The sequence below is a fragment of the Marmota flaviventris genome, chromosome 9 (genome assembly GCF_047511675.1).
Source record: "Marmota flaviventris isolate mMarFla1 chromosome 9, mMarFla1.hap1, whole genome shotgun sequence".
In the NCBI taxonomy this organism is placed as follows: domain Eukaryota; kingdom Metazoa; phylum Chordata; class Mammalia; order Rodentia; family Sciuridae; genus Marmota; species Marmota flaviventris.
In genome coordinates, this window is record NC_092506.1 from 21492233 (window position 1) to 21554313 (window position 62081).

At 55.5% G+C, this 62081-nt stretch overlaps 1 protein-coding gene across 1 annotated transcript; it reads left to right on the forward strand.

Moving 5' to 3' along the window:
• Positions 1-15453: 15453 nt before the first annotated feature.
• On the forward strand, positions 15454-60416 carry Syt13 (synaptotagmin 13). Its single transcript, XM_027936630.2, has 6 exons — positions 15454-15636; positions 44424-44649; positions 47098-47232; positions 49367-49668; positions 54047-54176; positions 56866-60416. The coding sequence occupies exons 1-6, from the start codon at positions 15454-15456 to the stop codon at positions 57168-57170; spliced, it is 1281 nt and encodes a 426-aa protein (XP_027792431.2). The 3' UTR covers positions 57171-60416.
• The last annotated feature ends 1665 nt before the right edge of the window (positions 60417-62081 follow it).

Consider the following 62081-nt stretch of genomic DNA (forward strand, 5'->3'; position numbering starts at 1 on the left):
CCCTGAGAAGTGAAGCTTATGTTCACCAAACCCTCCCGCGACTGTCGCTTCATAACCGCCAAGAACTGGCTCAGCCCCAGCGTCCTCCAGCGGGTGCAGAGAGGAGCGGGCTGTGGTGCTCACACACCATCACAGGATAAGAAACCAGCGTCTCCTGCACACGGCCTCGCCACGCACCTCACACGCAGCCCGCTAAGTGGGAAAACCGGGCGCACAGGGCTTTGTTCCGTGTGATTCCATTTGGGAAAATACAGGACAGAAAACAGACCTGTGGGTGACAGGGGTTTGAAGGACAGGATGGTTACAAAGGGGCACGGGGTGAGGGGACAGTTTGGAGATGTTCTGTGTTTTGATGGTGGTGGTGGCTACGTGACAGTATTCATGTATCTAAACAGAGAGAGCTGTGCGAAAAAATAGGTGGATTTTACCAGATGTGAATCATGTCTCTGATTAAGACAGAAGAAAGGCAGGCCTCAGTCTGGCTGCCCCTAGAGAAGTGCTTGGGGAGACGTCTGATTCATCCAGTGACCTGAGCGCCCCTGGAGCTCCCTCCTGCAGCAGGTGCACAGGGTGCCAGACAAAGATGGCCTCCTTGTCACCCCCAGGGAACAGGGGGCACTTGGGAACAGGATAGGGAAGGCCTGAGGTGTGAGAATGAGAGGAACTGTCCTGAGTCGGGGGTGGGCAGCAGCTGAGGCCCTGGATCTCAGTCTTGCGGGGACCCCCCAAGCCGTTCTCACTGCTGGCTTCTGGCCCTGCAGGAGCTGTGGGTGCAGTGTGAGCCAGAGGCCAGGGTGCTCCTGGTGCCACCTGGGGAGTGATGCCCGGGGGCAGTAGCGGGGTAGAGCAAGCCTGCCTGAGCGGCTCCCTGTCTTGGGGACAAGACCACGTGGATACTATTTAGTCAGCTCTTTTGCTGCTGTAGCTAAAAGGTTGACCCGAGAGTGTAAAGGAGAAGTTGATCTGGGGGCTCAGGGTGTCAGAGGCTCAGTCCACAGACAGTGGGCTCCATCCCTCCAGGTGAGGCAGAACGTCCCGCTGGAGGGAAGTGGCCACGTCACGGTCAGGAAGCAGAGAGGGACTCCAGTCACCAGGTAGAATATGTGCCCCAAAGTCACGCCCGGGCCCCCACCTCCTGCAGCCACACTCACCACCAGCCACCACCCGGACAGTCCCTTCAGGGATCGTTCACTGACGGGTTAGGTCTCTCACAGCCCTGTCATTTCTCCTCTGAACCTTCTTGCCCTGTCTCACACGTGAGCTTTTGGGGGACACCTCACATCCAGGCCATAACAGCCACTTGGGTGGGGTTCCAGGAGACAGGCTCAGAGCACATCACCCCCAGGCAGCAGGAGCAGCCACTTACCGCGTCCTGAGGGTCAGCCACACTGAGCTTGATAGAGACCACAGAATGTGCTCTGCATGGCCACCTGCTCATCCCGGTGTCAAATGTCCATTGACACCTTGCCCCACTCACCTGACAGCACAGGGTGAGAGGAGGAGATGGCCGAGAATGGGCTCCTTCCCTGCTGTTGGCACAGGGGAGGGGCCTGCAGGGCCTGCAGCCCGAGGGTGAGGTCCACACTGTTGAGGAGGCCGCGGCCTGCAAAACCCCAGCCCCTCTCGAGCTCTGTGATGGGGTGGGGGGACCCACTCCGCAGGCCCCTCTGCTGCTGTGATGCTCGGCCTCCCTTGGTCTGACCAGAGGCCACCGGCAGGCGCTTTCTCGCCCCTGGGGCCTTCTCAGGCCTCACGGCGGGAGAACCTGGGGTCACCAGGTGCCCCCTCATCAGCCCTACAGCTTCCCTCCTCCCTTCTGGCTGCCACACAAGGGCCGCCCTCTGGTCATCTCTCTCACAGACCCCTGGCCACACTCCCTGTGCTGCCCTTGGTCGCTGGAGGGACAGGACAGAGGCAGGAGGGCGGCCCACCCTCAGCAGAGCCGGCAACGTGAAGGCAAGAGGACCTGTGGCCACCTCCACTGGACACTCTGCTGCAGGCTGGAAGGGGCTTCAGGACATCCAGAGCCACCACCCTCCTGGCAGAGTCCCTCACCGTGTCCTCCCTCCATGCTCACGGCTCTCGGCTGGTGCTTCATGTGCTGCTGTCTCCCAGCCCCTCTACCAGGAAAGGCACTGGCCACCCGAGGTGGGCCCTCCTCAGGCCGCTCTCCCCTCCGCAGGCCCTGCAACAGGCCCACGGGCCTGTAGGCCACCCACACCAGGCCGCCACGTGTCCCTGGGAGCACACACACACGTTGTCAAGGAGAAGAGACTTTAAACCTGCCCCTCAGGACGCCCGGGAGCTGCCTGGGGTTGGAGGGGCGGGAAGTGAAGACCCAGAGAGAAAGGACCCTGGGCCCACTTCAATCTCTGGACCCACAGGCCTTGGGACGAGCCTGTCCCCGCCTGTCCCTGGGTGGGTGAGCAGCTCACAGTCCTCTTGGTTTCTTAAACTCGGTTAAAGGAGTCTATGTCCCTTGTCTCCTGAGACAGAGGAGAGCATGGCCCTGGGTGGCTGCTGAATGGGGGGAGTTTCCTGTCAGGCTGAAGGAGCCGGAATCAGCCCCCCTCAGTACCCCCAGACCCACAGAGGCAGCTGGCACCTGGAGGACACAGTGACCTTGAACACAAAGGCCTGCCTTGGCCAAATGACAGAGCTCTCCAGACCTCGGGGTGATGGAGTCGGATCTGAAGATGCTCCAGACACTGCCGTTGGCTCAGAATGTGAATGGCCACCCCAGAGTGCGGCCAGGGGTGCAGCCCGCGCCAGGCCTGGTCGATGGGGGAGGCTTCAGCTGGTCGGATGGCTCCCGCTCTCTCCGTACCCTCGGATGGGCCACTGAGATGTGTGTGTCGAGAAGAGGCCAGACACATCCAGTTCTCGAGGCCACTCGCTCTCTGCACACAGCTGGGCCTCTCCTGGGCTGCTGCAGACACCCCCGGGGGAGAGCCAGGCCTGGGGAGGCCGGGACAGGGGAGCGGGTCAGAAAGGTGAAGGACAGAAAAGCTGCCCGGCTTTGATGCTGGTTAACGGCCCCACGGGCTCTGGGAAGTAAGCCCTGGTGGGAGGGGGTGTTTATAGGCTGCTGCAGATGCTTGGCTGACAGCTGGGGGGCAGGCAGGAAATCGGGTTTTATGGCCACGAACCATCAATCACAGTTAGACTCAGCTGGAGACCCCCCAGCCCACCAGACGCCCCAGGCACTGAGCAAACATTAAGAAAGTAAGACTCCTCCATCCCCATGCCTCCAGAGAAGGGCCGGCCCCACACCAGCTCCTCCGGTTCCCACAGCAGGAGAGGGAGGCCCGGATTAGTTTAGTTCACTTTTGTTGTCTGAAAAAGCAACAGTTTAGGTCCTCGTTTGCTCAGGGGAAAAAAAAAGGAAGGAAGGTAGGACAGAAGGGAATGGAGGAAGGAAGGAAGGAACCCACCAAAGTGGTTAATAAGGTGGACCTTGTAGCCGAGCGTGTGGCACACACCTGTCATCCCAGCCGCTCAGGAGGCTGACACAGGAGGATCTCCAGTTCAAAGCCAGCCTCAGCAACCTAGTGAGGCCCTAAGCAACTCAGTGAGCCCCTGTCTCTAAATAAAATACAAAATAGGGCTGGGGATGGGGCTCAGTAACCGAGTGCCCTGAGTTCAATCCCTGGTACAAAAAAAAAAGGTGGACCCTGTGATACCAGTTGCTTAGATTTGTGCCTGGGATTCACTCACTTACCTCGTCTCTGCCCCAAACCTTGAAGGAAAAAAGCGGATTCATCACCATCATCATACAGGGGAGGAAGCTGAGGTTCAAAGGGCGCAGGGACTCCCTGAGGCCAGCAGGTAACTGGTTAGGTGTGGTGTTGGGGACCGCATCGGCTCCTGAGTGGGGGGCTCAGCAACCTGGCATTTAGGAGGCCCCTGTGCCCTGAGAGGGAGACCAGGCTGGCAGATCAGTAAGTGATGCTTCAAGCTGGATCAGTCAGGGTCTCCAGAGCGACAGAGCCAGTAGGATGGATGAACAGACAGACAGGCAGATGGACAGGCAGATGGACAGGCAGGAGAGGGGATTGCTAGGGAAACTGGCTCACCTGGTTGTGGAGGCCCAGAGGTCCCACAGTGGCCTTCTGTAAGCTGGAAAGCCAGGGAAGCCCACAGCACGGCTCAGTCCAAGTCCAAAGGCATCGGAACCAGGAAAGCAGGTGGCGAACCTCAGTCTGAGGCCCAGGTGCAAATCCTGGAATCCAACGACTGGAGAATAGGAGTTCTGACGTCCAAGGGTAGGAGAAGAGAGAGGAAGTTTGCCTTTGCTCTCCTTCCTCAAAGGCCCTAATTCCCAATATTGCAATGACGGGGATCAAGTTTGGAGAACATGAATTTTGGGGACAAATTGTGTCCAGACAGACTCAACCATAGACCTGCCTGGAAATGACGCTTTGCTGGCTCTCTGGACGTCTCTTGCAGTCAAGCTAACATCTAAAATGGTGAATCTCAGGAAGAAAAGTGAAAAAAAATTGCATTTTTTTTTTTTTTTTTTTTGTAAAAGAGAAAGCCTAAGATGAATCAGTGGTAAACTAGATGAAATGGAACAGTTCAGGTAACAGGCAATAGTTTCCAAAACTTCCTCAGAACGCTTTGAGGAAATAAAGAGAAAAAAAACCAAAAACAAACAAACAAAAATCATTCCCCGGGTTTTTGATCTAAGTGCACAAGTGTTAAAGACACAAGTATTTAGATCAAAAGGGCCACAGACTGACCAGCACAGTGACTGAAAGGCACATCATGGTGTAAAATTTCCAAACATCAATGATATCAAGAAGATCTTAGAAACTTCCAGAGGGAGACAGACAGACAAAAACAAACAAGAAAGGACACCATCAAAGGAATGAAATTGAGATGGACCCAGAAACTCTCAGCACTAGGAAAAAACAGGGCAAAGTCTTTAAAATTGTGGTACTATTTTTCAATCTAGAATCATGAGGCCAAGTGATCAACAGGGTTTAATAGGGTCTGAAGGTAAGAGGAGAAAACACATATTCAGGTTTACCAGGACTTCGGCTATTTCTTTCCTACACACCTTTTCTGAGAAAGTTACTTAAGGATGTCCTTCTGTAAATAAAGACATGTTTCATGGACTAAATCAAGAAAGAGAAAAATGTAATATGTAACTATGGGAGAGGGACTGAGGGAAGTTCTAGGGCTTAGGCTGAAAAAAAAAAAAGTCCTGGAGAGCAATTAGTTCAGTTAGAAAGAAGAAGATGGAGGGTTCTAAGGGGGGTGGGGTATATTTGCTCCAGTGATTCACAACTCAGGATAGCTTTGCTCTCTGGGTTCATTTGGCAATGCCTGGAGACTGTTGGGTGGTCCCAACTAAGAGCGGAGGTTACTATTCTGCTAACCATTCCCAGAGCATGGACAGCCTCCTCTTTCCAACAACTATACACCCCAAATATGAATATTGCTCAGTTAGAATATAAGTCCCATAGGGGCAGGGGCCAGTGTTTCTTGTTCACTGCCGTGTCCCCAGACCATGCCACAGTGCTTCGTCCTCCCTATGGTCTTGCTGAATAGTGAGTGATTGACACGAGTTAATGACCATCTAGGTTCCCTGGGGTAGACATGTCTGTGGGGCTGGGGGAGCACAAGGTTTGGCAGCTAACCTATTCCTGTCACCCAACCTCGGAGTCAGAGTTCCAAGGCTGGTGGGGCAGGGTGGGCACTGGGTGCAAGGTCACTCTGGGGGCTGGATGGTGGATCGCAGGTTCAGTGCAGGAAGCACCAGCCACACCACCCTGAGAAAGCAACTGGAAAACTCTCGGACTTGAGCCATCCAGGGAGGAGAGTCCTCTCAAGGCCTCCTGGAGGCAGGTCCCTGGGAACCCCTGGGACTCCAGGTAGCTGGGGGGACCTCAGCAGGTGTTTCGTTGCAGCAATTTGAAATCCTTCAAGTTGGGCTGCAGGTGAAGCTTGGGTTACCTTGCAAAGCTCTCAGTCACCCTCCTGGGGGTCCCTTGACTCCAACAATTCCCCTGTGTCCCCGTCTGTAAAATGTGGGTGAAGGTCATCATCAGGAGCTTCACGGGTGCTTTGGAGCTCCCGAGAGGTGCATGGTAAGGTGGGAAGGAGGGGACTTGGCAATGCGGGGACCTGTGGTTCTTCTCCTCACTCCCCTCCCATCGCCCATCTCTTGGTTCATTTTTTCCACATACAAACCTGGGGAGGGGGAGGTTGCAAAGAACCAAATGGAACATGCTTCTCGTGCAGCAGGTCTCCAGTTCTCCCTTCAGCATCAACATTTTAAAATAATGGTAATAACTCCCGACTTTCCTGCACTGGCCACCTGTCAGCACTGAGCTAACCCTTTGTGTCCATTATGCCCCTTTATTCTCTCCATTTTGTGATGTCAGAGTGCATTGTCCAAGGCCACCCGGCCGGTTCCCCAGTGGGGCCTGGATTTGCTGGGGGTGTAGACTGTTGACACAGGTGTTTGGTTTGGTTAAGACACAGAACTCACTACTCTCCAGCCCAACTTACCCCTAGCCCAGGCTGTGTGTGACGCAGGCCAGGCCCCTCCCACCTCAGCCCTGGGGGGTTAACAGAGCCAGGTTCCTGGAGCCTCTCTTGAGCAGGGCAAGTGGCAGGGAGCCGTGGCGTGGATTGCAAAGGAGTTGTACTCGAAGGTGAGGCCAAGTCTTAAGACTTGGGGAGTGGGACAGGGACAGGGTGGCTGTTTGTCCCTTTGCAGACTTATGGAGGATCTGTGATGTGCCGGGGCTGCTCTAGGGCTGGGAGTACACTCCAGAGAACACAGACCCCTCCTGCCCTTCTGAGGGCCTGCATTCCAAAAGGGGAACTGGCCCGCCAACAGGACTGATAAGAAGCATTATGTGCAAGATTAACTATGATTATTAAGGAATATTATTTTTAATATTCATTAGAAATATTAAATATGATAAATACGAATGGGTTGGAAAAGTAAGGCAAGGAAACGGAACAGAAAGCGTCAGAGCCACGGGGTGAGAAGCTGGTAATTTTAGATAAGAGCCCAAGGAGGCCTCAGAAAGATGCTGGGGTCCAGGGCTCATTTCCCCCCACATCCTCTAGGTGGCAGCATCTCACCACCCACAAACGTGGCCAGAGTTTTCCTCTTCTGGGCCCCAGATAAGTGTCCATTGTGGGTCCATCTAAAAATACCCTCAAAAGGAGAGCATCCAAAACAATGCAGGAGGAATTCCTGGGGTGTGAGTATTGTTCTGTCTTTTTATCTCGGAGCCGGATAAACAGGTGCCTTCACTGTGTAAAGCAGTGCTTAGGACCAAAGTGATGTGTAGGTGAGACTCCAAGAACGAGTTCAAGATGCCACCCACACCTTCCACATTTTATTTTAACCTAAGTCACAGTTTACATGATTTTTCCCACTTATGGAGGATTAGAATTCTGTGTCACCTTTCTAAAATTTACCAAGTACATTAGTGCAGACAAAACCTCGGGGCTGCGCCTGCCCGTGGGAAGCCCCATCAGACATCAACACCTTTACCTCCTGCGCCCACGACACCCCGTCTATGACTCCCCGCTTCCTGTTCCTGGCAGCAGAGGAAGAACTTAGAGACGCACCTAAAAACCTGGTTGCAGAATCCTAGAATCTGAGGATTTCCTCCAACCTTTCTCGGATAATTTGCTCAGATCTGTTTGAACGCGGTTCTGAAAGCCACCTGGCTGCGCGGATCTTGGCAAAGCCCTTGCCTTGGTTCTCATGAAGCCGGCTCTCCTTTGCAGTTCAATTCATTTGTGGAATTACCCCTGTATTAAATTACATAATTCAATAATGAGACCGACCGGCATTCAGATTTGGAGACTGCGTTAGGTCTGCATCACTGTGATGAAGTATCTGAGGTGAATTTAAAGGCAGGAAGAAAGGTTTATTTTGGCTCACGGTTTCGGAGGTTGCGGTCCCTGGTGACTGGCCCCATTGCTTCTGGAGCTGCGGTGAGGCACCTGGGGAAGCAAAGCCGCTCACCTCTTGGTGACCAGGAAGCAGAGAGAGGGGACCAGGGTCCCAATACACCCTCCAAGAGCACACCCCACATGACCCACTTCCTCCAACCAGACCCTGCCTCCTCAGGACTCCACCACTGCCCAGTAGCTCCATCAGGTAGGGGCCTTTGTGGAACATTCTAGATGCAAAGTGTAGCAGAAACAAATACCGCAAACCCTAAGTGACTCCACTGGAGGGGAAGTCAGTTCAACAGAGGTTGGCTTAAGTGCTGGAATTTACAAGATCAATTTTTTTGTTGTTGAGCCACGTCCTCAGCCCTTTTTAAACTTTTATCAGAGAACTAGGTCTCACTGAGTTGCTTTGGGCCTCACTAAGTTGCAGAGGCTGGATTTGAACTCGAGATCCTCCTGTCTCAGCCTCCCAAGCTGCTGGGATTACAGGCGTGGGCCACCGTGCCTGGCCCAAGATCACGTCTTCTGTGATGGCCCGTGGGCTGGTGTATCCGTCACTGCCGGCAGTGCTTGGCCAAATTGTCTTTGGGAGGCAGGAATAATAATCAAAGCAATTTATTCTGCAACTTAAAGCCCCTCTTCTGGGTGCTTTATAAAAGCTAGTGCCCTGTGTCTTCACGGATGTGAATATGGCCCCTGTAAACAGACAGCTCTCGACCTAAGCCAGCCCTGCAAAATCCAGGGGCTTGCGTGACTCGTCATTCAGCACAGCTCGTCCCTCTGTGGATGGTGACTTGGTTGGGTCCTGCAGGGTGGCTCTCCTCGCTTCGCCTGGCCTTAGTCTCGTGTCTATGGTGAGCTGCCCGTTGGCTGAGAGCTCGGCTTCCGGGAACTAGCCCGGAAGAGGCCAGGGGTCCCTGTAGGCTGGGGTCATGGATGACCTGCTCTGTGGATCCCTCGTGTCACACAGCACAGACTAGGCTTCTGCACATGGTGGCTAGAGAGGATTCTGTGATGGCGCTTGGAAGCTTCCGGGGTGTCTTGAGACTCAGGCCGAGAATTGGCCTGCTGTCACTTCTGTCACAGTCAATTAACCAAATGAACGCAGAGGCCTGCCCAGAGGAAGGGGAGATCAGTCGGCTCCCCTCCCTGGCAGAGTCACATTGTAGGGGTCTGGACACAGGAAGGGGGAGAATCGCGAAGGACCCCCTCCTCCCTTTTTACACTGAGGAAGCTGAGGCTGCGGCCTGTCTAGGGGATCTGCCTCCCCAGGTCTCCCAACCATGAGCTGCAGAGCCGGATGGCCGCAGCCGGGGCTCCCACAGCTACCTCTCCCCCAGGCTCAGCCGCCTTCTTAAGAAATGAAAGGGTTTGGAGCAAATGGGACCCTTTAAGTTTTCAAATGAATACTATCTAGGAATCTTCACCATCGGTGGGGCGCTCTTCTCATCCTTACAACGTCCCTGTGGAGTGGGGACAGGTGCCCCGTTTTCCAGATAAGGAAACCGAGGCTGAGAAACACTCAGGTTATTACCAATGCATCGCACAGCCCAGGACACATAGGACAAAGGACTCGAGCCCATGTCTTCTTTCTCTCTCTTGTTGGGGAGGGAGTCCCACGTCGTCTGTTCTCGGGCTCTGTTTTTGCAGGTGTGCTGGACCCTTCTAACCTGGGGCCCACAAACTTCTAGAAGACATCACGGGGTCCTCGGACAATTCAGGGTTACACATGAAATTATCTGTATTTTGCATTCAGGCATTTTTCTGAAAAAGGAATTTGTGTTTATTAGATTCTCAAAGAAGTGACAGATACAGTCAAGTACCACATTTCTGGAAAATTCCTGGCCTTCCTCCCAACCAGCAGACAAACCCTTGGAACTACCTGTCTCCTCTGTGTTCCCTGAACTTAGAGAGAAAAGGGAGCCTTTCGGCTACTTCCAGAAGACACTGCATGGACCCCGAAGCTGAGCTCCGGAAGCAGAACGCCGTGTCTTCCGTGTGAGATGGAATGTGAAGGACCTTGGTGGTGGACAAGGCCCACCAAGGTGGCCGACGACAGGCAGAGGTCCACCTGAGGTGCCGCAGTTTGCTCTGGTGGTGGAATATTCCCGAAGTCACAGACTTGGAGCTCTGCATCGGGGGCCTCGGGGACCCCTTTCTCCTTCCTGCCTTAAGATGTGGCCCTAGAATTGCTCAGAGTCACCAACAGCAAGCCTGGAGCAGCTCCCTCCTGGCCCTGGGCTACACTGTCCTTCCTGTTGCCCTCGCGGCCAGCGGCCCACTCTCTGAGCTCGGCAAGGCCCTGTCCTGGGACCCGAATCTCCTCTCCCCCCAGGAAACTTGTCCTGCACATCCCATCTCGGGCAGGGACCTGAGCTTGGGGAATTAGCAGGGTGACCACGAAGCCATCGAATGAGAGCCGACAGCACAGAGCTGAAAACGGAGGCCAGAGGAGAGGGGGACTCGCCCACAGGGTGCGTGCGTGCGTCTCCTCAGGCCAGCCGTACCTGCAGCCCACCACCGAGCAGCACAGCCTCGGGGAAGCTGGCCTTCCTCCCTGAGGCCCGCTGGGGTCTCTTCTTACTCCCCCAACTGCTCTCAACGCTGCAGCGGGGGGGTCCTCAGAGCACAAATCCCATCAGCTCAAGTTCCCTGCCTAGAAGCATTCAGTGGCTTCTCTTCGAGGCCAGCAAGCCTGCTGCTGACCCTGTCCCCTATGTCCCAGGCTATGTCACACAGAGCTTCTGGGGTGTGCAGGAGCCAGCTCCTCCTTGCCTGCGAGAGCCACCGGCAAACTCAGGGATTTTCCACAGCTGGACATCACCCACGGTGGACACCCTTCACATCCGAGAAACCAACCAATGCGAAACACCAGGTTCCTTTTCTTGGAGAGTGGATTGACCAGGCCACTGCGGCCCCGTGTCCACGGCACCATGTTGTCACAGGGTCCTCGTGCATGCTCCTGCTCTGTCTGGGACGAGCTCGCCTCCTTCCGTGCTGAGCCAGCGCTGCTCTCGAGACCTGGGCACAACTGTCACTTCTCCCGGGAAGCTTCCTCTGATGTCTCTGAGTAGGTTAAATCCCTGTCACAAATGTTCTCTCCTTCTCTAGTGTCGCACTTATGATTTTACCTGTGGGAGGGATGATTACTTGCCATCTTCCCAGAGGGACTTGATCTCTGCGTGGCGGGAGGGACCAGCCTGGGCCCGTTCACAACCAGTGCTCTCTCTCAGGGGCTCAGTGCTCGCTGGTGGTACCAACTCACCACAGCTGCCCAGTGACTGAACCACTTGGAGAAATACTCACCACACAAAGAACCCTGAGCTTTGGCTTCTGCAACAGACGACTCTTGCTCATGCACATCCTCCCCCTCACCTCCCAGCCGCCTGCTGTGAGGTTTGTCCTGTTTCCAGATTCTGGCCCACGGAATGGAGCACTCCATCGACTCCATTTCTACCAGGGCCTTGAAAATGTCACCACCGTGGGTTCTCTCTTCTCTGTGTGGCTGGAAGCAAAGGAGTCACAGGACTGAACAATCCTAGATTCCGAAGCCACTGATTGGAGAAGAGTGTCCTGTGCGCGACCCAACCCTCCTTGGAGGTAGACAGCAGGGAGATAGACTTTTTAAAAAATCGGTTCTTTTTAGTTATACATGAAGAATGACTTTGACATTTGCAAGTAAATGGGTGGATCTGGAGACTATCATGCTAAGTGAAATAAACTAGTCCCCCAAAGCCAAGGTCGAATGTTTTTGTGGATACGTGGAAGCTAACCCATAGTAAGCAGGGTGGGGGGGGGTGGAGAATAGATATTCAGTAGATTAGACAAAGGGGAAGGCAGGGAAGGGAAGAGGATAGAAAAAGGAAAGGCAGTGGAATGAATCTGAGATACATTTTTAATGAGGTAATTCCTGAGGGTTTGTAGGCTTATTTGTTATTGCAGCAAGGCCTAACTTACTCTGACCTAAAACACCTACCCAGCTTCCTATTCTTCTACTTTTGGGGCAAGCTGCAATCTCTCTGGAGATCAGTTTCCTTACTGGTAAAATAAAAGGCTTTCAGAAAGTGATTGCCAAACTCCTTCCAATGTTCAAATTCAATCGTTCTGTTTGCATGTCTCCCGCTCTTCTGGCCCCATATGCAGACACCATAGATGTTTGCTAAACAAGAGAACCTTCTATATAGCTGGGCCCGGCATAACAATGGTGTGTGAGTCGATGAGAGTCAGCAGGTACAATGATTATCCCTTAAAATCATAATAGAGCTGGAGAATTCCTATCCCTGAGTGGTGTCTCTAGCTAAGAAGACATCGTGGAGTAATGCCTTCCTCTGTTTGTAGTGATGCTGGTATAAATGAACCTACTGTGCCACCAGTCACATCAAAGTGCAACACATAGATTGTGTACAGAACATAATACTTGAAGATGAAAATAAACCATGGTCACTGCTTTATGTATTATGTTTTATGATTATTTTAGAGTGCACCCTTACTTATTAAAAAAGGGTTTGCTGTGGAACAATGTGCTGGACTATGTGGACAGCAGCCTCACCCATTTGCTGTGGCTGTGTTTCTGGATTGCATGGACAGGCCTGAGCCATCTAGGTCTGTGTGAGAAGACTATCGTGTCCCCACAACAAAGGAATTGCCTAATAATGAATCCCATAGTCAAGAGATGCTTAACTGTATTTGAAATCTTTTCTCCCAGATCAAAGAACTTTAATACCTTAGAAATCCAGTGATGCTTCAGAACATCCAGACATCCAACAAGCACAATATTGATCAAAATAACAATGGTGACATTTCATCAGGAAGCGTGGGAGGCTCCAGGGATCTACCCCTCAGCCCTGCAGGAGCTCCTCGGCATCTTGCCCTCATCTGCCCTTGGCAGCCTGGCAGCCCCCACATTCCCAATTATCTGCAGGCCACATCCTCAGTCTCCCCCCCGTCCCCTCAGCTGCCTCTGTCGGTAGATGTGATCTCAGTTTTCAAAGGAACCCTCTGACACTTTTTCTTAGAGAGTTGTCATTAAAGGTCCCTGCTCAGAGATGGTAGCAAGAAGCGTAAGTCACTCTTTGATGAGACAGAAGTGCAAGGATGCCCGGTCAGATGGCAAAGGCACCTCAGAGTCTGCAGGACTCTTTCGGGGTCCAGCCTTCCGGGCTGTAATCTGCCACAGATTCACTGCCTTCGAGAGAGGCAGACTCCTCTTCCTGGGCTGGGGTCCTCTTATAAATGAAGGCCACTGCAGCTGCTTGCATCCTGGTAACCATAGTAACCGTGGACCACAGGCAGGTGTCTGATCTCTGCCAGACATTTTCTGATATTAAGTGCTCTTTACCCTTCCCCCTACCCCTATCCCGGATCCTATTCAGATTTGTGGCATTAAGGGTCTCCCGGGGGGAGCAGCCCAGGCCCTGGAGACCCGGAGCTGAAAGCATTAATTAAACCTCTTATTTCCCCGGAACATTTTGCATTTGCCAGGCCTGGCAGCCAAGGAAGACCTCCCAGGGAAGCCCAGATGAGAGAGAATGCTAATTCAGACACCAGGGACTGTGGCACTTCAGGGCTACAATCGGTAGCAAATGGGGCTTAGCAGGACAATATGTCCGGTATACAGCAGGCACACAATCAATACTTGTGGAAGAGCCAATTTAATAAAATGGAGCTCACACGGCAAATGGGGTTCCTTATGAGCCATAAAAGTCCTGTGTGAGATTATTGTGTGAGTCGTTCAACAGTCATTGAGTGCCTACTGCATGCACCCACGGATGGTGACAGGGAGCTTCTAAAGATGTCAGCTTGTCGGATGAATCCCAACCCTCTGGGAGGGGTCATGTTGGGAAATGCATTAAGAGGAGACTGGAGGGGTTAGCAGGGACTGTGTCCCAAAGGGCTCTGGATCCCAGTTGTCTCTGGGGTATATCCCTGGAGAACCTTTAAAGCTATAGTGCCTGTGACTGACAGGATCAGTGTGACATTTCAGAAACACCCTTTTGGGTGTCCCAAAGGAAAAGAATTAGAGGAACCGTACTGCTTTGGCCAAACATTGTAGTGGCTCTTCGACTTTTGAACCCAGGCCTTAAACTGGCAGTTGACTCTCTTCCTTTTGGAACCTGCCCACCATGCTGTGAGACGCTTCAGCTACAGGGACAAGCCACCTGGAGGAGAACAAGAGTGCACCCCTTGAAGAAATGCATAGCCCAGCTGGGACCCCCCTACAGCCGCAGCAACTGCCAGCCACGTGAAGGAGCCAGGGATCATCACAGCCCCGTGGGACCGCCCAATGACTGCAGTCTCAAATGACATCACGCTGAGCAGGCAAACCACCCAGCTGAGCCCAGGCAACCCACAAAATCATGGTTAAATAGAAGAATCAGTGTTCTGAGCCACTGAGTCATGGGGGGGTCTTTTCCTGCAGGTAACTGGCAAATAGGCAGGCGTGGGCTGGGTATGGAACCAGGCCGTGATGGCATCCACAGCTCAGCAGCAAAGATCCGGAGGGGAGGTCACGGACTCTGGGGTCAGCAGCTTCACGGGAACTTGTGGACGGAATCCTCTCTGCCCCTTCCCACACGCACCCAGCGTCTGCCAGTGACACACTCCACGTGATGAGAGAACAAAAGCCCACTGACCTCTAGACAGTCCCCACATGCCGAGGAGTCCAATTTCCCTGCCCTTGAAGACCATTTTTATTCTCCCTCTTTCTGAATCCAGGGTGTCCCAGCTGCTGAGGCGGATCCTCTTTGTCCTCCAAGGACAAGTCCTTCTCTTAGTGTGGCCTTGGAATCTGGGTGCAAGATGACCCTGTGTCTGTCTCCTCCCAGCCTGGCCTCTCCATGGACCCATGAACAGGAGCACCCCTGCAGATGGGATTAGGTCACAGAGGCAAACCGCGGCCCAGTCCAAGGGGACTGCAGATCACAGAGGGGCTGTGCCCATCTTCAGCAGGACACAGGACAGTCTTGAGCCAAAGCAAGTGCTAGCCCTCTGCCTGCTGCCCACTCTTCCCTCTGGGGGAGAGGAACCTCAGCCCCTCCTTTACATGTCAGCAAAGTGCCCCCCCCCCCACCCTATGTTGTCACCTCCTGGGACAGCCCCTGGGGGAGAAAGAGGATGAGCAAAAATTGAGATGTCTCTTAAAGGGAACCTTTAAAGACGAAGTCCCAGGCCTGATTCCTGCGTTCCTGCGGGTGCGACCTCAGCGAGGTCCAGTCTCTCCTAGGGGCCCAATGGTCCCCAGCCTGAGACAATCCGAGCTTCCTTCCACCTGGAAGGCCCGGGCTGCTGTTGGGTGGGGGTCCGGTCACATGTTGGCGGGAAGGGGGGAGGCGGCTGATTGACGCGGCTCGGTGTCAGCCTCCTCTCTGACGTCCTCGCCGCCGTCCTCCCTCCCTCTCTCCCTCGCTCCCCGCCCCTCTGGCGGCGGGAGAGCTGCTGGCTCGCGGGGACCCGGCAGCTGCTTAGCGGCGGGCGGCGGCCGGGACCTGGGGTGGTGCGAGGCGGCGGGACCGAGCAGGCACCATGGTGCTGTCGGTGCCTGTGATCGCGCTGGGCGCCACGCTGGGCACCGCCACCAGCATCCTCGCGCTGTGCGGGGTCACCTGCCTGTGCCGGCACATGCACCCCAAGAAGGGGCTGCTGCCGCGGGACCGAGAGCCGGACCCCGAGAAGGCGAGGCCGGGGGTGCTCCAGCCCGCCCAACAGGTGAGCGGCGCCTGGCCCTCCCGCGAGGCGGGGTCGCCGGGCTGCGGCGGGGACCTGGGGGCGCGGGCGGGGGCGCCGCGGCCGCGATGCTCCCTTCGCTCTCGCACTTGGCTGGGAGGGGGCCGCGGGCGTGCCCCAGGGGTCGGGGAGGCCTGGGGGGGATCGGAGGGAGCTGAAGGGTAACTGGGGGTGAGGGGTGCAGAGAGGCACGGAGAGGGATGGGGTGCCGCAGCGAGGGCTGAAGGGGAGGGCAGGGGAAGGGGCCCGGGTAGCAATGGGGACCCAGGGGAGCGTAGGGACTTGGGGGCTGTGGGGTAAGGGCACTCGGAAGAGGACGTGGGAGGGGGCCGGGAGCCTGGCTGCAGGAACCGGAGGCTGAGAGGGACAGTGGGGAAGCGACAGGATCGGGGACAGGAGTGGGGTCTGCGGAGGGAGGAGGGAGCTGGGCGGCCGCGGACCTGGCGGAGAAGAAAACCCAAAGGGAGCTGCGCCCCCCCCCTCCCCGCCCGCGCCTCCTCCTCCAGCGGGGACTGGGGGTGGGACAGGGCGACACCAGGAGGGGCTTCCTGTCCTCAGCTCTGCCAGCCAGGGGTCGCCGCAGCCTCCGCAGTGGTCTCTGAAGGTCCCTGGAGCAGGAGGGTGGTCCCCCTTGCATCTGCTCGGGCCAGAGCTCCTTGGGGCAGGAAATGGGCTGCAGTCCCAGGGTGCCCTGCGGCAGCGGGGGCCGGGAGGGGTCTAGTCCCCAGCCGGCTGTGACCTCCAGGGTGTTCTCCAGGGATGGTGCCAGATGTTCCCTGGAGGACCCCAGGAGGTGCCTTGTCAGAGTGCTTTGAGGAAGGCTGGCCCTGTGCTAGGGGGGTGACTTAAATGACCTCCCAAGTCCCTCTAGATTCCTTCCGGAGCTCACAGGGCTCTGGAGTGGCACTCAACCTGGTGCGGCTTCCATCCTCCTTTTTCCAATCAATTATTCCAAAGCCACCGGGTCCAGGTGTGCGGGGCCTGTGCCAGTCACCATACAGTGACCCTGGAAGGGAAAGTGGTTTGAGTTCTTACAACTGAAGGAAAGTGGCATTGACTCTGGCTGAATAGGAGCTGCAGGGCAGTGGGACGTCAGGCTGGAATGATCTAGAAGTGGGAGTAGCGAGATCCCCTCTGGCAGGGGTTGGAGGAACCCTTTTCCAGAAGTGATGGAGCCCGGCTGCCTCTCAAGCTCCTCTCCTGCCCAGGGCACCTAGGGACGGCCACTGTGCTGCCTTTCAGGGGTGGCTCTCTGGGCACTGTGTCCTCCCTTCCCCGAGAGGACCCCTGGAGAAGCAGTGGGTTTAAGTGACCTCCAGGACCCCTCTAGTGCTTTGTCCTATTGACAACCAGTAGCTGGCTCCAGGGCTGATCATCTGCTAAAGACAAGGCAGGAAGTCTCAGCCCCGCCTAAGATTGTCCACACATCTCATTAGACAAGTCACAGCAAACCATGGCACAGGCTCTGTGCCAGGCACTCTTATGAGTGCTTTACATTATTAATGCATTTAACAACCCGTCAAAAGATTAGGAAACAGAGGTTCAGAGAGGGTAAGTAACTTGCCCAAGGTCACACAGAGAAGTTTTAGAGCCTAGCTCTCCAGAACTGGTCTGACTTTGGAGTCCATACCCGCAGCTGCTCCACGGTGCTCCCTCACCTGCCTGATCCAGAGTGGCTCTCTCTACAGCCCGGCTCAGGCCAGTGTCCTCTTCTTTTGCAGTCTCTGCCTCCCTGGTTTTATGATTATTCTTATAGGACACTGAGCTCTGTCCTCCCCTCTCTTCTAGCTTTTCACACAGATGGCTTCTTCTGACCCTTTAGGTTTCTTTTGTGTTTCAGTGTCACCGAGTCAGGGAGGAGAATGCCTACTGTCATGTGAAACAAGGCATCTCCACGTTACCCTCTCCCATACCATTGCTTCCAGATTCTTCCACAGCACTTGTGACAGTGCAGTGGGGTCTTTGGTTCTCGCCTCCGTGCGTAATACTTATTCCCAGCACAGAGTAGGTTCAGTGTCTGGAAACCACCTGGCGTCCAAGAAAAAAACTGTCACACACAACTGCATCCCAGGAGCCAGTTGGGGGTAGCTCTGTTAGTGCCTCCCAGGTGGGTGCATCCGCCTTGTGCCGGCTCTAGAGGGACACAATAAGCCTTTATTGACACATGACACCTGCCCATCCACAGTCCCCTGGGGGACATGGGATGGGGCCACCTGGGGCTCCGTCTATAGAGTGTGGCAGGCTGAGGTCTCACAATGGCTTGGTGGCAGCCTCCTTCAGCCGCTGACCCAGATAAAGTAAATAGAGGAAAGACGGCCCAGGGGATTTCAAAGAAAGTCAGGCGTACGGTGTCTGCAGGGTGGCAGGTGACGTGATCTAAGTGGCAGATGTGGACAAAGAAGACACGGCCAGTGGTGCTCTCTGAAGATGCGCCTTAGAGAGAAAGGGCTGGGGGGAGGGGAACGGCTTCCGACTCCTGCCGCCTGGCAGAGGGGTGTGAGGTTTGGAAAGTCCCCCTCCCCCCTCCCCGAGAACTGGGCCATCTGCAGGGACAGAGACGCCCCCATCCTGTTGGGGAACCCCTGGGGTTTGCAGGCCGGGCCTAGGAACCGGATTTCTGGCCCTGGAGGGCTACGTGAAGGTGAAGGTTCTTGAGATTCTGAAGAGAACTTTGACGTCTCCCAGGGGTTTTGAACCTGCTGATGGGCCCGAGGACAGAGTTTCCAGGGTCATGGGCTTGGATAGGAAGATAGAAGTGACATCTTTATTTTCATCTGCCTCCAACGGGAACAGCATCTTCTGTAAGAAGAAATAAAAACAAACCGCAGTCGTCTCACCAATCCATGTGACTTTGTCCCCAGGGAAAGTCATGGATGGTTCCAGACACAGGTTCTTCACCACGGGACACACTCATCCCTAATTCAGAGTGTGGGACCCGCCCAGGCTCCTTCCAGTCCCTGTTGGTCAACGCATCGACAAGGAAGCGCCCGGCGTCCCTTCCACTGCCCTGCGTTCTCGGCTGTTCCTCTGAACCCCGCCGTCTTCTATTTTCTGCTTTTTCAAACATTCTTAGGATGTGTCCCTGGGCTTCTGGGGACAGCTCCAGGAATCCTAGAGGTCAGCAAGCCCTACTCAGGGGAGGGGACAGAGAGTGGAAGCGCTTGGTCACAGGTCCCCTGTAGTGCCTCCAGCCAGCCCCGGGCCACAGTTCTTCGTGGCTCTTAAACGCACACTCTGGACCTCTCTCTTGTCCTTGTCCTCGCTCACGGCGACCGTCAGGGGATCCAAGGAATTCTGTCTCACCACTTGCTTGCTCTTGGTCTGGCAGGACCCCTGGGACCTTCCTGTCACCAGCCCAGGCTGGGAAGCTTGGTTATTATGGGTGCCGGTGGCCTGAGCAGGGAGGCAGAGCTGGGACAAGGACCTCCTTCTTGCTTCCGAATGCACTTGCTGGTGGCAACGGACCCTGGTTGTCTCTGCCTCTTGTCTGTGCGGGCTGCCCCTGGGCGGCCCTGGGTCCTCTCAGAGGAAGTCCTCTGCCCTGCCTACCAACTGGAGAGCCAGCGGAGCTGCCCCTTCCCGTCACACAGGATTCAGTCCTGTCTTCAGAGAGCCTTGTCTTGGGGTCCCCTTAGCCCTTACCTTGTTGTGACCTTAAGTGGCTTTCTCAAATGCTGGAGAGGCCCTCAGGGGACCCTGATGCTGTCCCCTCAAAGCCAATGTGCAGTGGAAGGCTCAGTAAGATTACTCGGCCTCAGCAGCGGTCACTACGTAGGCCTCTTGTGTCCACACCGCCCGTTTCCCACTATCAAACTGAAAAGTCCATCCTTCCAGGGAGGCAGAGCCCGGAGGGGCTTTCTATGGACGCTAGAATATCAATTCCAAGATTTGATGAAATAAGTGACAAATTTATATCAAACAAACAATGTGTGTACCGTACCCCCCTTCCCAAGGCCAGGAGCGTGTCCTTCATTATTTATTTATTTGTTTGTTTGTTTGGTTGGTTGGTTGGTATCCCTTACAACATCTGCTTGAAGTTAGGCACGTGACGAGGTATCTTTTGAACTCAGTCACCATATTGCTGTAGGAATGAACAGGACAGGGTGGTCACCGAGGGGGTGCCATCAGGGAGGCATTGACAGGAAATCTGAAGCTGGCCCTACTTATTGGTGGGGCTCCCCTGGGGGAGTGGGGCCGTGTCCAGCCTTTGGCTGCTGCCCTGCTTGGTGACATGTGCTGGTCACACAGTGTGGTCACTCTGTGACAACGTGCCCAGCCCAATGCATATGACGTGTGAGCTTCTCGCTACGTAGTTAGACATTGATTTTTAATATGTCATATTAAAAACTGTCATGGAGTCACGTGACGGGTGTTTATATTCATTTAATATTTTTATGATCAGGAGGACTTTGGGGCTATACTTGAGAGGACCCTGTCTGTGGTCTGTTATAAGCTGCCTCCCAGGCCCTGTCTGCCGTTGTCCTGTGGCAGAGAGACGGCCCCTTGGCACTGGGGCCTCGGCACCATCGGTGGGCAGTGGTGCCCCTCCCACCCCTCCCTCTCCTGGCCCTAGACCCTGGGCAGCCCCCCACCCTCACCTTCCTCACCCTGGCAGAGCCCGGTGGCGGGCACAGGTGCTGCCTTTCGTGTTAATGAGCTCACTCATCGGGGCAGTGGGCACTGGTGGGCACTGGTGGGCAAAGGCTGCCGCAGAGCAAAGATAGCCCTGCTCCTCCGGATGAGCAGGGCGGGAGGGGACGACGGGTGGGCGGTGGCCGTGACAGCCTTCTAGTGCTGCCTGGTGCACCCTTCAGGGAGCCGGGAAAGCCTCAGCCCACACAGAGCTTCCCGCAGCTTGGGGTGATGGCCTCCCAGGCGCGCCTGCCCATCATGACCACAGGCGGCCCAGGAACTGTGACCCCACCCCGGGAACTGACTGGCCGCACACGGCTGTGAGGCCACCTCTGTGGGTCCCCGCCCTTCAGCCTTTACTTGTTTGTTATGGCTGTTTTTTGTTTGTTTTGTGTACTTTGCTTCTTGTGGCTGGAACCCAGGCAGAGCGTGCACGTCCTCCCGCTGAGCTACTCCTGTGGTTTCAAGGGTCCATTCTGAGCTCACTGTGAGCCCACGTCCTGACTGATGACCCCCTCGTCCCCACAAACACCACCAACAGCAAGAGATCCGCTCCCATAGAGCCATCCTGGTGTGAATCAGGCTTTGCCTGTGCCGGTCACTGTGCGGGTCACTGTTCTAAGCACTTGAACCATATGGATGCAGACCTTCCCATTAGCACTGTGAAATGAGCGTATTTTTGTTTGCACTTTACAGATGGGAAAGTGAAACACAGAAAGCTGAGGGGCTCTTTTCAGTGGGGAGCTGGAATGGGGTCGAGGGCTCTGTCTCAGGCCCCACTTGGGATCACCTGGCTGCAGCTCAGGAGAAAAAACACACTCGGGATCTTATCTGAGCCACTGCGTCTCCGCGGACCTGTGGGCCCGGCTCTCCGCACAGCCCCAGCAGGGCAGGCTCGGGCCTTCCCCGTGGAGAGCTTTGCCTCCTGTGCGTCCCTGTGCTCCAGGCGCTGGGTGTAGCTCAGGACCCTCCAGAGACGCTGGTCGCAGTGGACATGTTTGGGCTGGTTGCTTAGCAACAGGAAGACAGTATGCATTTTTCAGCAGGAAATTAGCCTGGATGGTTGCAGGGAGAGGTGCACACCCACGGAGACAGCAGGCCTTCCAGACACCCAGGCTGGGGACTCTGGGTCTGTGTCCCTCAGCCCTGTCCCCGTGGGGGCTTCCCCTTGGTGCAGCGTAGAGGCCACTCAGGCGCGCGCCTCTCTCCTCGTGGAGGCCCGTTGTTCAGTCAGGCAGGACCTGGGTTTCCGATAAGGCCCAGGTCACTGTCAACTCCTGGGCGGCAGGAAGGGGGATCCAGAGGCCAGACGCAGCGAGGGGCAGAGCTGAGGAGAATCACATGGGGCCTAAGCAGATGGGGAGGAAGAGAAGAAACCCACCGACGGGCGAGAATCGGAGCCAGGGAGGAAGAGGGGCCACGGCAGACACCCACCCTCAAGTCAGAGCGTGGGGGGAGTCAGTGGAGAGGAGCCCTTTCCTGTCCAATTCCCAGTGACCACCTCACTGCACCCAGTGCCCCTGGGGACCCTGCTTTGAGGACGGAGGAGGTCAGTTTCATAAGGACACGTTTCCAGAGCCAAGGGCTCGTATTTTGCGTATCGGAATCAACACACCCGAGCACAGAAAGGCCCCTACAGCCAACTTGATGAGAAATAATGTGTTAAGGGAACTCAAAAGGAAAACAATGAAAGGGCCATGTGCCCCCCCTCCTCCTCCCTCTTCCCCCCTCCTCCCCTTCCTCCTTGATCATGTTTATTGAGCACCTACTGCATACCAGATACAGTGCTGGAGTTGGGAATACAATGGTACCCAACAACGCAGTGACCTAGTGTCAGTTCTCATGGAACTAAAGATGTAATGGGGGAGACCAGAGTCCAAATAAGTGAAAGTGTACCACGGGGGTAAGTGATCTGAAGAGACGGTGCTGGTGTTAGGAGGGTGCAAGGTGGAAATGACCCAATCAGGGAGGTCAGGGGAGGCTTTCTTGGAGAGAGCAACGGCCTAGCTAAGAGCTGGAATTGGAGCACAGGTTAACCAGGGCCATAGGGATGGGTGTTGGGAGCACCAAAAAGAGGATTGAGCCTGTGCAAGGGTCCTGAGGCAGAGGGTCCTAGCGCCGAGGAGGGCCTGGGGATGGTGGTGCACATGAAGAGTGGCCAGTGTGTGATGGGGCAGGCAGGGCCTTGTGAACCTCAGACAGCCAGCTCAGGCAGGCAGGACTCAATCATTCACTAACATCCCTACAAGGCCACTGAGCCTGTCCTGATGGTACGAAGGTCACAGTTACTTTCAAAGCTCTTTTTTCTTTTGCATTGCAGTAGAATCCATGAAAAATTAACCATTTTTAAAACCATTTTAAAAAAGAGACAGGTGGTCAGTTCACTGTTGAAAACACCACCTCCGCCTCGTCCCAGGACCTTTTCATCACCCCCAAAGCAAGCCCTACCACCAGGCAGTCCCCTGCCCTCTCCCCTCCCCAGCCCCCGGTAACCGCTCCTGTTTCCTGTCTCTGTGGCTCTGCCTGTTCTGGACGTTTCCTAGGAACGGATGCAGGCCGTGTGTGTCCCTCTGTCTCTGGCTTCTTGCGCTCAGCACCCTGCGGCGCGGTCCTAACTGGGCATCGGGCTGGTTGTCACTCTTGGCCGTGTGCGTCCGCTTCAGTATCCGTGTGAGCACCGCTGTCGGCTGCTCGAGGTCCACAGCTAGGACCGACTTGCAGATCCTCCTGGAACCCTGTGTGGGACTCCTGAGGGGTGGCCCCAGGGCCCTCAGGGGCAGGTCATCGGGCTTCCACCAGCAGGATCCAGGCCCACCCACCCCCCACGCCCACCCCCAGCGGTCCTTTCCATTCTTTTCTGGGCACAGCTGCCCTGGTGTGGCCTCTTCTAAGCTTTTCATATATATATATATAAAATTCAAAGCCTTTTCCAAAGTTATCTTTATAGGTTTATTCTGATTTATACTCCTGATGTATTTCTTAGAAAGTCGTTATTGGAAAACTTAGCAAGTACATGAGCATATAAACAAAGATGACGTAGCAGTTAGATTACAGATCAGCTGAATGGTTGTTGATCTGTGGCATTCTCTGTAGGAGGTGGGAATTTCTTTTTCTTTTTTAATCTTTTTTTTTTTTTTTGTATCAGGGATGGAATCCAGAGGCACTTAACCACTGAGCCACATCCCCGGTCCTTTTCTATATTTTATTTTGAGACAGGGTCTCACTGAGTTGCTGAGGCTGACATTTGAATCCGAGATCCTCCTTCCTCGGCCTCCCAAGTCACTGAGATTATAGGTGTGTGCCACTGTGCCCAGCCTGTTTCAACTGGCACAATAATTGTATTTATGGGCTCCAATGTGATTTCTGATCCGTGAGCACATTCTGGAGTGATCAGATGGGGGGAGCGTGCCCGTCTCTGTGCCCTCTCTCCCTCCCTCTGTGGTGGGGCACCCACAAACCTCTCTCAAGCTCTTTTGAGATTTGCACTGTTGTTGACTCTAGTGGCCCTCCTGTGCCACCGGCCACCGGAACCAGCCGACTACAGCTTGGTCCCATTGACCAGCCTCTCCTTGTCCCCTCCCTCTCCTCGGCCTCTGTGACCGCCGTCCCACGCCGCTTCTCTTCTGTGAAGGTAGCTTTCCAGATTCCGCGTGGGAGTGACGCTGGGCGCTGTTTGTCCTCATGAATCTGGGTTGTCCACCGAGGGTGATGCCTTCCGGGTCCATCCATCCTGTCACGCAGGGCGGGCTGTCATCTGTTGGAGTGACGCTGGAGAGAGTTGCATGGTGAATCTGTTCCACACTTTTCATCCACCGTCTGTGGCGGGGCCTCGGGTCGAGTCTACATTTTGCTCGTGGGAACAGGGCTGCCGTGAATGTGGGGTGCGGGTCTCAGCGTGTTCTGTCCTGTCCTGTGGCTGCACCCCCAGCACCGGGACTACCAGCTCATACGGGAGTTCCCTTTTTTATTTTTGGAGGAACTTCAAAAACATAATGGCCGAAGTGACTTAAATTCCCATCAACCATGGGTAAGGGTTCTCTTTGCCACATTCTCACCAACACTTGTTATTTTTTTTTCCATTTCTTTTCGTCCTGGGGAATTAACCCAGGGGGTGCGTTGCCACGGACCACATCCCCAGCCCTTTCTATTTATTTATTTTAGTTTGAGACAGAGTCTCACCAAGTTGCCGAGGCTGGCCTCGAATTTGTGGTCCTCTTGCCTCAGCCTCCCAAGCCACTGGGATTACAGACATGTGACACAATGTCTGGCCCTTTCTCTTTCTGATAGTGGCCATCCAGCTGGAGTGAGACGAGGCCTCGCTGGGGTTTGATGTGCGTCTGCTCTGGTGGCCAGTGATGCTGAGCACGTCCTCACCTCCTGTTGGCTGTTTGTGTGTCTTCTCAATATCTAGGTGTTCTGCCCATTTTCAAATAGGATCATTGGGGTTTTGCTATTGAGTGCAAACTCTCATGTTAGAAAGATTCCTCTGTCACCGGCGAGTCTTTAGCAGCCTTTTGCTCTTGTCTAGGTGGGCACACCTGGTGGCTCCTGAGTCCCAGGGGGAAGAGGAGTGCACAGCAGTCCTGGCCCCTCTCTCAGCACACTGGCACCCGCCCTGTTCCTCAAATATGTTGCCTGTTATGTCCCCATCACCTTCCCCGTCCCTCCCCTCACAGCTTTGGGCCCTCAGGGGTCCCAATATGCTCCATCCAGCAGGTGAAGGCTCTCGGGTCCCTAGTCCCACTGGGTGGTGTGTGCACCTTTCAACCCCCCCGCCTTTCTAATTGATGTCGCCCACTGGGCCAGGCGAGGGGGTTCGGAGCATTCTCCACGGGGCTGGTACAATGCTCACCAGGAGCTACCTTCTACACCAGGAGCGTCTCCAGGTGCTAACTCACTAGGTAAAATGTGCTTTCATTGCTTTATATGATAAGAAAACCACGGTGTTGAAGGGCACTGCAATGATATCTTGGGACATTGATCAGGACTTTGGGTGGCCTTGGAATGCGTTATAGTTTTTCCCGTTAAAATAATGCACCAGCACTGCCTGCCTTCTGGAATGGACAGCCAGCACGTTCCCAGGAAATGGCAGAGCCCATAAGGGGTTCTTGCGTCTGTGCGTATGCATTTTAAAAGCGAGGAGAAGGACCCTCCGGGAATTCTGTGCACTTGAGTCTTGTCCACCTGGCAGAGACCTTAGGACACGGTGACACATTTCCTTGACTCCTCCACCCTCACCACCTTTCCTTCCTCGAGGTAACAGGAAGCCAGGGGGAGGAGTGCATGGCAGAGAGGCCTGGTGACCAGAGTGGGAGGCGGAGGAGGAGGGGACTGTGGGACTTGGGCCAAAATTCACGTCGCAGGCTCGGAGCAGCAGGAGCGGGCGCTGTGTCCCCTGGAGAAGCTCCGAGCCCACCAGGGAATGGGGGAGTTGAGGGGAGGGGGTGCGGGCAGCGTCCCTGTCCTTGGCTCCTCCCCCAGGTCCCTGTTCTCTTGGTTGACATTGGACAGAGTTTCCCAGATCGTCAGCTGCCAGCTGATGGGAGGACACCCACACTTCACTGGGAACAGCGGGGGACTTGCTGCCGAGGTGGCGTCAGGGGGAGCGGTGGACGGTGAGGCAGCTGTACAGTCTGCTGCTCAGATGGGGGGCTGCTCGGGAGGGAGTGGGGTGGGGAAGGGCTCATGGAAACAGCCACAGGCCCCCACCGCCCCGGGCAGCCCCGGGCACTGCCGCCTTCGGAAGGCTCCTCCTCTCCGTGGGCACTGCCCAGCTCCCCGCCACCCACCTTCCTCCCCACCACGGTGACTTCATGCGGAAGAAAGGGCAAGGCCACCAGGGAAGGTGTGGTGGCTTCAAGAGAAACACAGCAGGACCCGCCGGCCCCGTGGTCCATTCTCTCAAGGGCATCACCTAACGAGCTCGTCACAGGCAACAGGAGGGATCCTAGGAGCAGCAAGTGATTGTCACCCTCTGTGCCACAGCCACAGTGCAGAACCTAGAGAGGCCATCAGGGGTCCCGGCCCCAGCTGCCGGAGGGCGTTCGACTTGGGGTCCCCGGGAGTATCCGTTTTAAGTACCAGCCTGCTGCCGCGGTGGACATGCTCTGAGGGTGTCTGCCGAGGGCTTACGTGTTGGAAGCTTGGTCCCCAGCGAGGCAATGTTTAGAGGTGGTGGACCTTTAAGAGGTGGAGCCTAATAGGAAATCATTAGGTCATTAGGACACGGCCCGCCCCTAGGGGATTAATACCGTTTCATGGAACCTGTGGTTAGTTATAAAAGAGTGAGCCTGCCCCTGAATCACTCTCTGACCTCCTGTCTTGCTGTGATTTCTCCCTCTCACACTTGCTCCCACCATAAGACCCACCACGAGGCCCTCACCACAGCTGGTGCTATTTGAACTTTCAGCCTCTTTTCTTTATACGTTACCCAGCCTCGGGCATCTCATTACAGTGATGGAAATGGACAAATATGCTTCCCAATAGAGAAAATTGTCTCTCAGAATAAAAATATTCATTTTATGATGAAGATGCTGAGCTATCAATCATAGGAAGCAAGTGAGACACAAAATCCTGAACTTGAATTTAGACTCCTCCATGACCTTGGCCATGCTGAATCTCACTTTTCTCATAGATGAACTGGAAATGGATAGTAATAAGGTTCTCTAAGGCAAGGTTTAGGATGGAATGAGATGACTCTCATGAAGGCACCAGAAGCCTCGGCCCTGGCTACTCCTCAAAGCTCAGTTTAGGTGTCTCTGAATCATTTTCTTCTTTTTCCTTTGCCAAAGCAGTGGCTTGTCTCCAGGCAGGGGGAGAGACTATATTAAAAGTGTCCCAGATGTGAAAGATGAAATGCTCCTGCTGGTTTGGGGAGGGGAGCAGGAACCTCCACTTCTAGGACATTCCTTCATCCCATATGGATTTCTTGACCACCTACTGTGTGCAAGGCCCTGACTAAGCAAGCATTGGACACCACAGTCACAAAGTGAACCACATCCCTGACGCTGTGCAGTTCATGTTCCAGGGGGAGAGATGCTCGTCTTGCAGACACATCGTGGAAGTGGACAGCTGTGGAGGGTGTGGTGAGGGAGTTCAGGGGCTCCCAAGCAGTAGTTGTTGATCAGTGCTCTGACCTGCAACTGTCTTGGAGACCCCTTCATTAAAAACATTTGGGGCATATATGCCTCATATGTGCATATTTAATTCTTTGTGAAGCACGTGAATATTGATATATGTGCCCTATTATACTAATACATCATGCACATAATAAAGCACATGTAAAATAGACGTGTTTTTTTTAAAAAAAATAAGTTATAGGCCAGATGCAAGTGATGCACACCTGTAATCTCAGCTACTCCAGAGGCAAATTTGAGGCCAGTTGCAGCAACTTAGCAAGACCCTGACTAGAAATCAAAGGGGCTAGGATGCAGCTCAGGGTAGAGCATCTCTGGTTCCAGAGTCAGCTCCAAAGATCACTTAAAAATACACAAACAAATAATTGCACAAAAAATGCCATTACCTCCGTCCCGTATTCCCAGTGGACTTCCCTGCAAGGCTCTGGTACAGTGAGTGGCATTTACTAGGTAAAGGCCTCGGGATGAGGGCCAAGATATCCCAGGGACGGGGCCCACGCAGGGGAAGAAGCAGGGTGGTTAGAAAGGACAGAGGGAGGCCGTGGAGACAGCACAGGGCAGACTGGCGGGAAGGGAGGGACAGGTCAGGCCAGCCAGGGCCATTCAGGAACTTGGGGCCACCATAGGTGCATAGCTCTTTGTCCCAGGAGCTCTGGGAACTATGGAAAGGTCTCTCTCTGGAGGTCTAACTGGTCGGCTTCGGCGGTGCACTGACCCTGACCCCCTGGTCGCTGGGTGCAGAGCAGGCTGGCTGGGGAGCCCGGAAATGAGAACCGGGGAGCGCCCTGGGTCAGACGATGGCGGCCTGCCAGGAGGTGACCTGGTTTGGAGAGATGGCACCAGGAAGAGAGGAGGAGGGCTGACCCTGAGCCTCTGCCCCTCCTGCTGGGTGGCGGCGGCACTCGGTGGGTCAGGGAGCACGGGGTCAGCCGAGGCCAGAGTTCCCTGTTGTGCAGGGGACGAGGGTCTCCGGGGTCACCGTGCCCGCTGTGCTCTAGTTCTGGAACTGTCCAGCTGGCTGGAGATGACCTGGGGGTCTTGTGCAGGGGGTGCCATCGCAGCCAGGAGCACCCTGAGAAAGAGAGGTGAGCGAGAAGGAAGACGCCCAGGGACAGTGTCTGCGGACACTGATGTTGAAGGACAGGCAGTGAGCGGCTAAGGGACACGGGAGGGGGCAAGAGAGAACTCGGGGACAGGAATGTCAAAAACCACAACGAAACATGCTCTCCAAGGGAAGGGCCATCCCAGCCAGAGACCAGTGCTGGAGGTCCTCTGTGGGACGTAGACCACGAAGGTCATCCGTGACCTTGGAGACCCATAGGGACCTCCCGCGGCTGATGGGGCCTCTGGGAATGGGCCGAGGAGTGGGCAGTCCAGGTGATTCTGTGGCTGTGAGGGGCGGGGAGGGGGAAGGTGGTGGCTGTGTAGGGGACAGGTGGTCACTGGAATTTCAAGCACAGAGAGAAACAGTGAAGACAGAGGGAGAGAGACGGAGGGAAGTAGCCGAGGCTCCAAGTGGCTGGGTGCGCGCTCCGGTGCGGGGAGGACACTCCTGCCGCGCAGCCGGGCAGACAGGGCACAGACTGTGCGGGAGGGTGGCGGTTCCCCGTCTCCAGCAGGAGCTGAAGAGCCTCCATTCTGTGGGCTGCCTTTTTTTCTGCGGACGAAATCTGAGGGCAGAGAAAGAGAAATGCAAAATGTGGGCTCGAGGGAGGATTTTGGCAAACAGTAGGACTGCCAGGCAGGCAGAGAGCCTACTTGAGCTTGGTGACGGTGGACGCCTCTGCCCTGGTGGGTGACTGAGCACAAAGCAGGCATCAGAGTGTCCCGATGGATCCAGGCTGGAGTCCTGCAGATGGTGTTAGGGGAGGGCGCGGGCAAGGCGCTCCTTAGACTCTGAAGGGGTGGAAACCAAGCGGGAAGCTGGAAAGCCAAGCAGTAGAGGGTCCTAGTGGTCCTAGTGGTGAGGGGCGAGGTCTAGTAGCGAGGGGCGTGGCCTGGTGGTGAGGGGCGTGGCCTAGTGGTGAGGGGCGTGGCCAGCTGGCTGCAACAGGGCAGATTGTGGAGGAGGGCTCCTTGCTCCTTGATGCCCTGAGCGCAATATGCCCCCCAGGTCAGAAATGCCAGAACCTTCCTTCAGCTCCCTAACAAAGCAGGTAGGGCCTGGGGGAGGGCAGGGTTGGAGTGAAGCTTGACTTCCTTACAGTTAACTCTAAGAGGAGGCCACAACAGGCAATGATGAGTCAGCAGCCTGGGAGGCCGGCTGTCCAGGTGCCGGGTGGTGCTCCTGGATCACTTTGTGTGTGTGTGGTGTTGCTGGGGATTGAACCCAGGGCCTGGGCGTGTGAGGCAGCACTCTACCAACTGAGCTATACACATCCCCGTAGCAAAGCACAGCATTCCCTCTGAAGAGGGAGCCCCTGGTGTCCGCGGCCCCTGAAATCCGTAGGAGGATTTCCCAACCGGCAGCTGGTGACAGGCTGTCCTGGTGGCTCAGAGTCTGGAGAAGTGGGTTGAGACCACTGCCAGGCATCTAGGCCACATCCCAGACTCCAGCGACTGTCCCTGGGCCAGGGGTCCTCACGTCCTGTGCAGGAAAAAGAAGGGCGGCTCTGGCTGCAGCTGCCATCTTTGGAAACCCAGCTCTGGGACCCCAGCGGCCCCCGTGGGGAGGCTGTGCTAATTGCAACCGTGAATGAAAGGCAATTGGACTAATAAATAGTATCAGTGATTAGTATTAGTGATTACGCTGTCATTAAAGGAGGAGGTAAAGTGATTCGACTTTACGCTCCACATGAGCAGGGAGGTGGGAGGCACCTAGGCTCTGGGCTGAAGCTCTGATGGCCCTTCTTCCACATGTGACCCCGGCTAGTGACACAACCTCTCCACACTCAGTCTGGAGTGTGTGCGAGGTCATGTTGTCATCACTGAACTGTTGTGGGAATTAAATGAGATAATACACCAAGCATCGTGCCCAGAGCACAGTAAGTGCTGGGCCTACCCTTTGTGCCCCCAAAGCCACGCTGAATCCTCCCACCTCAGCCTCAGCCTCCCCCTGCTCCCCCGACATCAGCCCTATTGTCTGGCCCCAGTAAGTCCTGGCCCCAGAGAGCCCCCTCCTGTCAGCTGCACTGACAGACTCCCTTACCCTTTGGCATCAGGCAGAACTGGCCCAAGGGAACCCCCGAGGGAGACCTGCCTTATGACATCAGGAGAGTGGTGGGCATTTACCCCCTCTCCCTCCCTGCCAGGTTGCTGGGGGACCGCAGTGTCCCTCACCTGAAGGGCTGAGTTCCTGCCTCCTGTACCCAGCTGGTTCTGGTGACTTGCCTGCTTCTTCAGGCCTAGAGAAGTGCCCAGCTATTCCTGGCCCTGGGGCACCCACTGACTCTTGCTGGCCTCCTTAGCCCTCCACATGGTGGTGTATGTCTGTCATCCCAGCGGCTCAGGAGGCTGAGGCAGGAGGATAGTGAGTTCAAAGCCAGCCTCAGCTACTTAGCAAGCCTCTAGGCAACTCAAGAGAGACCCTGTCTCAAAATAAAATATAAAAAAAGGGCTGGGGATGTGGTTCCATGGGTAAGCGCCCCGGGTTCAATCCCCAGCATGAAATAAATAAATAATCCATCTGCTCCCTGAAGCCCGCCTCCTTGCTCAGAGTGAAAGTGCCGTCTGTTCCCTCCCCTGCTCTTATCAATAGTGTGTTCAGTCCCTTCTGAGGATCCTCACCAGCCCAGCCATCGATGAGAAGAAAGGGATAGAGACAGTATGCCCACGAACACTGTCACTCAACTGGCAAAGATCAGGAGTGCAGTGACAAGACCCTCAATCTGCAGGTTGGATCTTTTAGAAGCCACTTTTATTTTCCCATTTGATCCAGCATCTGGCAGGGCACTGGGCACATTTCACACCTTTTGATAAGTTTCCCCAGATGGACCCCCCGGGCTGGGAAGTCTGGGGCTGCTAATCTCGTCTCAGGAGCTGGCGATGAGCAAGGAGATGCCCCCCCACTGCGTGGTGAGGGAGCCCGTGCTCTAGATGCGACTGACCTGCTGTTGATCGAATCTTATTTTCGTGACAGCATTTTGCAGACTGCCCAGGGCTGGCCCGTGTGAGGTGCAGGGGAATCTGGGGGGTTTGCATCTCACTTAAAGGGATGAGCAGCCCACCTGATGGCACCGATCTGCCTTGAATCTGCCACAGTGGCGGCTGGGAGGGGAGGGGCAGAAGCAGCCTCGTCACTGGCTGTCCCCAAAGCCTCTTCCTTGTTGACTAGATGTTCAAGTCATGCAAGGAACCCATCTGCTGCAAACCCTGCTGTGGCTGCAGATGTCTGGTGACGCTTGGCGGTCTTCTCCTTGGAAAGGGAAGCCGAGAAGCCCTTTCGGAAGTGCTGTGTCCTTGGTCTGCTCTCAAATCCCTCCCAGGGTGGCCTGGGTCACCCCTATCCATCACCTGTTCCTTGGAGAAGTCCTGAGCACCGCCACTTTCTGGTTTCACCCAACCTGGTCCCTTGCTCCCTCCCCCTGCACTGGCAGCTGACAGTCCCCCAGTTTGAGATGCCTCTGTGTCCCCCATCAGTCACCTTGAATCCTGGGCAGAAGCCCCTCCTCCAGGAACCTTCTCTGATCACACCGATGGTGAAAGGCTCCTCCTTCTGTAGCACACAGTCCAGACCTTGGTCTCTTTGGACAGCCTTGGGGCTGTGGCTCAGTGGTAGAGCGAATATCTAGTATTTATGAGGCTCTGGGTTGGGTCCCCAGCACTGCAAAAAAAGTAAAAAGACTACTCTTAGTACTTACTTATCTTTTTCTAAGTCTGCATCAGGAACAACCAATAGCTTCCATCTTGCATGTCCCTTCTTATCCACTGACAATGACTTTCTGGAGCCATGAGTTGAGCACACTGTGTCTGAACTCATCAGGAAAGTATGCTTTCATTGATTAGCTATGTCTGCCATGTGCACAGGAGAGCTGTAGTAGATCATGGAATATCTGGACCCCCACATGAGCACTGTGCTTCCCAAGGGCAGGGACTGTATCTTCCATGGGATAGAAGCTGGGTCAATACGCAAGTAGTGGGCAGCGCGTGTGAGCTGGTTTCCATCTGACGGATTGCAATCTGATGTTTTACTACAGCTCCCCTGACTGTGCTCATGGCAGACATGACTAATCAATCAAAGTATTCTTTCCTGCTGAGCTCAGACATAGTGTTCTCAGCTCATGGCTCCAGAAAGTCATGGATTTGGGTTTAAAGTTGAAATGTAAGGAAGATTCAGTAATAGTCCCTGTCCTATTCTGAAGCCATGCTTTACAACTTGGATTTTTTATTTTTTTGGTCCTGGGTATTGAGCCCAGGGGTGCTTAATCACTGAGCCATACCCGCCAACGGTTTTTATTTTTTTACTTTGAGACAAGGTCTCACTGAGTTGCTTAGGGCCTCACTAAGGTTGCCGAGGCTGGCTTTGAATTTGCAATCCTCCTGCTTCAGCCTCTCAAGCTGCTGGGATTACAGGTGTGCGGTCACCATGCCCAGCACAGCTCGGCTATTTTTGAAGCCTTCATGGTAGAAACTGACGCGCTTTCCCAGTGTCTGCGCTAAGTGGATGGACGTCTTAGGTTAGTGATTCTCTGCACTTTCCTCCACTGAATCGCCGTTGATGGACAATTATTACATGCTTGAAGGGTTCTGAACAATTCACCTCCTCTCTCTCCCATTAAGAAAAGCTTCTGATAATGAAAATGTGTAAAAGAAGTATGGTTACAAGCATGACCTTGAATGTACTTGAGTCAATCTTTAAACGATCAAAAATGACCAAGTTTCAGTCCTTTAACTATCATTTGCAATAAACAGGCACAATAACCGGCTTTAAGACTGTTGTCTTAGTGGATCCATCCATGACCCGAGGACTAGAGAATCAAAAATTCCCATCACTGCTCCGGTCCAAGATCCCAAGTGCAATGTCAAGGAACCTGACATCTCACCACGTTTTTCAGCTTTTAATATCAAAACAACTTTCTTTGGAAAAACAAATATTAAAAACATGGCTGCCACAAATGGAAGGATGAAAACGCTGTTGGGCAGACCCAGAGACCCAGGAGTCCCATGTCACAGATGTCAGCCAGGCCGTCAGCTCCTCCCCACGTCCACCAGGCAGTTGGGCCAGGAGGATCTGAGTCCCTAGGAAAGCAATATGGTGAGTGGGGGAGGGGTCCTGGTGGGAATTTCAGAAGCCAAAGTCTGGCAATGAGACCCTCACTCAGGAGGGAGGCGAGTAGCCACCAGCCCAGCTGTGGCCGCTGATGACAAGCTGGAGGCTGGGGGAGGGGGCTGTGTTTGAGACCCACAGTAGTAACCTGAGGGTTCTTAGACTATCCCAGCTTGTGATGAGGGTCTCCAGTGGCCTTGACATTGTCTTGCGCAGGTCACAAGTGAAACATGTTCTGCACAAAGACTGTCAAACCCAAATTCGGAACAGAATAGTACCCAAGCCGATGCCCAATCGTCCAGGCAGTTCCGTCAACCCCCTGCTGATGGCTGGGGAAGGAGGGCAGGTGGGGAGGAGCCCAGCTGGGCCCAGCTCTGCGGCTGCTCAGCCTAATGACTTGGCACCAGCTGGAAAATCAGAAGCAGTGATTTGGACGTTTCTAGGCGTGGTGGTCAGTAACCAGGGCGACGGCCCCAGGGACCCACACAGGGTAGTGCAGTGGTCAGCACTGGCTCAGGGTGGACTTGGATTCCAAGCTCAGCTTGGTCACGGTAGTTGTGTGACCTTAGGCAATTTCCATTTCTCTCTCTGAGCCTCAATTTCTTCCTGTGTAGAGAAAATGATGACATTTTTTTTTTGATTGCTGTTAGGATATGGAGAACAGAGAAGTAGTCCGCACTTACCTACAGGCTTGGGTAAAGGTTAAAGGCGGTGACCTTGGTGTTGTGCTCTCTGTGTCCTGTGCATGGGGAGGGTCCAGCCTCTGGGGCATTGTGACGCGGCAATTCGAATCAATGCAGGCCCCACCTCTCTTGGGTCTTCAGTCCCACGAAGTCTTTTTAAAATTCCATTTTAAATTCTATTTGCTCCAGAAATATCGGGGCCCTGGCAACACTAGTACTTTTCTCTGTGGGCTGCAGACCCCTGTCCTCTGAACCCCTGCACATTTTCAGGGTGCCGTCTTGGCCTGCTGGTCTACCCCAACCTCGACACCTGTCAGACTGCAGCCAGGCTCCGGGGCGCCCAGCACAAAGTCAGGATCCCTGTGGCTCTCCCTGTACTCCCCCTCTTGCCACCCGCCCTCCCTCTCCCAGGCAATGCTGGCTTGGATCTTACTGACCTGTCTGGCTTTCCCCTGGTCTCCATTACAGCTGTCATATTACAGGGTCCCCCACCTGCCTCTCTCCCCACCCACCACATGGTGCAGACCCTGCCTGCTGAGGGGCTGCTGTCACAGAAAACGTTCTTAACATTGAATGCTGATTGGTTGGAGGCGTGAGTGACGTCTGGGCTGGGCAGGTGGAGGTGGGCCCTCCTCCTCTTGCCCAGCGGGCTCCTCCTTCCATCTGCCTGACCCCTGAGAAGGAGAACTGACCACTGCTTCATTGGGTTCTTGCTCCAGGTCAGGCAGAGAAGCCTACGGCCAAATTGTTGAGAACTCAGGCTCCACAGGCACCTGCCCGGGTTCCAATCCCGCTCTGCGTCTTATTAACCGCCTGACTTAACTCCTCTGAGCGTCAGTTCCTCTTAAGTGAAGTCAGGATGACAGTGACGTCTTCCTCGTGAAGTTGTGAGTTTTGAATGAAACTCGTGTACACCAGTAACTGACACGTGGCTAATGCCAGATGCGATATATATTGATTTTTTTTTTTCAAATGGAAGCTTAGGGAGCCTTACCTGACACTCAGATGCTTAGGACACCACTTCTCTTCCTCTCATTCCCGCGCCCTCGGCCCTGATCTTAACAGTATTTATTCCTACCCTGAATCGCTCGCTTGGCTCTCCTGGTAGATTACTGAACGGTGCTGTTTCTCCATGGTGCCAGCATCCGGAGCCTTAACAATGCTAAGTGAACGGCTGAATGGTGACTAACAGCGGAGAGAGGGGCAGGTGTCACTCCTGGTTGTGTGCGGTTCTGCGTTGGGAGAGGTGCACTGACCCAGCCGACAGCTGGGCTGACCCACCCAGAGTCCCCCGTCTGTCACGTTGGGTGCCAGTCAAGGGGAGGGGTGCACCGCAGAAGTTTTTTTTGTAAATTTTAAAATAACTAGGAATGGAGGAGAGAGTAGGAAGAGGACAGCCCTAAGCCAAGGACTCAGGAGCGGACCGGGCAGGGGAGGGGTTGGGCCTGGACTTGGGATTCACAGAAGGGCAGCTGGTGCCGGGAGGGTTGCCTTGGAAACACTGCTTCCTGTCCCACCCAAGGACAAGCCGCTTCTTCAGAGTGAGGTTCAACCTTGAAGTAAACCCTGCCCCCCTCTGACCCCACTCTGGGATTGGCCCATAAGCGGCCGGCAGCGGAGGGGCCTGGCACTGACCGCTCCTAAGACACATGTCGGTGGGAAGCCAGAGCCCCCACCTGAGAGGCGGGCGGTGCCTGTGAGCAGTCACCCCTCACCAGGGCACCTTTACCTGGGTGTCTGCCTCCTCCCCACCCAGGGGGCCTCAGGTGAGGGGACCACCCACATCATGGTCCCCCCCAGCTCCCAGGCTCCACCCGCCCCCCGCTGAGTCACACCTGGGGGCCTGAGAATGTGACTCGTGCCTCCCCAGGTGAGGCCAGTCCAACCTGGGAACCGCCCCGATGGACGAGCAGCAGGCCCCTGACACACCTCAGGCCCCCGTCCTCCCGACTCTCCAGGAACGGCTTTCCTGTACCTGGAAGGACAGCTTGACAGGCTTCTAGACGGACTTCCAGGGCCGGGAGGGCTGTTCCCGCTCCCAGACTCGCCTCCGAGCCCGTCCCTCCCTGGGAGCAAAGGGGTTTTCTCAGCCAGTCCAGCTTGGCCTCTGCACCTCAGGCTGCCGCCCCGCCTTAGGAGGGTGTGGGAGTGTGTGAGTGTGTGTGAGTGTGTGTGAGTGTGGGTGTGTGGGTATGTGTGAGTATGTGATTGTGTGGGTGTGTGGGTATGTGTGAGTATGTGATTGTGTGGGTGTGTGCATGTGTGAGTGTGGGTGTGAGTGTGGGTGTGTGAGTGTGTGAGTGTGTGGGTGTGTGGGTATGTGTGAGTGTGTGATTGTGTGGGTGTGTGCATGTGTGAGTGTGTGTGTGAGTGTGGGTGTGTGAGTGTTTGAGTGTGTGTGTGAGTGTGGGAGTGTGTGTGTGTGAGTGTGGGAGTGTGTGTGAATGTGTGGGTGTGTGGGTGTGAGCATTTGAGTGTGTGAGTGTGTGTGTGTGTGCATGTGGGAGTGTGTGTGTGCGTGTGGGAGTGTGTGTGTGAGTGTGGGTGTGTGAGTGTGTGAGTGTGTGTGTGAGCGTTTGAGTGTGTGTGTGAGTGTGGGAGTGTGTGTGTGTGTGTGAGTGTGGGAGTGTGTGTGGGTGTGTGAATGTGTGGGAGTGTGTGTGGGTGTGAGCATTTGAGTGTGTGAGTGTGTGGGTGTGTGTGTGCGTGTGTGAGTGTGTGTGTGAGTGTGTATCTATCTCTGCAGATTCTTCCTGGGTACCACTTGCACACAGTGAACTACACACACCCCACAGTTACAGCCAAACCAGTTTTGACAGGACTTGTCCCCCAGGAGTGACCCACACATCTTCCCAGTCCTCCCCAGAAGCCATGGCCGTGCTGGTACCTGTCACCGCCGGTCACTTTCCGGGTTCTGAACGCCATATGAATCAGGGTTCCTCAACCTGAGTGTGGTGGACCTTCTGGGTTGGTGAGTCTTTGTTGTGGGGATTTGGGGAACAACTGTTCCTGTGTTGAAATCCTAACTCCCAGTGTGACAGTGTGAGACGGTGTGAGACGGTGTGAGACGGTGTGAGACGGGGGGCTCTGGGATGTGGTTAGGTCAGGAGGGTGGAGCCCTCCGAATGGGATTAGCAGCCTGATAAGAAGAGGCACAAGAGATGCTCTCGGTCCTCCACTGTGTGGGGACATGGTGAGAGGACAGCTGTCTGCGAACCAGGAAGTGGGCCCTCACCAGACCCTGGACCTGCCGCATCCTTGACCTTGACCTCCAGCCTCCAGAACTGTGAGAGTTCAGCGCTGTTGTATAGGCCACCAGCCTGAGGTCATCTGTCACAGCAGCCTGAGGTGTGTCGGGGGCTTTTCTGTCCATCGCAGGACGTTTAATATCCCTGGCCTCTAACTGTGACAGCTCCTGTCCCTTACTGTGACAATAACCAATAGCATCACACCCCCCATGACAACCAAAAATGTCTCCAGACACTGCCAATGTCCCTGAGGGGCAGAATCGCCCCTGGTCGAGGTGTGACTGGTGAGTCACCTGAACTCCACCGCGTCCTGCTGGGGAGGACGACTTGGTCATAAGAACACGCCACAGTGTCCTTTTCCATCCTTCTGCTGACGGGCACCTGGGCCGCCTTCTGTTAGGGACAAGTGTGATGAAGTTGCTGTTGGTGGTCACCTCTACGTCTTTCTGTGGATTCGTGTGTCATTTCTCTTGGATCAATAAGTACCACGCAGTGGAACCGCCGGTCCTGGGGCCGATGTGTGTCTAACTCTTGGAAACTTGTTTGCTGTGGCCACTTCCTCTGGACCAGCCGCGGGGAGCGCTCTGGAGGGCCTGGTCTCGGCCAGTTCCAGGGTGAGTCCTCTGGATTCCAGCCATTCCCGTGGATGGAAGGTCCATTTTCGAATGTTATTGAATGATTCTGACAAGCCACTTTATCAGCTGGGTATTGCTGTGGAACAAATCAAATTTAGTGGCTTAACACAACTGATATCATCTCCTGGTGTTGAGGGTCAGGAGCCCGTCACCGCTGGGCGGGGTCCCCGGCGTGGGGACTCACAGGCTGCAGCCGAGATGCTGTGGTGGCTGCGGTCATCTCAGGCTGCCCTGGGGAAAGCTCTGCGTCTGAGCCCCCTCGTGTGCTCGCCGACGAGATCCAGGTCCTCCCTCGGGCCCTCCTCGGTCCCTTGCCACGTGGTGCTGTCTCCAGGGCAGCCTCGGCCTCGTGACCTGGGTCAGCAGAAGGAACAGGTGACAGGGAACAAGGGAGGAGGAACCCTACTGGGCAGGCTGACCTCCGACGTGACGTGGGCCACGTGTGCCCACCTGATGTTGGAGCAAGGTCCAGCCACGCTCTGGGGCAGCTTGAGGGTGCGGAGGCCCCGAGAGAGGACCCTGGGGATCCCACGGCAGCCTCGCCAACCCCCACAGCCCGGGAGTGAGAACCCTGGGTCGAGACAGAGTGTCTCCACCCTCCAGTGACACAGGAACCGATCTCGTTTGGTTCTGTTTTAATACACACACTCCGTGTCTCCATGTATTTCATCAAAACAAGCAAAAAAGAGTTTATCAACTGGTCCAATGAGTGAGCCCCACCTTGCGTAGCCCAGGCAACAGGGGCCAACCAATATCTCCAGCAGTGGACTTTGCTCTGCCAGCCTCTGTGCCACACCAGCTCGACCTGGGTTGTCTTATCTCACCCTCAATCCAGCCCCCGAGATGGATGGTGTTGTCAGTATCACCCCGGTTATACAGATGAAGAAACCAGGCCCAGAGAGATTAATTAATCAGACCCTAGATCACACAGCATGGAACTGGCAGAGCCTGAACTCCAAGCAAGGCATCTGCTTTTACACCTTCAGTACCTGACCAGCAGGTACTTCAAACTCAAATTCTTACACCAGGTTAGAGGTGTGCATAATTTCCAGTATTAGAGCCCAGAGTGACATCCCTTTCCCCAGGCCCAGTGTCCCTTCCGAGGGGGCTCAGCTGTGCTCCAGACCCAAGCAGCAGCAGCAGTGGCCTGTGGTTAGCACCATGTGAATTCTCTAGGCCCACATCTGTCCACTCTGCCGTCCCCTACATGGTCAAGTACAAGGGTCAAGGCCACGCCCTTTCCTGGCCAGGTCTGCTTCCCCACCTGCACTTCCTGGGTGCTGCTCTGCGACTTTGAGAGGTTGTCCCAGCACAAAACCCCAAATTAATAAACAGTGTTTAGGTGAGAAATTAATCATGTCACCAAAGAGGCTGCCCAGAGTCTCTGGTAGGGCCAAGAGTTGTTCACAGATCATTAACCACATCATTAATTTCTGCTTTCCCAACACCAGTCCTGGAGGCCCGCAGCCGCCTGGCGCTCTCCAGCGCCCCCAGCCTGGCCCCGGCCCGTGGAACCTCCATAAATATTTGCTCATTAGATGCAGCTCGGTTCACCTGCCTGCCCAGGGCCATCTGTCTCACCTGATGGCAGAGGCACAGCCTGAGGTTTCCGGGCTGCTCTTCCTGAGGATGGAGGTCGAGGGGCCAGGGGAGGTGGGGCAGCTGCAGGAGGGAGGGGGGAACACTAGGGCACAGTCCTGAGGGCCGCGCCACCAGCTGCAGGGGGACAGCTGGGTCTCCAGGAGTCACCTTCTGGAGACACTGGGGAACAGCCTTTCAGGGGAAGGAGAGGAATGCGCACCTGACTTTCTGCCCGCAGGGGTCAACACCTCCCAGGGAGTTTTTGAATCAGAAGTGGGGTTTTTGTTTTTTTTTAATTATAGTAAGACACACATCACAGTCTGCCATCTGCCATCCTGGCCCAGGTGTACAGCTCGGTGGTGCCGAATCCATATAATGCTGCACAGACACACCCACCGCCAATCTCCATGGAGCTTTTGTGTTATAAAACTGAAGCTCTGTGCCCATTAAAAATTAAACTCTGTACCCAGCCCTGGCAACCACCATGCCATTTCCGGCTCTGCGATGTTGACCACTCGACGCATCATCTCCCAGAGGTGGGAGCCTGTGATGTCTTCTTACAGTTAGCGGTAGCTCCCCCAGGCTCATCCATGTGGCCACAGGTGTCAGAATCCCCGCCCTTTTAGGGCTGAGTAATATTCCAGTGTATATGCCACATACTCCCGATTCAGTCATCTGTGGATAGACACCTGGATAGCTTGCACCTTTCAGTTTTTGTGAATGATGTCGCTAGGAACATGGGTGTCCAGGTATCTCCGATGTCCCTGTTTCCCGGGTACATACCAAGGAGTGAATGATCCTATGGTAATTCTATTTTTAATTTTTAAAGAAGTAGTCACACTGTTTCCTGTAGCAGCTGCACCTCTTTGATTCCCACCAGAGGCATACAGGACTCTAATTTCTCCGCATCTTCACCAACACTGGTCACTTTCTCTTTTGCTATGATAGCCATCCCGATCCTATGGAGTGGCACCGATTATGCCACTGTCATATGCAGCTTTGCCCTGATTTCCCTGATGACCACTGAGCGTCTTTTCACGGGCTCAGAGGGCACTTGTGCTTCCTCTCTGGAGAAACGTCCATTCGAGTCCTGGACTCATTTTGAGTCTCTCTGGTCGTTGCTTCCCCCAGGAAGCCCTGACTCTTTGCACACCGGGATTGCCTTTGGGTGGACGGTGTCCCTGGTGCCTCTCACCTTAGCAGCCACGGGGAAGCCCCGGGACGAGAAGCGTGACCGGGAGGCGCATGGGTGGGCCTGTCGGGCACTGTGCTGGGCCACCTGAAACTGCTCCGTGCAGAGCTGGCCACGGTGGGGGGAGCCAGTGGCCAGAGGCCCCAGAGACAGGAAAGGCTGGGGACCCCAGGGAGGCCTGCGAGGGGGCCTGCACCACGGGAGGACGCGCTTCGCCCGGCTGCTGTGGGAGCACTTGCTCAAGGCCAGTCCTTGCTGGAAACCTTCCCTGTCTTTCTGCATCCATTTCCCAGGTCCTCTTCCCTGGGCTCAGGACAGGCGGACTCGGAATCCCTGGTCCGAAGCCCGCCTGCCCCTCCTTCGCCCACAGCCAGGCTCCGCAGGCTCTTTCTCTGGGGCCCTGCTCCCCGCCCCCTTCCCTCCAGATGTCCTTCCCCCAGCTACCACCCTCTCCCGGCTCTCCCTCGGCTTCCAAACCTCTGCTTCTTGGATACTGCAGCTATTTAAGGTGCATTTGAGGATGCGGTGGAATCAGGGCTTGGAAAAGCAATAAATAAGACTCCAAGAGAAGGAGCGAGAGAGGTAATCAGCTGGTGCTTTTGATCCTTGAACAGATTCATGTCACTGTGAGCAGCCCTGCTCCCGGCCTGGGCAGGGGCTGTGTGTCATCCTCAGCTGAGGGCAGCCATTGCCGCAGGAGAACATAAACAGCGAGTGAGGAGGCCTCGCCTGGAGGCAGAGAGACTCCGGAGAGGACGGAGGACACCCAGGCTAGTTTACGCAGGGTCACGGTCTCCGTGATACTTGTCAGAATGCAATGCATGCTTGGGGGCCTGGGGCACACCTGGAATCCCAGAGGCTCAGGAGGCTGAGGCAGGAGGATCACAGGTTTGAACCCGGCCTCAGCAACTTAGTGAGGCCCTAAGCAACACAGCAAGACCCTGTCTCTAGATAAATCGGAAAAAGGGCCGAGGATGTGGCCCAGGGGTTAAGGGCCCCGGGTTCACTCGCTGGTGGAAAAGCACAGCATCCATCTAGAATGTACTTGGGCTACAAGGCACAGAACTCAGACCAGCTCAACCAACAAGAAGGACGCTGCTCACGTGACTTGAAGGGCAGGGGAGGCCCCATGAGGTCACGCTGGGGATGAAGTTCGTTCCATCTCTGCACACGGCTGGCTACCATGCTGCCTTGGGCTAAGGCCAACTCGCCTTACAGTCCCAAGACAGAGCCCCGCGCTTCTGCCCAGTTCCTCTAGGCCGCGGAATGCGTGTCCTTGGTCCTTACATTCCATGTGGGTGGGCTTCCCCAGGCCAGGTGCCTCCCCACAGGCCAGAAAAAGCCACCAAGATCATGCCAAGAGCTGACAGGATCAGAACAGACAAAACTCACCCCAGGAGCTGGGGGTGGGCGGAGCCTAGACCACCCAGTGATGGTGTGGGGGAGGGGGACACAGTGGACATTATGGGCCACCCAAAAGCACCTGTCTTTTGCTCTAGGGCTGCACTCTAAGCCCCTGTAGCAGGCTTCTGAGGTTATCAGGGACACAGGAATTGAGGCCCTGAGGAGGAGGGAGACAGACCCTGGGTCTCTAAAGCCTGGAGTGAACCTCACCCTGAACCGAGCCCAGCTGTGAGCGCCCCACTGAAAATGCAGGCCCAGCCCCAGGGGGTCAAGCTGGGGGTGAAGGCCAGCCCTGCCCCAAAGCCACAGGGAAGAAATAAAGACCAAACACAAAACTGCTTCCCAGACCTCCCTAAGGGCCCTCATGTGGTCCCAACAAGTGACAGGGTGACTCTGAGGCAGCAGCACAGCGGCCCAGCAGCCTCTGCGGCCCTTTCACACTGTTGAACAGTGGGGAGTGGCCTGGCTGGGACCCCCCCGGTGCTGCGAGTGCCTCTTAGTTCCCAGCACTGGAGATCCGCAGGGAAGTGACATGAAATCTGGAGTCACGCCATCTGGAGGCTCCATCGTCCCCAGCACTAGCAGCTGGATGACCCTGGGCGTCCCCGGGCCTCAGTTTCCCTGCTGTGAAGTGTTATAATAAACGGAAGTCAGACTTTGGTGAGATGTCCGAGGCAGACGTGACTGTGGAGGGTAAAGGACCTGGGAGCATTAGGCCTTGCTCTGGTGTCCCCTGGGGCCCTGGCTGCCTGGTGTCAGGGCACAGCCCTCCCCACCCCTCTCTGCCTTCCAGCTCCCTCTCCTTCAAGGTCTAGCCCCCTGGCCCCTTGCCGATGCCGCAGCCCTGACCGGCCTCCCAGGGACGGGCTGCCCTGCAGCGATGCACTCCTGCCCTCTCTCTCTGTGGTCACCTACACATGTCCCGCTGGCCCGCTGCTCTACTGTGGTCCTGAATGGCCAGAAAGACTTGGTATTTACTTCTGTCGCTTCTGATCGGTTCCCTGACTCACTTGTAAGTGGGGGCGATGCGGGACGGGTACTTCGTGCATCTTTCCAGCCTGAAGAAGTGGCTCAGGAACGAGGAGCGAGATAAGCAGGAAAATCACCAGTCACTTAAGTGACAGCCCAGAAAGGCAAACTGACCTGCCCAGACTGACCCAGCTCCCGTGGAGAGGTCAGGAGCCTGGCAAGGCATGGTCCCTATGCTCCCGGAATTCACACGCTGGTGCGAGAGACCCACCGACCGCTGCCCGCGACCAACACGGAGTGGGGAGGGCACAAAGCTGTGGACCAAAGGGCGGGGTGTGGTGGGGAGGGCTGCAGGCCTGAGGGCGTGGTTTACACCGGAGGGGCGTGATTTAGGCAGGAGGGGCGTGGTTTACACCGGAGGGGCGTGGTTAGACTGGAGGGGCGTGGTTTAGACTGGGGGCGTGGTTTAGATCTGAGGACCAGGCTTCAGGTAGGAGATGGAGCCGGTGGAAGTGCAGGTAGCCAGTTTGGGGAACAAGACCCGGGACGGAAGCCTGACCGGGAGGAGGTCCATCCTGTTTGAAGAGCAGGGAGCTCGTGGCTGGAGTGAGCCAAGGTCGGGGTGGGCGCGGTCCAGGCAAGCTCTTGTGGTCCCAGGGAGGAGCCCGGGTTTGTTCTGGGTGGTGGGAGCCTGCACATTCCTGAGCTACGGGGTGGGAAGGGGAGGAATGGAAGAATAAGGTAGAGATGGAGGGAGAGAGCGGGAGGCCAGGGGCACAGGCGAGAGGAGCAGAGGGAGGACCCCAGAAGGGGCCTGAGAGCACCAGGGGCAGAGCCACAGACCCACAGGCAGCCGATGGGCTGGGAAGGGGCGGATGATCGGAGCCCACATCTCAGTGGACCCTGGCGTGACCCGCGGCCTGTGGGCTCAGGTGGTATGATTTTGCAGGCTGTGCTCTTGGGAGTAGAGGGATTCCAAATCTCTCCCTGGCTCCTGAAAAGGGTCGGGTCACCACTACTTTGTTCCATGGGTGGACGCCAGGCCAGTCCCCCTGCTGACTAACCAGAGTGATTTGTGCTGCAGTTCAACGTTAAAAAATCCACGGAGCCGGTCCAGCCTCGCCCTCTTCTCAAGTTCCCAGACATCTATGGCCCCAGGCCTGCGGTGACAGCTCCGGAGGTCATCAACTACGCAGACTACACACTGGGAACCACAGAGGAGCCTGCTGCACCTGCCAGTCCCCCTGCCCCCAGTGACAGTCGCCTCAAGAGGCAGGTCACAGAGGAGCTGTTCATCCTTCCTCAGAATGGTAGGGATCCCCAGCCCCGCTATGTGGGCAGCGGGCAGTGGAGTCTGTCACCGGCTCTGTGGATGCCGGGCATGGCCTGCCTGTCCAAAAGCCCCAGTGTTGCTGTACTTGACAGTGGGCACAGGGCCTCTGAGTTGGCCTTTGATTCCTGCTGAATGCCACCGTGCTGTTTCCCCACAGCCTCCAGCTCTGCACTGGGAAACAGAGCGTCCCTTTCAAGTCACATGTGGGCAACTATGGAGAGGGGATAAAGAATCACAGTTAAAACCACTGGCTTCAAAGTCATGGCTTGAATCCTCTGTCCTTTTATATACTTGCTGTGTGGCGTTGATCATGCTGCTAACCTCTCTGGGCCTCAGTTTCCTCCTCTATGAAAATGAGATGATATTATTTTCTTCCTGTTAGGCTGTTGTCAAGTGTGAATACGATAATGCCTCTCAGACGCTTTAATCAGGGCCTCTGCACAAAGACAGCATCGAAACACCGTTTCTGTTCCTCTTTCTGTTCTCCTTTTCATTTGTCAACATCAAGAACACAATATCTGAAGGTGGCTGTGGCTGGCACGGGCCCTGGGGTGACATATGAAGCAGAGGCCAGTCCCCATCCCAAGGGAGAGCGGAAGCTTTTTAGGGAGGAGAAGCTAAAACCAGGGGATGGCTGTCACACATGGCCTGAGTTTTGCTCTGTGAGGTCAGTGCGGGAGGTGGCGGAAGAAGAAGCAGCCTAAAGCCTTTGACACTGACCCCACCCTGATTCAACTGGACCCACACTGGCCAGTGGACAGGTGCCCCTTCCTGGCCCACCCAGAAGCACAGTGAGGAACCAGCCTGGCGTTTCAGGATCGGATCCCCGCAGCGCCCGCAGTGTGGACAGGCTATCCTGGCTGGCCTAAGCCTCCAGGGGCTAAAAGCAGACCTGCTGCAGCCTTGAGACCTCAAGGTGGGGGCGGGAGAGATTTGCAGGAAGACTCTTGGGGTGATCGGTGTAGTCATAGCCCCCTCTCCTGGGAGCCTCTGATTGCTCAAAGCTTGGATGAAGCCAGGACTGGACACTCCGCCCAGGAGAGAGGGAGAGCCAAGCCGGGCCTTACTTTGCAGAATTCAGGATTCATTCATTCATTCTGCCTCCTCTTGGCTGCCCCCGAAGGCACAGCTTAGTTATGTTGCACAGAAACCTACTGAGACTCAGCTGATTGGGCAGACATTGACCAGAGGTGAAGGAGTGTAGCAGGGCCACCAGATCTTTCAGCCACTGTCCCCATGATGTGCTGAGCCTATTGACTCCACCAGCCAGGCCACCCATCACCCACTGTAGAGCTCAAAGACTCACTTCTTGAAGCCGAGTCCCCATCTGCATTTGTAGGAGGTGCTGGCCCTGTGGTCCCTGCAGGCAGGGAGGGACAGTAGTAGAGTCACCCCAGTTACTGCATCTGAACAGGACCCTGTCACCCTCGGTGGAGGCTGGTTCTGATGCCGAGGGCTGAGGCTGCCTGAGAGCTAAGAGCCCTGGGTGCTAAGGTGGCCCTACCTACACCTGTGTCTCGCTTTACACGTTGGTCACACCCTGGTCAGCTGGCTCATCCCAGAAGTACTAGGGAAATTTCTTTCTACTTGCAGGACACTAATGGGCCACTTGGGAGATTAGCAGACCTCTGCAGTTCTACCCTCTGAGTGAGTTCTGAGAACCAACTTAAACTCTGGTTTACTTAAAATAGAGTCTCCCAGAGCTACTGGGTCCTTTTAATTTTTGTATTATGTCTGACTCATGAGAATCTTCCCGATGTTAGGCTCCTGTTTAAGTAAGGGGCAGAGAGAGCAATAGTTGTGGTTCTAGATTAAAGATACGGTTCCCTCTTCACTCATCAAACGTTTATTGGACATGCATCAAAGTCAAATCCACCACCTTTACCTTGGCCCTGATGTCTAGCTCCATCTGTGAGCTCCTGGGGAGAAGGCACTGGGCTCTGTGGGAGGGGCGGAGCCAGCTGGGGGGGCGGAGCCAGGTAGGCCAGGGCTGCTCAGCCTCCCACGCGGCCACCAGGCACACAGGCTGTGCCACTTATCTTTACCGAAAGCTCACCATGCGCTGGGCTAAGAACGTCCCCTGCTTTATTCCATTTAATGTGCATAGTAACTCTAGGAAAGAGAAACCCTTACCGTCCCCATCATAAAGATGAGAAACCGAGGTTCAGAGAAGTCCGGCACCTTGTCCAAGTTCACCTGGTTGTTCCGAAACAGCTCCTGTCTGACAGCAAAACCCACATCTCGGTTGCTGAACTATGACAGTCCCCTGGAATGCAAAGCCCAGGACCGACCGCGGGGTTGCCTTGGTGCATTGAACTTTAGGAAGCTTCGGGCTGGGGTCTGTGGCTGGGGTGGCAGAGATGAGAGAGGAGTGGTGAGGGAAGGGTGCCCGTGTGGGGCAGTGACGGCCCTGACTGTCCTGCAGGCGTGGTGGAGGACGTGTGCGTCATGGAGACCTGGAACCCAGAGAAGGCAGCCAGCTGGAACCAGGCCCCCAAGCTGCACTACTGCCTGGACTACGACCGGCGCAAGGCCGAGCTGCTCGTGACCCGCCTGGAAGGTACCTGTCACCTGACTTCCCGGGCTCCCCGAGGGAGGGGTCCTGGGGAGCCCACGGGGGAGGAGGAGACCCAGGGCGGGCACAGCCTCACCCGGGGTGTGGCACTCGCCACTTCTGCTCAGGCCCCGCTGGTTGGAACCCAGTCACACGCCCAGCTCACAGCAGAGGAGCCTAGGACGCGGCCAGCCGCTGCCCAGGCCGGGAAGTGAGCCTCGGGGAATCACTGTCTCTGCCCTAGGTGCCTTGACAGGGCCCAGGGCTCCGTGCTGGATGCAGAGGGTCTTCAGGGGGTGGGAAAAGTTGCTGCACTTCAGGACCCAGCAGTGTCCCTGAGGGGCCACATGGGCTTGGTGACCCTCCCCTGAGAGTCTCCTCTGCCATCAGCAAACAATACTAAGACTTTGCCAAGAAACCAGGGCTGTCAACGGGACCAGATAAATGGGGCCTCTGTGTTTGATTTCCTTTTTTTCTGTTTATCTTTCTATCACTGAGACTCAGCATCAAAGGAAGGAAGATTTACTTTGGCTCACGGTTTCAGAAGTGTCACTTGTGCTCACTGGGCCCTGTTGCCGGGGCCTGTGGCCAGGCAGAGCACCATAGCAGGGAGCACGTGGTGGCGATACGCTGTGACCAGGGCAGGAAGGCAGCAAAGACAGAGAGGAAGAGGCTGGGGTCTCAGTAGCCCCGTGAAGGGCACCCTCCCACAGCCTAGCTTCCTTCCCCTAGGCCCCCCTCCGAAAAGTCCCACCACCTCCCAGGAGCACCATCAGCTGGGGACCAACCTCCAACATCTGGTCTTTGGAGGACTTTTTAGTCAAGCCATAACAGGTTGTTTCGTTTCTCCTGCTTGAGATCAAAGCCAAGCTCCCCCAGGTACTCAGAGAGCCCTGAGCTATACCCTCAGCCCCTAGTTCCCTTTTTCTGAGCGAGTGTTTTTCCTCTTTGATGTCTTTTGGATTCTCAGCACTTTCGTATACTTTAATACATCTGGTCTTCATGACAGTCCCATTTCACAGGTTGGGAAACTGAGGTCAAGCAACCCCTGTGACTTGTTCAGGAAGGTTCCTAGTAGCTAGTGGCAGAGGCAGGCCTAGCCCTCCCTGAAGGCCCAGGAGGAAGCTCTGTTAGGCTACATCACCTTCGCTCTTCACGTTCTTATCCTGCGAAATCCGTTTCCACTTTCCAATCTCTCATGAAAGAACCAGTTATCAGAGTACCACCAGGGGGAATTTGGGGGTGAATCCACACAATTTATGTATTAAAAACATCTGCTGAGTGATTCACGGGAAGGCTGTGATTTGGATCTCAAGGGTTTCTCCCAAAGGCTGATGTGGTGCAGGCTTGTTCCTCAAGGCAGCGCTGTGGGGAGAGTGGAGCATTTAGGAGGCGGGGCCTAGAGGGAGGCTTTTAGGTTATTGGGGGTAGGTTCTCAAAGAGAACTGTGGGACCCTGATACTTCCTCTTGCTCTTGTTAGCTTCCTGGCTGTGAGGTGACTCCGTTTCCTCAGCCACACGCTTCTGCCATGATGTGCTTTCTCCCCACAGGCCTAAAAGCAATGGGGTCATGGATTGGAACCTCTCAAACTGTGAGCCTGAATAAACCCTTTTTCTTTATAAGTTGACTACCTCAGGCATGTGTTATAGTAACGGAAAGCTGACATGATCACGTTGTGCAATGCATTAGAAACACCAAGGTTCAAAACATAAAACATTCATGAAGCAGCAGCCAAGTGATTCACACCACAAGCGCTTCTGTGGTAAATATTTAAAGTACAGAACAAATGAATCACAGTTTCAGCAGTAGCACTAATAAAGTCAGCCCTGGCGCCTTGGGGAAATCTCAGAATCTTGAGACGAGAAGGGCCCCAGGAAGTACTGACTCTTGTCACTCTTGTCACTGTTGTCCCAGGAAGGCTAGCGTGTGCTGCCGTGGGCCTCCCCAGATGGCCTCCTTTTTCTAAATATCTTGCTGCTGGGCAGGGCTGCAGTCTCCAGGGTGGTCAGCTCCGAGGTCTTTCAGGCACCCAAGGTCATGGCCATTACTCTGGATTCCACAGCCCTAATTAGGGCCCCGCTGCCCCCCACCCCGGTCCCTGGTAAGTCCCAGGCCCAGGTTGCTCTGTCTTGCCTGCAGCTGTGACCAGTGACCACGACGGCGGCTGTGACTGCTATGTCCAAGGCAGTGTGGCCAACAGGACCGGCTCCGTGGAGGCCCAGACGGCCCTGAGGAAGCGGCAGCTGCTCACCACCTGGGAGGAGGGCCTGGTGCTCCCCCTGGCTGAGGAGGAGCTCCCCACGGCCACGCTGACGCTGACTCTTAGGACCTGCGACCGCTTCTCCCGCCACAGTGTGTCCGGGGAGCTCCGCCTGGGCCTGGACGGGGTGTCTGTGCCTCTGGGGGCCGCCCAGTGGGGCGAGCTGAAGACCTCGGCTAAGGTAGGGCCGCCTCAGTCGGAGGGTAGTGCCGGTCAGTGGAGCCGGGAGGGCTGAGGGCTGAAGTCTGGGCGGAGCTGATGGGACAAGCTCCAGAGACCTTCCCAGTTGGGTCTTGAACAGGGCAGCCTGGGGCAGCCCGATGCCCAGGGCCCGCTGCTGAGGGGCTTCTCATTTGCCAGGTAAAGACACCCCTGACGTCAAGGAAAGAAAGCACAGTGTCATCCCCATTGAAATCCAGTGATGTTTCTTGAGCACCTACTATATGCCAGGCACCATGGGGAAAGGAACACAAAGGGAGGTGGGCGGACTGGCACAGACCCCTGACGATGACAAGGACAAGGATCTCTGACGTGTGTTGAATCCTGGGACATCTGGGAGGAGGCTGACCACGGTGTCTGATGGAGAGTTCTGGAAGGGCTGTGTGAAGTGGTGTTCCTGCTGGGCTGAGAGGCCAGCGCCTTGCAGAGGGACTCCTGGGAGAGGAAACCATCTTCCCCACAGGCCCGGGCAGCAGGGGGTCAGGGCCGGGCAGGGCTGGGGAGCAGTGGAGGGAACTTAGGGCCCCGGGTCAAGGTCCCCACCAGGGATCTGCCGCACTGGGTAGAGACTGTGAGGCCCGCGAAGCCCCAGAGGTCACCATCCGGGCCCCCTCGCGGGCTTGCTGCTGCGGTGCTGAATCTGGTCGTCTGGCTGCTATGTCTGAGCACCGCAGGGTCCAGGTCCCCCTCTGACCTCCCAGATCAACCAACCGAGGGATAGGGAACTGCCCGGGTCACCCAGCCAGGACCCAGCACAGCTCAGCCTCGAGCTGGGCCTTTCCAGCTGTGAATCCTGCACCAGCCACGCGGGCACCCGACACGCACGAGGTGTGACCCGCAGGCACCTTCCCTGACAGACACCTGACCGCAGGGGAGAGAGCCGGGCCACTGCCACCTCCCACCCTCTCCCACCCTCTCCCGCTGACGACCCTCCTCTTTGCCCCACCTTCTTTCCTCCCAGGCTGAGGAAACTGACAGAAAGATCCCCACCACACTCTCTCAAATGGAGCGGGCTGCTTCAAGGCACTCTCTCTAATTAGCGTGTGATTTGGGACTTGTGTGGAATCACAGACGGGGCCTCGGGAGGAGATGTGACACTCCTATTTATTAAGCTAGTCGACTGCTTTCTCTGGAGACACACAGGGTCCCCCGCTGGGCTCTGAGGCTTTGTTACCGCCCCAAAGGGCTGAAAGTCAGCCGTCTAGGAGAGTCTCGGGCCCTGTCCTTTCTTCTCTCCGGTCCCCTAGAAGAGCAGTAGCTCTCATTCATGCCACAAACACCCTGCCCTGCTCCCACAGGGCACCCTACCCCATGCCAGGGGCCGGGGACCAGGCCATACCACAGAGGAGTCTGCTGATGCATCCGGATAATCATCACTGCTGATAATTAGAATATTCTAGAATAGTCCTCTTCGGGTGTGTGAAGCAGAGCCCCAGGCCAGGCCGGCCAGCGCCCACCCTTGCAGGTGCAGGGTTCTGGCTGATGAACCCGGTGGTGGAAGCCGGGGGTTGTTCCCACCCAGTTTTACTTTTCTGGGCCAGAATGGGTTAACGGAGGTGCCAGCCCGGCTCCAGGTCTGGCCGGAAGACGCGGGGCCCAGAGCGGTAGGTGCGTCATTGAGGACCCCAGTGAGTCCCACTCCAAGGGCGGCCTTGAGTGATTCATCGAGAGCCCAAGAGGAAGAGGAGGTGGAGAGACCAGGAGAGGAAGAGAGGGTCATTGTTGTCACCAGGGACTCGGGGGCAGTCTCTGATGGAGCCTCCGGCTGCAGTGCAGACGGCGGGCAGGGCCAGGCTACCTACACACCAGAAAGTAGCACAGCTCCCCCTGGTCTTGGGGACGAGTGGGATGAAGCACCGTCACCCGGGGCTACAGCCCAGGCCACCCTGGACCCTGTAGGTGATCTTCAGTTGGGAGATCTGTCCCCAGCCCACCCTGGGAGCACTCTGCTGCCCCTGGCCAGGAGCCCAACACAGTCCCCGGGCCTTGCAGGGGCCGCCTGTCCACGCAGGAGGCCAGCTCTGCGGGTTTAGGGCTTGGCCTTCCCTTGCTGACCAGGCCTCCTCCGAGTCCTTGGGCTACCTCCTAGCCAGAGCCAGGCCCGCGAGCCGCCTGGCCTCGAGCACCAGGCTCTTGGGCCTGAAGCGGGACAAGATCAGCTTCCTTTGAGGGTTGTGCAGGATGGATGGGGCCTCTTCCCTTTGAAGTTTTCTTGTGACGTTTAAGTGCCAAGTGCTGGGGATGCGTGGTGACCTTAGGGCCCAGAGCACACGGGGAGGGTTTCACAAATGTTACTGGCTGAGATTCAGGTCTTTGCGAAGGTTCCCAAGTCATTTTGTCACATGACTGATCACAGTGGGGTCGTGCTGAGCGGAAAGTGTGACCCAAGACAGGGAATCTGAGACTGCAGGTGGAGAGCTCCCCCAAGCCCAGCTGCCTCCTGTTCGCCCAAAAATAAGGCTCCCCTGTTCAGCTGAGCAAGCACTGATTGCTCTTCCACAAGAATCAATGACCGCAGCCGCAGCAGACAGTCCCTCGTGCGTGGTGGGTTCCAGGTGCTGCTATGAATCTGAGGGGATTGAATCTTCAAAACCTGGCTGGGGTGCTGCACATGGGGTCCCAGCGACTCAGGAGGCCGAGGCAGGAGGATCTCAAGTTCCAGGGCAGCCTCATTAGTTTAGTAAGACTTGATTTTCAAAACTTAAAAAGAAAAAGGTTGGAGATGTAGCTCGGTGGTAAAGTGCCTCTGGGTTCAGTCCCCAGCACTGAAAGAAGAAAAACAAAATCCTCCTGACACCATCAGGTAGAAATGATCCTATTTCCATTTTACGGATGAGGAAATGAAGGCCCAGCAAGGTTTAGCAACTTGCCTAAGGCCACCCAGGGAGGAAGTGGGAGGACTGGAACTCAGGCCCAGGCTGACTCTGGAGTTGTCCTCCCAGCCTCACGGAGCTTCGCTCTGGGTTGTTAAGAAGGGGAGTCTGGACAGAGGTCGTGAGAGTCATCGTTTGTGACCTTTAGTGAGGACTTGCCACACCCGTGTTCTCACTTCATCCCTGGTCCTCCTCCCGGGGGCACTGGGCCCCGCCCCAGGTTTCCCCCTCATCCTTCCTGCCTCCCTCCCACATGAGATGCAGGCTCCCCCGGGGCTGACTGTGTTTTAATCGTGGCATTGAGGACATAGTGGGTGCTTTATGCACGCTTGCTAAACGGGCCCCGCCCCTGTGTCTCTGGCAAGGGAACCCACTTTTGGAGAAGCCAAACAACTTTCTCAGCCTCTTGCGGGTGGGTGAGTAGAGGAGCGGCTCTCTGTCATGAACCACAGGCGTGGTGTCACCTGGTGACGGGCAGCCCCTGGCTGCGGAGGTCACAGTGAGCAGAGGAGGCTGATTCCCACCCCCTGAGCCCATGTCCCGGGAGATGGCAGACGTCCCCACGTGTGCTGAGGGTGAGGGACAAGCCCAGGTGCTCTGACGGCTGCTAACCCAGCCGGTGCCTCCCTGAGCTGCCCCGAAGCTGGAGGGGAGGGGACAGGGAGAGTCGCGCCATCTGGGGTGCGTCTGGCCCCCTGTTCCCTCCCAGAACCCTCACCCCCCTCCTCTGCCTGGCAGCCGCCCTGGGGATCTTGAGAAAAGGCCACCTGCTTTCTGCTCAAATAGAGCCTTGGTGCCTGGCTGGCCCTGCCACCCCGCCCTCTCCTCCCTGCCAGCTCCCGGGCTGGCATTGTCACCACAGCCCCACCTCCTGGCAGGGGCCCTTCTTTGCTGAAATTCCCAGCAAGCCCTCCCAGGCCTTTCCCGGAGACTTGGGAAGCTGCTTTTGCAGGACCCGTGGGTTCCCATGCTTCCTGGGAGCACCTGGGTCCCCTCTGAAGTGCGTCCCTGGCCCGTTGTCCCCGGGGTATTTCCCACACCATGAGCCTGGGGTCGCACTGACCTCTTTTTATTTCCCTTATGGTCTCCCGGCCTGCGGGGTCGGCTGCTGTCATCTTTTCAAATGAAGAAACTGAAGACCAACCCCCTGCTGCCCACCAGCCCCGCTGTCACCGAGTGACTCTCAGACTGTGTTCCCGGGAGCCCTAAACCTTCTCCAGAGGCACCCCAGGAACTGGGGGGGGCTTTGTCCCTGTGGTAGCTCTGCTCTGGGGTAGGTTGGGCCTGGACGTCGATGGAGTCGCACCTGTGGGGCACTGACTTTATGACTCACATTCCCGACCGCAGGAGAGGCTGCAGGACCCCTGTGGGATTCCAGTCCACAGTGACCCTGGCCTCTGCAGTGGTGGCTGGGCCAGAGGTCACTGCCAAGAGTGACCCCTTCCCGCATGCCCCCTTGTGTCGCAGGAGCTGTCCGCAGGAGCTGGAGAGGTCCTCCTGTCCATCAGCTACCTCCCGGCCGCCAACCGCCTCCTGGTGGTGCTGATCAAAGCCAAGAACCTGCACTCCAGCCAGGCCCCGGAGCTGCTGGGGAAGGGTAAGGCTGGGGGAGGCTGAGGCTGCCGCCGGGGGTGTGTAGGTGGGGGCACCGGGGGAAATGGGGACGGAACGCAGGAAGGCAGAACAGGAGCACAGTTCTCAATTCGTTACCGTCTAGGGGTGCTGGGTACAGTGTCTTCGCTCAGCAAAGAATTGAGCAAGACACAGAAGCTGGGCGCCGTGGCCCATGCCTGTAATCCCAGCAGCCCAGGAGGCTGAGGCAGGAGGATCACGAGTTCAAAGCCAGCCTCTGCAGATTAGTGAGGCCCTAAGCAACCAGTGAGACCTGTCTCTAAATAAAGTACAAAGCAGGGCTGGGGATGTGGCCCAGTGGTCAAGTGCCCCTGAGTTCAATCCCTGGAACCCTCCCCCCACCCCAATAAAAAGAACAGGACCCAGAGATGACGAACAAGCAGCAGGTTTATTGCAAAAGCGACAGACTTCTCCAAAGAGAAGGGGCCCTGGAGCCGGGAGTCTGGTGGGGTAGCTTTGACCTGTTCTTTTTATGGTCTCTGGAGTGTCCTCCAGGCCAGCCTCCTCCCCTGTCCATGTGCTCCTCACTATTATTGATTGGCGCCCCCCACCCCTGTCCATGTGTCTGTCTGTCTCCGTTTTTCTTTTGGATCCCACTTAGAGGCATGAGTATGGAAGTGTCTGTCTGATTGGGTCCCCGCTTGTGTCCACAAGCACTTTCATCAATCAGGGAGGTGACCTCATCAGAAGACCCTCTCTGTGCTCCTTTGTTCCGGCCCTGCCCCCGGCCTCCTCCCTCGCCATCTTGCCCTGGCTGCCTGCATCCTCCTACATGTCCCTCCAAGTCGTCCTCAGATGTAGCCTCCACCTAAAGGGCTAACTAATTTTGAAGGACACACTTCTTGGAGTCCACATCCATTCATTCCTGGGCCCGGTAGGAGCTACCCGGGGCTCCCGACCTTGGCGATCCATCGGGACAGCAGTCAGCCTCTACCCTGGGAGCGGAGCGCCTGGGCTGTCGGGAACCCAGGCCTGGCTGGACGCACCCCTGGGGCAGGTGGTGCTGTGGGGAAGGCCAGGTCCTCTGTCTCCGCCAGCCACACTGCACTCTACGCCCTCCCCAGTCTCTGTTCTCAGCCTTGGCCAGCTGTCCCCCCCCACACCCGCTGAGTGTGGGCGACGGCAGAAGGTGTGTGGGTGAGGCTGAGGCCCGAGGCTTAGAGCATCTGTGCCCCACATATCCACAGAGGCCCCTTTCCAACATGTTGGAAGCCTTGTTTTTTCCCTTCTAGATACCCCAGCACAGGTCCTGAGTCTTGGGGACCAAAGTGCTGATCCCAAGCCTTAGGGACCTATCAGAGCAGGAGAGCAGCCCAGGTTAGCAGGGCATTCCTGAACTGGGATCTGAGTGCTCATAACAAGATAGAAATAAGTCTCTATTTATAGAAGGATACAAAGATAGAATTGCCACTGTGTTCTGAATCTTTGAGCAAAAGATTTTGGGCGAATAAAATCAGAAGGGTTGAGCTTGCTGGAAGATTCTGGAGCCCAAGGTCAGAGTTCAGTGCTTTATCCTTGTCCCCTCCAGTTAGTTCTCTGCCTGCCCCCCTCTTTTATAGCTCTGTAAGAACGATTATAGCTCAGCACTTTGTCTCTGAAATCTCTCTGCTGAAATAACAAACTCACCACCCGGGGGTGATAATCACAGCCATAACTACACAGTAACAATTATTCTCACATTAGCTTCCGGAACCTTGACTAATAAAATAAGGAGAGCTGTCTGGAGACCTATGGGTGGGTTCCTGGGGGACAGCGCTACTGGACAGAGCCTCGGGTGGGGGTCAGGCCATGTGCCTTCACCTTCCACAGGAAGCTGGAGTCCTCAAAGGAAGACTGGCAGAAAGTACAGGTGAGCACCCCATCAGGCCGCGGGAGCACCCCACCAGGCAGCAGGAGACCCGCTGTCTCAATAATGAACAAGACGGCTTGGAGGGACCCTCAAGGGGACAGAGACCTGGGGATGGCTTTGCTTTTCTGGTCTGAGTTCAGAATCTAGCTGAGCCATTGTTCTGGACTTGCTTTGATCTAAAGATACAAAGTTACATGGACGGGCTCAGAGCAAGTGACTTCATATCCATCTCCTGGTGGCACCTTACCAGGCCCCAATAGGGACCATCCAATGAGCAGCATCCTAAGTCATGGTCTAGGTAAGCACCCGGATCCAAAGACCCAAACTACCAAGTGCTCCAAAATCTGAAACTTTAAGCACAAGTGGAAAATTCTACACCATGGAACATGGTTCCTGCACAAAATCATTTTAAAAATTGCATAAAATCCCCTTCAGGCTGTGTGTATGAGGTGCATATGAAACTGAAATAAATTTCATGTTTAGACTTGGGTCTCATGCCCAAGATATCTAGATATGTCTATGCAAATATGACAAAATCGGAAAAGCCTCCCGGCTCTGAAACATTGGTGGGGCCGAGCGTTTTGGATAAGGAATCTTCAACCGCTATCGGCCGTTTCCCATGCTTCAGAGAAAGTTCTAGAGAGGCAGACATGTTTGCTGGATCCCCACGTCTAGACCAGTGCCCGCCATGTGGTGGGCACTTAATAGATGTTGAAGGAACTCATGGCCTAGGGGGCGAGTGGAGAGGACCCCGGGAGCTCACCTGGCCTCTCTCTGTCTCTCTTTCCTCCCTGCCCCTCCTCAGATGTCTCTGTCAAGGTGACCTTGAAGCACCAGGCTCAGAAGCTGAAGAAGAAGCAGACAAAACGGGCCAAGCACAAGATCAACCCCGTGTGGAACGAGATGATCATGTTCGAGCTGCCCGACGACCTGCTGAGGGCGTCCAGCGTGGAGCTGGAGGTGCTGAGCCAGGCCGAGGCCGGCCAGAGCTGGGCCCTGGGCCACTGCAGCCTGGGCCTGCACGCCTCTGGCTCGGAGCGCAGCCACTGGGAGGAGATGCTCAAAAACCCCCGCAGGCAGATTGCCATGTGGCACCAGCTGCATCTGTAGGGCCCCCAGCCCAGCCTCCCGGGGCACAGCCCGGTCCTGCAGCCCCACGGTCCCGGGTCCTCGCCAGCTCCCCTTGTGCCCGCCCTCCTTTGTGCTCAGAAGGCAGAACAGATGTGTTTGCAAAGCCCAGGACCCTTCCCCTCTCACCGCACTCCCGTTTTTATATAAAAAAAAAAAAAAAAGAATCACAAAGCCAGCCGGGCAGTGTGTGGAAACGGGACGTTAGGGCCACACTGAGCAGGCAGATCTGCTCATCTGTGTCATGGAGAGAGTCCCGCACCAGGGGCACCTCGCAGGCAGGTGTTGCAGGTGAGGTGAGCCAGGGGCGGGGAAGCTTTAGCGGAGGAATTCTGGGTGCAAAGAAGATGGTGACTTTTTAAAAATAAGCATTTTGAAAAATAATATAAAGAAAATCGTCCCGTATCAACCCATCCATCAGGTCAGCGGGGTGAGTGACACCTTCGCCAGCTCCCACCCCAGGCAGGGACCAGCGGTTCTCAGACACTGGTACATGAAGAATCACCAGCAGATCCCCGGCTGCCTGGGGGCGTCCCAGGTCAGTGTCCCCGGCCACGGCCCAGGAGCCTTCACCTTCAACCAGCACCGGACTGTGCTGCAGAGATCCTTCTACAATATTCCAGACAGCTCCAGCCAGCCCTTGATGGGCCAGGGGCACCCAGATCAATGCCGGACTCCTCAACTTAGAGTGAACTTAGATATCCTCTGTTTTTAATTTATTTTAATTCTTAATTTTAAAATCTGTGCTTTTCAGATTCTGCTCTTGGACGGCATTGTGTGTAGTTGTTTTTTTAGCTGAAGAACTTTATTGTTTTATCTTCAGATCGGCTTATGTGATACTTGGGGAACCCTTCCCTCACAAAGTATTCGTGGGATCCCCTGCGGGTCCCCTGGACTACATGTTGACTGAGTGTTAGTTGCCATGTCCACCAGCATCACCAAAGTGACCCCGTGAGACAGACCCGCCCCCTGCTCAGCCTTCCAGCCACTCCGGGAAGAAAGAACTTGATCTGTTGCACCCGGCTACAAAAAAAAAGGACACAAGCTCTTTTGCAGTTGTGCCTCCCTCCCTCCTTCTGTTTTGGGGACTTCCACTGTCATGGTAAATAACCAGCAGGTCGACCTGGTCATCCCCAGCGGATGTCCCATTGTTGATCCAGTCCGAACACCTGCTGAGTGGCTGTAGCTCTCACGGGGAACCGGACTCCTGGGTGCTCTGTGGACATCACTGACCTCAGAACCTCAGCGTGGCTGTCTGGAAAACAGGACCAGTGTCGTGGGAGCTGTCTGCCTGGGATGTGACAGAGGAGACGGTGTCCAAAAGCTGTTGGCTAAAAACAGATCTAGCCCTGATCTTGACGCTAGATCACTGTCTTTCACCTCGAGTTGGCAGTGGAAACCCTCAGAAAGTGCCAGAACCTCGCAGCTGTTTCCACCACCATGGATTCTGCCTCTTCTAGACGAACTCCAGACTCTGGACTTCAGGGCTACCCCAGTTCCCTGAGCTACAGGAGGGTTTCCAGACGGAATCAGGGTCTTCTTCCTCCACGAGGCCGGCCATTCTCAACTCTCCCTGAGAATCTGAGCAAACCTGAAACCTTTGGTCATGATCTGCTCTTTCTATACAGAAACAGAAACGCATCTGAAATAGCTTCTGTTTTTCTGGAAAACTGGAAAAGCCCCTGATCCTTCTTCCATGGGCAAGTCTTTCAGAGAGTGGGGAACCTTGCCCTTGCCAAGTGTTTTGAGGTGAGGCAGCATCCGTGTTTCCCTAAGGTGTGTTTCTGAGGCCCAGCGTCCACCCCACCCGGTCTCCTTTGCTTGGAATGGCAAACAGAGTCCAGTATGTTCCCCAGGTCAGTGAGAGCTGAGCCCACTCTGTTCTTGGTAACATCTGCTACTCCAGTCTACAAAAACAAAAACAAAAGTTTAGGTTTGGACTTAAAATCAGGAAACCTGGGGTTTGTTTCCCTATACACCTGCCTTGGACCCCCATCAGGACATGTGAGGGATGCTGGACAGGACCCCTGGCCCCTGGGTGTCCATCCCACCCACAGTCTTCCATGCATTTCTTTGGACCCCAAAGGTTTAGTTTTCCAGAATTCAAACTAAGGGTTGCCCCTGATGGGGAGTGGCATTCCACCACAGGACATCTCCGTGTCAGCCACCCCCTGGCCCAGCAGGGATGTGCAGAAGGAAGGCCAACTCTGGGGGTTTTGTCTGGGCATTCACTAGCATCCACCACGTGCCCAGGATAGAGCTGTCCACTAGAGCTCCGGGTTTGTTGAATGAATTAATGAAGGAAGAATGGGTGGATGGGAGGAGCTGGAAAGAGACCCTGTGATTGCAGAACAGTGAGCAAACCTGGTGGAACTGTCAGCGGGAAGGACACCAGTCATCTTAGTGGACCTGCACATTCAGGACATTGATATACTGTCCAACTAAGGACGAGCCACAGCTGTCCACAGAAATGTAAGGAACAAAAGAAGACCACGGCACTGCTGTGCTCTTTCACCAAAACTCCCTCTTGGTGAATTTTAAATTATCCACAGATGTCACCTGCCAAATAAGAAGGCCATCTTCACCCCGGCTGACTCGTACCCGGCATCTGCAGTTTACTTCCGAATGAGCGGCTGAGTCTGCGCGAGCAGGTCTGATCATTTGGGAAAGGAGCGCTTGGACCTTGCTTGGAGCATTTTCTAAGGGGGCCGTGAAGCCGAGTTGGAGATCCAGGGAGACCCTTTCAGCTGAACTGGTACCCACAGGGGGACCTGGTCCTTCCACAGAGGTGGCCTGGGGATTAAGGAATTGGGGTCAACCTCTCCGATCCAGATGGACATGTTGAGGACCTGATCGCCAAGGTCTTGCCTCCCGTCACTCCAGCCTGAGGCAGGACTTGCTGCAGGTTGGATGACAAATAGTCCTGCCGGAGCGAGGCGGAGAGAGTGAGGGGGGTTCTCCAGGGTCAGTTCCTTTGGGATGTGAAGGAGTCTGGGCGGGAAGGCGGCCGCAGCCTAAGCCACACTGGGGTGGGGACCACCACAAGAGACCTCGTCCACGTGCTGTTGATTTTGCCTTCAGTGTCTCCTGTCGTCAAATCTGTTGTGTGTGTGTGTGGCCGTCATGAATTGAAGCACAAAAAGACGCATGAGACATTGTGGTCCCACGTCTGGTGTCGCACTTTGGAGCAAAAACCTTGCAGTGATAAATAAAGACTCTCCAACAGGGTGAGCAGCTTCGTGTACCTCTTTTCTCCCCCCTTTTACTTAATATTTTAGAAGCATAAAAAAAAAGGCGTTCAGTGAGTCCTCTTAGACCACTGCCAAGTTTAATGACGCTTAACTACAGCCAAAGCCCCCTTTATCAAGAGACCTGGATCCTGAGCTTGGCTTCCTGATCCCACGCATTCCTTTATAATTTCCACTACATACACCTGTACATCCCAAGCACCGTAGAGTACTGGGTTTTCATGGCTTTTTAAAATCACATCACACAGTTTTTGCTCACCACTGAAATTCTGAGCTTCATCTCTGCAGGCAAGTGCTATTCTAGTCATTTCCTTTTCACTGCTATATAATATTCATCGTGTGGACATATCACACCCATTCTTCTGTTGGTGGACATGTAGACACTTCCCCTTTATTCATTCATTTCCTTTTTCCTTTCTTTCCTTCCCTCCCTTTTCTCTTTCTCTTTCCCTCTTTTTTCCTCTCCTTCATTCTTCCTTTTCTCCCTCCTCCCTTCCATCTTTCTCTTTCTCTTATAGGAAATGTTGCTATGAGCAGTCCCATGGTTTCTCCTGTGCCCTCACACAAGTTTCTTTAAGTTATGCACCTAAGAGTGAGCGGAATCGCTACCACATAGAGTACTCGTGTGTGTGTGTGTGTGTGTGTGTGTGTGTGTGTGTCCTTTAACATTCCCCGTGGAGCATCCAGGGTTGCCCTTGAGCTCCAGGTAGTAGGCACACAAAGGGGACTCCTGGATCCTGCCACCCTGGACCCTCCAGGTGGCCACTGCAGCTCTGGTCTCTAAGCAAGAGGCCCTGGCCCTAAGTGAGGGGCGGACCTGAACTTTAAAGTCAGTGAGAAATGGCTCAGTGACCTGCAGTTCGAACTGAAGCTTCTCCAGTGGGAGAGATGGTTCCTGGCGCTGAGATGGCCGCGCTCTCTCCAGGTGCACCTCACTCCTCAGTTTATATTGTAGACAAACCTGATCAGATCTTAGAACCAGGATCCGCACTTCATAATGAAGCGGGGTAAGTGGGTTTTATCCCATGTACTGAAATGTCACATAAACTGTGTCCCAGGTAGTTATAAACAGGCCACCTGGGCCCCAAACTAATAGTGAGGAGTCTGGGCTTATGTGAACAAAAACAGGAAGAGGGAGGGCGAGCTTCTCAAAGGCACTCAGAGCGGATCAATCCCCTGATGTCCCTAAGACACCACGCCTGGCCGTGCGCGCACCACACACACCCTGTGAGGAGCCAAGACACTGCAGCCTGGCCTGACTCGCCCTGGCCACCATCACGCCCTGGGAAATCGCTTGGGTTTGGACGATCGGTGAGCGGTCAGCAAGGCCCCTTCTGGCTTTGACCTTGGTGATTCTGCGATCCAGACCGACAAAGACTACCTTCCCCACCTACCTCGGCCTCCAGCCCACGCAGAAAACCCACCAAACCCGCAGCGTCCTGTGTCCCTGCCCTCTCACCCACATCTGCTCATGTCCCCCCTCCGGTCCCTCCTGGGCCACCTGGTCCTCCGGACAGTCGGCAACACACCTGAGGCTCCGACGCAGCCTCTTCTCATCTGCGTCTTTGCTGAGGGCCCTGGTGATTTCCCGCCAAGAGTTCCTATATTCAGAGTCAGGCAGAAGCTCCTGCGTTTTGGGAGCTCC

Coding starts and splice junctions, on each gene's coding strand:
- Syt13 (XM_027936630.2), top strand. CDS start 15,454: ATGGTGCTGTCGGTGCCTGTGATCGCGCTGGGCGCCACGCTGGGCACC. Junction 47,233..49,366: donor GCTCGTGACCCGCCTGGAAG/GTACCTGTCACC, acceptor TCTTGCCTGCAG/CTGTGACCAGTGACCACGAC. Junction 49,669..54,046: donor AGCTGAAGACCTCGGCTAAG/GTAGGGCCGCCT, acceptor CTTGTGTCGCAG/GAGCTGTCCGCAGGAGCTGG.